The 72,089-nt window shown below is 34.1% G+C and overlaps 3 protein-coding genes and 1 long non-coding RNA gene across 4 annotated transcripts in view; 3 read left to right on the top strand and 1 right to left on the bottom strand.

Moving 5' to 3' along the window:
- LOC127874820 (uncharacterized) overlaps nucleotides 1–3,273 on the bottom strand; it is a 16,390-nt gene extending 13,117 nt beyond the window's left edge. Inside the window, exon 1 of the long non-coding RNA XR_008047118.1 lies at nucleotides 3,164–3,273. This is a non-coding gene — a long non-coding RNA (uncharacterized LOC127874820). The remainder of the gene's footprint in view (nucleotides 1–3,163) is intronic.
- An 11,824-nt stretch (nucleotides 3,274–15,097) lies between these two features.
- LOC127872346 (putative ATP-dependent DNA helicase Q1) lies at nucleotides 15,098–15,439 on the top strand. Its single transcript, XM_052415679.1, has one exon. The coding sequence runs from the start codon at nucleotides 15,098–15,100 to the stop codon at nucleotides 15,437–15,439; it is 342 nt and encodes a 113-aa protein (XP_052271639.1).
- A 32,426-nt stretch (nucleotides 15,440–47,865) lies between these two features.
- Nucleotides 47,866–49,479, top strand: LOC127872345 (trichohyalin-like). The gene has a single exon (XM_052415677.1). It carries the CDS (start codon nucleotides 47,866–47,868, stop codon nucleotides 49,477–49,479), a length of 1,614 nt encoding a protein of 537 aa, XP_052271637.1.
- Nucleotides 49,480–57,118: 7,639 nt separating this feature from the next.
- Nucleotides 57,119–58,732, top strand: LOC127872344 (trichohyalin-like). The gene has a single exon (XM_052415676.1). The coding sequence runs from the start codon at nucleotides 57,119–57,121 to the stop codon at nucleotides 58,730–58,732; it is 1,614 nt and encodes a 537-aa protein (XP_052271636.1).
- The last annotated feature ends 13,357 nt before the right edge of the window (nucleotides 58,733–72,089 follow it).

The following is a 72,089-nucleotide window of genomic DNA, read 5'->3' as shown; positions in this document are numbered from 1 at the left end:
GTTGAAACTCATACACTGCATCAATTCCACAAGACACCTTGGTAATAAGAAAACATTTAGAAAGATAAGGCAGCGATATTACTGGCCTAGAGTACGACATGATGTAAAGATCTATGTGAGTTTTGTGCTAAACGCAAGGGTCATGCTCGTTCAAAGAGTACCAACATGGCGACAACGAAGACAGCCCTCAGTAAGAGAACTTTATTTCCATTATGCAAAAAGGTCGTACCGGTTCATGTGAGATACTACAAAGAACATATAATGACGTGCGCTTTGAAGAAAATTACATGCACGGGTTGCGGAATGCCCTTCAAGAAGGTCGCATATTTGAAAAGACATCATGCTAGAACAGGACATGACAAAACCACTCAGGACAGTGACAAGGCATGTTGTGCGGAGACTGCCAGTGTTTGTGGGGGTGCAGTGGGTGGTAAGGAAGATGATGGGGATAGTGACTGGGATTCAGATCCCGAAGTCAGTGTAGAAGAGGAGGGCTCTTCTACAGACGACGCTTCAAGTGACCTCGTGTTAGGGCGAATAATACTGAAGATGACGGCTCCCAATCCTGTTAAGGCGCCAGTCAAACGGACAAAAGTGTTGGATCCGGAACGCCCTTGAACCAGTGGTCCAGACAAAGACATTGATGAACAGCATGGAGGCTTGAGGTTTATGTCTCTTTTTAGGAACATGCTTTTCTACACATTTCGCTAGTATCTCTTTCATTAAAGACCAATTTTCATTTATATTTTTGTCTCTGAATTCTTCTTCCCAATTTACACTTGACAATTCTTCATTTAATGCATCATAATTCCTTTCATCGTACAAAAATGTCTCTTTTTCATCATTATTTACCTAATTGCAACAGTCTATATTTATGAAACAACAACGTGGTCACTTTTACCAGTAGGGGAATAGTGTCTCAATTCATTTATTAAAAGTTCATCACTTGAAAATACAGGGTCCAATATACTGGGCTGTTGTGAATTTCAAAATCGTGTGTGAAAGCTAATATGTTGGAGTAAGAAGCTATCTCTCACTGATTCAATAAATTCATGGGCCTTGGCTTATATGAGTTTCAAGTGCAGACGATACCCAATGGTTCCAGTCTATGTCTTTATAATTAAAGTCACCCATTACCACTTTTTTAACATGGTTTTCATTTCCAATGGCTGCCATTTGCTCGTTCAACTTATTAGTATTTTCATCTCCGGAGTTTGGCGAACGATAAACTAAACAAACAAGAACAGTTTCATTTTTGGCTCACCTTTACTTGACACCAACATGCCTCTTGACTAGAAGTTCAGTTTTTCATAGCTTTCAGCTTCAATACCATTTCTTATGAATAAAAGTTTTCCTCTAAAATTGTTACCAATGAATCTTGGATTAACAAATTGCTGAATACCCTGTAGTACAAAATGTTCAATATTCAAAGTCAGTCACACATTTTAGGAAACGCCTCTACAATGTCAGGCTGGTGAATAAAAACAAGGTTTCCAATTGAGACCATTTATTTCTAATACTATCCGTATTTGCGTATAAGCACTTTAAACCTTCATGTTTTTTAAAACTAAAGTTTGTACTAGAGTTCGACACATTTTGAGAGGAATAATTCATATACATTTCAGTGCAATTTGAGTCATTATGGGAAGAATCCATGTACAATTCAGTATCACTAGACACAGAGTTTATACTTGAACCACTATGATCATTTGTACTTACAGTACTTTCGTTGGTGCCAATGCTACTTGCATCATAGTTCAAAACCAAATTAAGATAGGGGACAAAAATTCAACTCTTCCGCTCGTATTGACGAGTGAAATCTTGAAAGGACGAGTGATTTCCCTTAAGCTCTCGTCCCACAGGACGAGTGAAAAAAGCTGATGTTAAACACGAATGAATCGGAAATTGTAATTGTAAATTTCAGGTCATAATATACTAAATAGTTTCCCTATATAATTCAATGTAAAAAGCGACAACTTTAAGAGAAAATAAATGCAACATTTTGCACATAGAGACCCCAATAACCATACCTTTTCTTAAGGGACATTCTAAGCGGAACCGATTTATGCAATAACAAGAGATGTGTTTGTCAGAAACACAATGCCCCTATTGCGCCGCTTTGAAATAATATTTCAATATACCATTTTGCAGGTTTATAAATCATCTCCCTTTTAAAGCTTATTTCTTCCCCTGGATTGTATTTTTTTTAGACTTTTGACCTTAAAGAATGACCTTGACCTTTCACCACTCAAAATGTGCAGCTTAATGAGATACACGTGCATGCCGAATATCAAGTTGCTATCATCAATCTTGTAAAAGTTATCGTAAAACTTTAACCAAAGTTCAAGTTATGGGACAGAATGACAGACAGGCCAAAAACAATATGCCCCCGATCATTCGATCCGGGGGAATACAAAAGATATTTCATGTTCAAACCAATAAAGAATTTGACACGAATCAAAATCGACTGTTTTTGCACCTTTTTTCGGCCGTTTCTTAGTAGAATGTAACCCTTTTCAATGCTTTACTATAGTCTTCAAGTTTATCATATTTCAGGGATTCAGTAGTGAACAAATATGCATGCCCTACTATAATCTTCGAAAGATAAAACCCGAACACTAGTTTAAAGTGTAAAACATGCCTTCCTGTCACCTATGGTAGTTTTTAGAGAGTACAGCCTACATGAAACAATTATTTAGTATACTGTAACCTTCGTACAGCAGGTGCGCGTTGTTATGCGAGACTGTGTCCCGAGTAAATGTTGCCTTTTTTATGTAAACTTTGCGCGTCCATGTTGACAGGGAACCATCCGACTGCATTCACTGTTAGATTTTTAAAGAATTATTTAATCGCGAAGTACGGTTTTAACCAGTGAGGCAGTCTGAATTTTGTCTGAAAAATGTCTGGCATACGAGCGTTCTTTACAGGGGGCGGGGCGATGTTCAAACGTCCAAAACGGAAAGCATGCGAGCATTTGAAAAAAGGAAAACGCAGCAGTTGGTGTATGACAATTTTTTTTCAAGTACCTGTGTATTGATCGATGATTAATTTATAATATCAATACAATTTCCTTAACAACTCACTATTTTAATCGTTTTTACTTTTTATCAAACACATTGCTATAAATAATGTTTATTGAAAGAAATTAAAAATAAAAACTTACGAATGGAAGTGGTCTTCTTATTATCAAATACGGCATTTTAAAAAGTCATGTTTTCGATTACGATTAGAAGAATATAATGTAGGTCTCAAAGTCGGGTACGTCTCTTTTCCCAATCTCCTACGCAGTGATCTCCCTTATACTAGAAGAGACCTCTGCCTCCACAGGTTGTTCCAATCGTGATACATCGGCTATCTCGGATTCCTCCGTAAGATAGGCCTCGTGGCTAACGGTCGCCATATTGCCTTGTATTACTACTTTACTACCCAAAAGGTTGTCAGTCTATTGTTATGAGGCTGAATACGATGCGCGTTGAACTAGCGCCAAACTTTTTACCGAAACTTTGATATTAAGAGCACTATTAACGTTCATTTGTGTTGCATTTTGACCTATTATCCAAGTGATTTACTTTTCCATTATTATTTAATCACCCTATCATCCAATTTTTAAGATGAAATTACGGTGTTTACAAAACCAACCAAACCGAAAGTGAAACTAAATGCATTAAGTTTCGCGATGTAAACATTAAATATTTGTTCAGTTTGAGAAAGCGAATCGATAAAAGACGGTGGAATATGTATGCAATACAGACTATCATTGCCGATTGTAGTACTGGCTAAAAAATACCTTTTATGACAGGTCATGTATAGAACGTTAATCAAAATAGTGACCATAAATCACTACAAATGTCTGGGTTGATCATTAATATAAATAATGCACGTTTCTGATCTAATTGCCTGTATCTAGTTGTAATTACCATGATATTGATAAAATTAAAACGTTTTTTTTTCATAAATTAACATTACATGTTTTATTTTTATCATTTAGGTAATATATAATTGTATCATTATCATCATTAAATATTCTGAAAATAATCTAAATTATCATGATTACTTTAAAGTAGAATTTTTAAATTTTCCTCACTATTTTTAATGAATTTCCACATTTGCTTGATTCAAAATAAAATGTATTAATAAGGGTTTCAGTTTTTAATTTTTATCCAATTTTTAGTTCGATTAAATTTAAAGTACTAACTACATACATGTATGTGAAATGCTCTTGAGTTCGTTTTCTGGGCCTAGAACCAGTACTTGGGTGTCTCTTGGAGATTTCTTAAGAATGCTCCCACACTGGGGATCAAACCAGTGACCTCCAGATCATTAGGTGGACACCACATCCATTACACATCAGCGACCTTTAATTAGTAAATTACTTTAGTATTGCAGCATTATATAATATAATGTTGCTACATATTTTTGGAAAATGATTAATGTGCAGTACTAAATAAATCTAAATGCATACAATTTTAATTGTGTATATTGTGTGATTATTAGTTACAAATTCACTTTTTACAGGTATACTGGATTATGAAAGACTGATAAACATAAAATTGACAACTCATCTCCCCAACGATACTTTGTGTGGCCCATTCTCAGAACAAACCCATAGTCAGTGAGAAAACTACAGTGTAAAAAGACCACTTGATTGTGACAATTATGGCTGACCAAGCAAATGTTATCATTTAAAATAAAGACAACTTCCAGTTCAATATACATTTTATACCAATTATGACATTGACCAACACAGAAAATAATTATAAGGTTGATTTTCCCAAAATTGACTGTTACAATTGGATACTGTTTTAAGCTTCACTCTACTTTGTCTGAAAATAAAAGTCCTAAATGATGTAATAGAAACATACATATTTAATTTTTAGTTTTACAAGTATATATATATATATATATATATATATATATATATATATATATATATATATATATATATATATATATATATATATATATATATATATATATATATATACACACATATTATTATATCTTTTTATCGATGGCCAATCAATTTAAGTTTAACTAATATATATATATATATATATATATATATATATATATATATATATATATATATATATATATATATATACATACACATTATATACTACATGTGTATGCTTTGATTTTTTTCTATTGAAGCCAAATTAATATCCCATTAGATAGATAGATAATATCACAGTATTCCTTGTTTGTCTGCAAGTACTGCAGAAATCATGGATTATTATTTTACTGAGTCAGCCTTAATCTTTATATTATAATTGTTAAAACAGATTAAGATGTGCATAATACAATTGAGGACTCATCAAGATTAAAAAATAGTACATGTATAAATTAATAAACAATCAATAACAATCAGAAACTGTGCATTTTTCCAGTATTGTGTGAAAGGATTTGAAGTAATTATGTGTTTTTGAAATATGATTTATGTGAATTTGAATTAATATATAAAATTTAGTGATTTTCTCAGACAAAACTGTTAATTACATACCAAAGTATTCAGAATGTAATATTGTAATATTCATTCGAATTTTTTAGTACAAAAAGCACTTTTCCCTGGCATTTGTATTTATAGTAATTGCATATTTTATTATTCTGACAGCATTTATAAACTGTGTTCATGCAAGCATGAACACGGTTTCATTTGTTGAGTATTTAAACCCTGGCCCTGTATCGCTCCACTGCTGAAAAAAGGCTGAAACAAATTTCTCTGCATGTGCAAATACTTAAATATAGGCCCTATTTAAGCACATGTACACTTTTGTGACCTTCTGGGCTGGGACTACTATATCTCACTTCATACAAAATGTGGTAGCCCTAGGTCCTAGAGTTAAGGACAAGAATATTTTTAAAGTTTTCACAAAATAAGCAAGATATAAGCGTATAATTATAATGTTCAATTTTGTGACCCGCGGGTCAGGATCAAATTTGACCCAAAGAATTTGAACAAACTTGGTAGAGGACTATACGATGTTATTGCATACCAAATTTGGTAGCCATAGTCCGAATGGTTTTCGACAAGAAGATTTTTAAAGATTTCACAAAATAGGCGCTTTATAAGCGTTTATTCAGTTTTGTGACCTCCTGGGGCAGGGTCAAAGTTGACCCCAGAGGCATTATTTGAACAAATTTGGTAGAGGTTTATTAGATGTCACTACATACCAAATTTGGTAGCCCTAGGCCCAATGGTTATGGACAACAAGATTTTTAAAGTTTTCACAAAATAGGCCCCATATAAGCGTATGTTCAGTTTTGTGACCCCGGGCAGGGTCAAATTTGAACCAAGGGGCATAATTTGAACAAACTTGGTAGAGAACTATTACATGTCACTACATACCAAATTTAGTAGCCCTATGCCTTATGGTTAAGGACAAGAAGAGTTTTAAAATTTTCACAAAATAGGCACTATATAAGCATATAATTGATTTTGTGGCCCCAGGGACAGGGTCAAATTTAACCCCTGGGGCATAATTTGAACAAACTAAGTAGAGGACTATACAATGTCACTACAAACCAAATTGTGTATCCCTATGCCTAATGGTTATGGACAAGAATTTTTTTTAAGTTTTCACAAAATAGGCATTATATAAGCATATGTTCAATTTTGTGTCCCTCGGGGCAGGGTCAAACTTGATCCCAGGGGCATAATTTGAAAAAACTTGGTAGAGGACTATAAGATGCCACTACATACCAAATTTGGTAGCCCTAGGCCCAATGGTTATGGACGAGAAGATTTGTAAAGTTTTCACAAAATATACCCTATATAAGCATATGTTCAATTTTGTGACCCCCGGGACAGGGTCAAATTTGACCCCAGGGGGCATAATTTGAACAAATTTGGTAGAGGACTATTAGATGTCTCTACATACCAAATTTGATAGCCCTAGGCCCAATGGTTATGGACGGGAGATTTTGAAAGTTTTCACAAAAGAGGCCTTATATAAGCAAACTTTCAATTTTGTGACCCCCGGGGCAGAGTCAAATTTGACCCCAGGGGCATAATTTGAACAAATTTGAAAGAGGTTCACCCCAGGAACATTCCTAAGAAATTTCATCAGAATTGGACCAGTAGTTTAGGAGAAGATGTTTAAAGGAAAAGTTAATGCACGGACGCACGATGGACACAGGACCTTTGGCCAGTGGAGCTAAAAATCAAAGTAAACATTAAGTTTTGATGTAAAATCTGTTTTTATATGCAAGTGTCTATTTCACTTATAAATTAAAACAGCATATTATACATTATTGAAAAGATTATTCCAAGCTTGATGTCATATTTCAACTTTGCATAGTGTAGTTAATTGAACATTGTATTGAACTGTATGGGCAGCTATATTTTTTAATTTATGTATGTTGTATTATACAAAATGCATTATTTCTACCACAAGTAACCATATAAGGCCTTCTGCTACTAAATAGGCACTGGTATGAATTTGACACTGTTTTTGATGCTCATACAAAACTTTAATTATTACTTCACTTTAGTATATTAAATATTTTCAAGTTTTTGTTCAACATTTTTTGCAAAAGAGTGTCATAATGCATTTGAAAATATACTTAAAACAAACTAAAAATGCATTTTAACATACCTTTTTCCTGGTAAAGTGTATTTGGGATGATAAAAAATACACTTGAAGAGTATTAATGCTGGAAAAATGCAGAAAAAAATACATTTGTTCCTGTTAGAAGTGTGTCTGGTCTGCATTTTTAAGTGTATTAAATGCACATCAAATGCAGATAAATACAATGCCAATACTGTTACATGTATTGTAATGGACATAAAATGCACTTGTTCTTGTAATTAAATGCTTTAGTGAATTGGAATAACCTTTTATAACGTTTTAACAATTAATACCTTTTTATATAAATTTTCTTTGAAATGTGACACTTAATTGATTTTTGCACCACTAGTAAGAGATATAATTTGTGCTCATAATGCTTTATCATTACACTATATAATATCATTTGTTGTATGAAAATTACCCGTAAAATTCATGTGAAAGCTCAAGAGATCAAAAGCAGCGTGCTATACCCTGCTCCTTTTTACATGACTTGATGGTATTTAGTCCCCAATTCTACATGGCCAAGGGCAAATTAATGTGCAGATTTGACAAATACTAGTAAGTCATAACTGGGATCCAATAGGCAGACTTTCATATTACTTGTATTTAATTTAAATCATGATCTGAATTGCTCTTTGGCAAATCTTCGTTGGTCACAGTATTCAACTGAATTTTGTTCACGTTGTAGTGATATCAGACAACATCTTTCTTCAAAAGTTTAACATGATTGCTTGGTTAATTTAGAAACAAGATCAATGCATCATAACATAAAATGAAAAATTGTGTAATAGTAAGAATGGCAGCAAAAAAGCACTAGATTATCTGCCTTAAATCTGAGACGTTATGTTGATGTATTGGAATTTCTCATAAATAATGTGTTCCATAGTTGTAAAATTGTATAGTCGCATGCATGAGTGTTGTCAATGTCACAATATCAATTAAAGCCTTTAATTTACTAAAACAATTTGAAGTTTGATGTGTGATTTTTTCAAGATCTGTTATATATAATTATAATATATATATATATATATATTGTTGAAAAGTTAACATGCAATAAGTTTACTGTAATTAAGTGACAAATAGTTTTACTGATTTGGTTGGATGCATATATATGCAGATATATCATGGTTTGTGCAGAGGACAGTAGCAAAAACAAGAGCTGTCTCCGTTTTTTTTTAGGATGACATACGCCCCCGATAAACACTTTGATAGAAGTAATGAGCATTTTTCAAAACCTAAATGCCGACCCTAAGTTCAAGGTCAAAGGGGTCAAAATTTGTGTGTGTATGGGAAGGCCTTGTCCATATACACATGCATACCAAATATGAATGTTACATCTGAAGCGACATAGAAGTTATGAGCATTTTTTCGAAACCTAAATGCAAAGTGTGACGGATAGACAGACGGACAGTGCGATCACTATATGCCCTCCTTTGGGAGCATAAAAATGTGTTTCACATTGTTTTGGTAAATTAGTCATGTAGTTAAAAGAACAAAATCATCAATTATTAAGTTATTGATTATAAAGTGTTGCTGGCATATTTGATGCATTCATCTAGCTATAAGAAGGTCCCTGTTTTATCCCCACTGGCACTGAGCGAGGGTTCTCAAAATCTTTAAACAATATGAATAAGTACATATAGGGTCGAGAAAGCCTTGTTGATATGGGGCTAAACACCTGAAATCAAAGCGACCCAGGTTAAAGGCCGAGGCCAAATAAATAAACCAGAGGCCGCATGAGCCTGCTATACTCTGAACAAGTATTGTTTCTTCTCAGAAAACTGGCTTAAGTGTCTTACTAAGCTTTAGACTTCGAGTTTCAGTGCAATCTATCTAAAACAAATTGGTTAAATTAAATAATAATTTGTAAAAAATAAACATTCTGCACAAATTCAATTATTTACTTTACCTGTGTGTATGAATCATTTCAGTCTTGATGGTTAGTGAACTATGTCAAAAGCACCATAGCTATGAAACACTTGTATTTTGAATATAACAATGTTCCACAGAAATGATACTGATGATAATTCTACACGATCATGAATTACTAGATATATTTCTAAATTCCATTTCCACCAACAATTCGGTTATTCCACTAGGCATTACCAGTTCAAATGCTTCGTACACTGTTGAAAATAACACTATTTCACTAAACAACCGTGACACATGTACTCAATTTTTCAACTTTTCGCAATTAAAATTGTCTCCTACTGTTATTGTTGTTGTTGTACTTTTGAAAGTAGTTCGAAAGATGGCGACCATTAACCCAGAGATTGATTTATGAAATAAATCGTCTGCTGATCCAGAGTGAGGTTGTTCACGTTGGTCTATATTTGGACAAACGTGATTCCAAAATATTTTACTGGTTGAAAATATATTTTTAGATACGCTCTTTATAAAAAGTTTGTTTATAAAAAAATGAAGGTAAATATGTAAAACATAAAAAAGAAACAATATTGAAAAAATGAATTTCGTTTTCCCATGACGCGGAACGGTAATCAACATGGCGGACACATTGCAACGGGACTAATGGTCATAATACACCAAATAGTTTCCCTATATAATTCAATGTAAAAGCGACAACTTTGAGCGAAAATAAATGCAACATTTTGCACATAGAGACCCCCATAACCATACCTTTTCTTAAAGGCCATTCTAAGCGGAATCGATTAATGCAATAAAAAAGATATGTCATGTACAATGCAAGAAAGAACTTGACACAAATCAAAATCGACTGTTTTTGCAACTTTTTTTTTCGGCCGTTTCTTAGTGGAATGTAACCTTTTTTAGTGCAATGGTTTACTATAGTCTTCAAGTGTATCATATTTCACGGATTCAGTAGTGAACACCTATTCATGCCCTACCATTATCTCCGCAAGATAACACTTGAATAATGGTAAAAAGTGTAAAACATGCCTTCCTGTCAACTATGATATTTTTTTAGAGAGTACAGCCCTACATGAAGCTATCATTTAGTGTATTGTAACCTATAAGACAACGTTTACTGTTAACATCGCGAAAAATAAGCACTTCTCGATAATTATAAACCTATTTTCTATGTGCATGCCAATTTTCAGACCGATCTTTCACGTAGAAATGCTTGAAAATGCATTTTATTATAACGCCTGATAAGCCATGTGGCTTTTGCGTTCGGAGCTTTGATTTATAACGGGCGTTTAGGCGTAAAACGATTACCCTAAATAATTACAATCGGTCAAAATACTGGAATATTGTTACAAGCTATGTAGAAAAAGAAGTAAACAACTATTAAAACGTGTTCATGAGCTCTTTCAGCACAAATTGTTGCGATTTGAGATGCTCAAAACGAGTTTTTGTACATTTTTTTTCTTATTTTCCTCTGAAAACGTATTTTTTTTTCTTAAAAACTCACGATGCTCCTTTAATTCGTGAAACAAACGCATTTATTCCGTGAAATTTGCCAAAACGCATCATATCTCACTAAAAAAATGATGATTTTCTATAAATACAGCACCTTTGTGACTAGGCCTGGTTTTGCGTTTAGGTCATAATACACCAAATAGTTTCCCTATATAATTCAATGTAAAAGCGACAACTTTGAGCGAAAATAAATGCAACATTTTGCACATAGAGACCCCCATAACCATACCTTTTCTTAAAGGCCATTCTAAGCGGAATCGATTAATGCAATAAAAAAGATATGTCATGTACAATGCAAGAAAGAACTTGACACAAATCAAAATCGACTGTTTTTGCAACTTTTTTTTTCGGCCGTTTCTTAGTGGAATGTAACCTTTTTTAGTGCAATGGTTTACTATAGTCTTCAAGTGTTTCATATTTCACGGATTCAGTAGTGAACACCTATTCATGCCCTACCATTATCTCCGCAAGATAACACTTGAATAATGGTAAAAAGTGTAAAACATGCCTTCCTGTCAACTATGATATTTTTTTAGAGAGTACAGCCCTACATGAAGCTATCATTTAGTGTATTGTAACCTATAAGACAACGTTTACTGTTAACATCGCGAAAAATAAGCACTTCTCGATAATTATAAACCTATTTTCTATGTGCATGCCAATTTTCAGACCGATCTTTCACGTAGAAATGCTTGAAAATGCATTTTATTATAACGCCTGATAAGCCATGTGGCTTTCGCGTTCGGAGCTTTGATTTATAACGGGCGTTCAGGCGTAAAACGATTACCCTAAATAATTACAATCGGTCAAAATACTGGAATATTGTTACAAGCTATGTAGAAAAAGAAGTAAACAACTATTAAAACGTGTTCATGAGCTCTTTCAGCACAAATTGTTGCGATTTGAGATGCTCAAAACGAGTTTTTGTACATTTTTTTTCTTATTTTCCTCTGAAAACGTATTTTTTTTCTTAAAAACTCACGATGCTCCTTTAATTCGTGAAACAAACGCATTTATTCCGTGAAATTTGCCAAAACGCATCATATCTCACTAAAAAAATGATGATTTTCTATAAATACAGCACCTTTGTGACTAGGCCTGGTTTTGCGTTTAGGTCATAATACACCAAATAGTTTCCCTATATAATTCAATGTAAAAGCGACAACTTTGAGCGAAAATAAATGCAACATTTTGCACATAGAGACCCCCATAACCATACCTTTTCTTAAAGGCCATTCTAAGCGGAATCGATTAATGCAATAAAAAAGATATGTCATGTACAATGCAAGAAAGAACTTGACACAAATCAAAATCGACTGTTTTTGCAACTTTTTTTTTCGGCCGTTTCTTAGTGGAATGTAACCTTTTTTAGTGCAATGGTTTACTATAGTCTTCAAGTGTATCATATTTCACGGATTCAGTAGTGAACACCTATTCATGCCCTACCATTATCTCCGCAAGATAACACTTGAATAATGGTAAAAAGTGTAAAACATGCCTTCCTGTCAACTATGATATTTTTTTAAGAGTACAGCCCTACATGAAGCTATCATTTAGTGTATTGTAACCTAATGCGTTACCTATATCGGTAAGTTTTATTTGTAGGTTGTTTATGTATGTGATGCAAAATATCGTAAAAACATATGTCTAGCTAATGTTACATATTTTGCATTAAACCAACTTTAAATAAAATTTGTCTTGGGTTAATAATGATTTGTTTTTATTCAGTTGCTATGTGTCACGTTGAATCAATTTAACTGTCAATGCTGTGAATAGACTTAAGTAAGGTCAAAGCTCTCCCTGTAGTACAATGTAGTACACTATCCAGCGATGCACTGGTTAGAGATGCGAGTTCAAGTCTTGCCAGGGAATTGTCCTTCTTTAGTTACTTTTGATGCATTGAATAAGCAACGAAGAACATTAACTCATGTGTGATGATTATTTCCCTTAGTTTTCATTTTGACATTAAAATCAAAATGTCTTCTGCATTAACATTACAACATATTTTAGATGCTGTTCAAATTTTTGACCCAAATGTTACACCCAAGACAAAACAAATTGAATGTTTGCAGACAATATTGTGTCATAAAGATGTAATTGTCAATTAACCTGTTGGCTATGGTAAAAGCCTTATTTATCAATGTTTGCCAATGCTTTTATCATCTGTATCCAGTTCAACCAATGTAGTTGTTTTAGTTGTTTCTCCACTGACAATTATTCAACAAGATCAAATGCAGATTCTTGCTGAACATAACATTAAAGCTTTTTGTTTGCCTTTTGGTGATGAGTCTGTTGTCAGTAAAGATGATCAGCAAAAACTTTGTAAGGGAGAATATTCCATAGTCATGTGTCATCCTGAATCTTTACTTAATAATACCTGGGGAAAAGCTCTTCTGAGAAATGAAGACTTCACTAGCAAAGTTCATGCTGTCGTGATCGACGAGTGTCACATTGTAGAAGATTGGTATGTTGTTTTTTTCAATTTAAAGTTTGTATAATTATATTTGATCGAGATACATTGTGAACTGAAGTACCTCTGTTTGTTTTATGTATACAGAGTTCTGAGTTAAAACAAGGTGTTTAGTCACAATTCAATAATGCCTATGGTCTCGGTTTCTGCTGTGCAAGTTAATTAGCAAAGCAGTGTTTTTTCACCCATTTGAGAATAGGGCCGGGTACCGTTAAGTTGGGAAATATCGCGTTCTTTTGAGTAAATTTGGGAAATTAATGTTGTTGATTTTATGCTTACAAATACTATGCAATTTAAGTAATCATTTTAGTCTAGAATCATATTTATTTATTTACCACAAGATTATATCAGAACATACAAAAAAATCCTTCCTATCGACTCCTTTTTTTGAGAATGTAAACAGAAAAGGACAAGTTTTTTAAGCAGGCCTTTTCTGCTCCATTTTTGGAAAACGCCACACTGGAATTTTGCGTCGTACAAAACATTTTGGGATAAAAATACTTGCAAAACTGGCTAATCGCATGTAAATAGTGTTTCTTTTGTTTCTTAGAAGCCGTTTACTGGTAAATAACGACTATTTTGATAACATATTATAACAATTTTACAAAATATTATGAACATGTGTGATAAGTGCAGTTTTTTTATCTGTTTTTTGAGAAAGGGCCTGGCCTTTTTAAGGTGAAACCAATCTTGTGAAACGCCGGATTTTGAGGAAATAACATTAGTCTTAAATAATCAATTTAACATATTTTATTGTTTTTAAAACAAATTCAAGGCAACAGCTATTTTAATTATTCCATATTTTCTATTTTTTACACTGGATCAGGTTATCTTATATATTAAATGGTTTACCAAAAAAATACTTTTAGAATTGGGAATTTTTTTCTCAATTGGGAAAAAAACAACCAGATTTACATTGGGAATGGGGCCAAATTTTGGACCCGTTTCATAGCGCAAAAAAGGCCTGTTAGGCCTTAGCATCTCAAATGTTAGTGCTTTGCTATACAATGCTTTGCATACTAGAGTGGTCCTTTACAAGAAGTCACTAAGAGTTGCCAGCTGTTATGCATTTATTATCACAATATGTCAACAGCTACTTAGTACATGTATCATTTGTATAACAAATATTTGGTCCAAGTATATACATGCTTATTTGAAATTTTTCAGGGGAGAAGAATTCAGAACCTCATTTCAACATCTGAAGACCTTGCCATCATTTTTTTCTAATGCCTCTTTCATAGCTCTGAGTGGTTCCTTGACAAAACATCAAATAAAAAAACTTCCAAGTATTTTAGGTCTACATGAACCTGCAATCGTTGAAGAAAGCCCCGACAGATGTAACATCTTCTTAAGCAAAATTCTCAAATCAAACCAAACTGATGTTCATCAAATAAATGAAGAAATCTTTAGAAAGGAATGTTATGGTTTGAAAAAAGATCAATTAAATTATCCTGTTACATTAATGTTCATGCCACTGTATTACATTAGCCAAGCTTCTGCATATCTTAGATTTTTATTTGGTTCAAATGACATTACAAAATCATGTTATGCTGTGTTGTACTCCAATCAAGACAAATGTGTTTTAAATTACACGATTAATGCATTGAAAGCAGCAAGTCCAGTGATTAGATTGATCCTGACTTCTTCAGTGGCTGGCATGGGTTTTGATCCCCCATGTGTAACAAGAATCAATCATGCCAAGCCATCGGCCAGCATAGCTCAATACCTGCAGGAGATAGGCCGGGCTGGTAGAAGGGGTCAACAGAGCCATGCCATCCTCTATTACAATAAGAGAGATTTGGCTGCAAATACTCCTGGTATACAGCAAGACATAATTAAGTATTGTTCCGATGACACCAGGTGTCTTCGGGAAAAGCTCCTGGAACCTTTTGGCTTTCAGAAAAGTGACCAGATTGCCAATGACAAATGCTGCTCAATTTGCAAGTCAAACTCTGCAGCATCACACTTATTGTCTGCCATGGAAAATGTCGAGATATAATGTTTTGTTAGAAAAAACACAGGTGGAAGTAACGTTACTGGATAGTATATGGGCCAAGGAGCCCAAAATATTCAACTAAATATATAAATTCATGTTTCATGAGAGAAAAATTGACAAAGAGCCATGAAAAAACACATATGATTCCAATATCAGAGGGTGGGAATTATTTTCATGGCTCTTTGTTAAGTTTTCTCTCATTACACATTATTTTATATGTTAATTTGAATGTATAGGGCTCCAAGGCCCATATACTATCCAGGGAACGTTACTTCCACCTGTGGGAAAAAAGGTCAGACATTTCTAGCTCGACTATAATATATGAATTATATATAGTGGAGCTATCCTACTCACCCCGGCGTCGGCATTTGCGTTTGCGTGAGCGTGCAAATGTTTAAGTTTGCGTACTACCCCAAATATTTCAATGTCCCTTGACATATTGCTTTCATAATTTGCATACTTTTTTTACCAACATGACCCCAACCTATAAACAAGAGCAGAAAACTCTATCAAGCATTTTGTAATAATCATGGGCCCTTTTCCACTTAAAATATGCAGCAAATGTTAAAGTTTGCGTACACCCCAAATATTTACAATGTCCTTTGACATACCGCTTTCATATTTTCCATACTTGTTTACCAACATGACCCCAACCTATAAACAAGAGCAGAAAACTGTATCAAGCATTTTGACAGAATTATGGCCCCTTTTATACTTAGAATATGCATATTATTGATAAATCTATGTTAACGTTTGCATACTACCCAAAATATTTCCTATGTCCTTTGACATATTGCTTGTATATTTTGCAAACTTGTTTACCAACATGACCCCAACCTATCAACAAGAGCAGACAACTGTTATCAAGCATTTTGACATAATTATGGCACCTTTTATACTTAGATAAATGAACATTGTGCTTAAATTGCCATAACTTCTTTATTTATGATCAGATATTATTAATACTTTGACAAAACAACACTAACCTGAATACCACAATAGATTCCACCCAAACAATACCCCATGCCCAATAAAAAGCAAATAAAAGCACTGTTTTCCGTTTGACAATTTCTTTGCCTAAGAGGCACATTGACAACTAATGTGATATTAAATGAGATTTAAATGATATTAAATGAGATTTAAAATTATTATTACTTTTGTATTAAAATAATTATCTAAAATCTAGATTTTGTTTTGACATCTATATTCATACATAATATTAATATCTTAATTATAATGAAAGCATTCTTGAGGGTACATTTGTATGCACCATAAGGCTGGCGTATAGTTTTTGAACCGTCCGTCAGTCTGTCCGAAAACTATATCATTGGTCATGATTTTTGCAATATTAAAGATAGCAACTTGATATTTGGCATGCATTGTGTATCTCATGGAGCTGCACATTTTGAGTGGTGAAAGGACAAGGTCATCCTTCAAGGTCAAATATATCGCTGCAAAGCGGCGCACTACTAAGGGTGCATTGTGTTTCTGACAAACACATTTCTTGTTATGAAAGAAATGTAACTACAGCATGTACATGCCAATACCCCTATGCTCTCTCCCACTGTAGATACTGGACTGGCTGTACTTTATTGTATTGGTTTAACTCCAGAGTTATGTCTCTTTAATTGATTGAAATTTAGGAATTTGGTACTTCCAGAATTTTTCCCAGTTAATATTGTATTCAATGCCATGAAACAGTAAACCTAAATAAACGTGTATATTGTATTCAGCATGCGATGTCAATTCTTTGAATTTTTTTATTGACACTGAACTATGTTCGTTATAATGATCTCAAACACAGTTGCTTGCAAGGGGGTTCAAAGTATGTTCTGTGTTAAGGCAGTACTAGTATTACAACAAACTCATCGGCTGGTATTCGAAGGTTTTCCTAGAAAAATATGAAACTTAAATTTAAAAAGATTAGTTTTTATGTTCTATTTTTTCTGTGCCAAGCCAATAATTCATACTATTAAAATATTTTTTTTATCTTAAACGGCATAAAATATTATTTATAGTTACACATAATTAAGCCAAATATCTATACATAAAAAAGCATAAAAATAAATGTGAAGAATATTGAAACATCTTTATTTCTCTATTAGAAGCCTCTAGAATACCAGCTCTGTATTTCTATGTTATTGTTCTGTGTATAGGCAATTGAATATAATATGCAAGAAAAACACAAAAGTTAAATACATTTACATGTACATTTTATTACGCATAGTATTTTTGCATAGCATAACATTATTACTGTTGTTTTACTGGTAACTGAGTAGTATGATATGCAGTTTTATTACAAACTAATCAGTTTTTATTACAAACTAATCAGTTTTTATCCTACATGCCTTGGCTAATGTAATACAGTGGCATGTAACATAAATATAGAGAATCTGTGAATAACTATGTCATGCAATAAGTTTTCAACCTCAATATTGACAACATTTGAGACAATACCAACAACACTCAATAATGCACATATCATGCCCAGGAAAATAGTCCATGGGAAAGTGTTAAAAAACTTATAATACATATATTCAATGGTTACAAACTAGGATTATCCACAGAATATTGGTAACAAACTCACTCCTTTTAAAATGGACTTGTCAGATAGTAATATATGCACATTTTGCAAAATGTCAGAAGAATAAATTGCCCATTTATTCTGGGAATGTAACATAGTAAAAATGTTTATGAAAGATATATCTGGTAGCTTAAAAAATGCATTATTACAAATAGTAATACACTGCAAAATGTTCCTTCTTGGAGATATAAATGAAAATGACAACTGCTTTTTTCATTTCATGGAAGTTGAAAAGTACAGTTTTGAATGCAATAAGAAAGAAGTTATTCCACATTTTCAGAGATTTAAGGCTAGCCTAAGATTAGCTTTAAATATCTATGCAGCAAAACTATTGAATCGAGTAAAGGATTTTTTGGACAGTTATAGGATGAATATGTAATTCATAATTACATTATTAACAAAAGTAGCTGTTTTTAACTGTCGTTATATATGAAATGTGCAAAGTTTGTTTACTTGATAAAATCTTACTATGTTGTTTGCATATAGATCATAAATTTAAATTGATTGTATTTGTTAACTGCACTCTTATTGTAAATCCAAAATGTGTTATTTAACAATACTAAAAAATAATACATATTTGGGTGTTGTCTCTAAGTCTTATTACATAATTGATGAAATGACTTATATGCAAAGTTTATTTACTTGATCAAATCTTACTATGCTGTGTGCATATTGATCATAAATTTAAATTGATAATATAAAAACTGCACTCTGATTGTAAATGCAAACTTTGTTATTTAACAACACTAGCAAATGATAAATAATTGGGTTTTGTCTTTAAGTCTCTTTACATAATTATGAAATATGCAGTTTGTTTACTTGATCAAATCTTACTATGTTGTGTGCATATTGATCATACATTTAAAAGGATTGATTTGTAAAATGATACATAATTGTTTTTGTATCTTGTTTAAACTTGTAACCATAATTAAATTGATGTGGTTTAAATCAAGACCTTTCTTCATTCAAGACACACTTATTATTGCGTTGTACATAAAGATTATTTAAGTCAAGTCGAAGAAGTAAAAAAAGGTTGAAGGTTGTATGAAATTAATTCAAATTGATAGAAGTCAAAAATGAAATTGCTTTCTGAAGCGACAAAGAAGTTATGAGCATTTTTCGAAACCTAATCGCAAAGTGTGACGGACAGACGGCTGGACTGTATGATCACCATATGCCCTCCTTCAGGGGCATAAAAAAAAAATGCCTTCCTTCAGGTGCATAAAAAACATTAATTTGTGATCTCATGACAAATTGCTTAGCCAAAAATACAGGTTTTTTCAGTTATAAGAGCTATGTACTATCATTTTAAACATATTTGATAAGTATTCTGGAATCTTCTAAAAGAAATCCTAATATAATTTTGTCCGTGCTCCAAAAATGGAAAATGAAATTAATTGCTTAGAATATTATTTACATCTGCATAGAAGTATACCAAAAACCCAAATAATTACAAGACAATTGCCAAGCAATATATGTCCACTACCGACTCTACCATTGTCAGTTAAAAAAAAATAATTTTTTGCCATAGCAATCAGAATTTTTGACGTATGAACAAAATGAAATGACGTGCATAATGCCCACATTGCCATATATCCATTTGACTAAAAAGATAGTGGACAGATTACCAAGTATTACACAGTAGCTGTTCACAAGCGTACTCCTGTAATTGCCACTCAGCAGAAACATTTCTGCCTTCAGATCTGAAAGTGGTGTTCGTGTGGGCACCAAACTGTATTTATCTGGACTGGCAATCTGTAAGAGATGCATTTTGTAAGTTCGTGGCTAACAATCATGTATGATCAACAGTGATTTCCTTCAATACTTTGGGAATGGGTATCAGTACAAGTCAAAATTGGGATAACAATTCGTTGAATTGATATCTCCTGCCAAATGCAGGTAATGTTCATGGCATTAAGTCACATAATACATTTATAATACAACTCTTTTGATGCATTTTTTTTAAATTATGAGGGTTACATAACATAAAATTCAGTCCAAACTTGCTGGATTTTTATCTGAATGAACAGGATATATACACAATGTAATTATGGTACAAAGTTATCCGGCTACTGTACCCTGTTGAACAGTACATTAGAGGCAAACAGATGAAGGTCTCTATTTGACTTCTCTAGAGATTTCTGGCCTGTTTTAATGTACCTATCCAAGTTGTCACCTGTTATCTTGACTAATGGGGACTTCTGCAATCGGCTTACAATGCCCTTGTTCATGATACTGCTGGCTTCATCCAACAACCGCAGCTTAGTTGTCGTGGACATGGCAACACCAAGGCGGTTGAATCTTGTTAACGCCTGTACATTCAATGCAATATAATAAAATGCAATATCCAATTCCTATCAACAAAACAGAGATATCAAGTGCTCTATTATTGCGCAGAGCTACACATGTCATTTAAATGATTAGGTCAGTAGCATATTGAACACCAAAAAACTTTGCAGACCCCAGCTGAATAAATTGAACACACTTGTTAAAGGTACACTACACAAGTGTTCATGCCAAATATCAATGCTCTAATAAGTGTGGTTTCAGAGAAGATTTTTTCTTTTAATAGTCAATATAAACATGTATGGAAAACACATTGGTCCCAATGGCAGGGCTATATGTAACCCTAAGGGAATCAATAAAACAATATTAGTAGAGGTTTATAAGAGAATTGTGCATGCCAAATACAGATTTTTGAGGTTATTTAAAGGGATCTTTTCACGCTTTGGTAAATTGACAAAATTGAAAAAAGTTGTTTCAGATTCGTAAGTTTTCGTTTTAGTTATGATATTTGTGAGGAAACAGTAATACTAAACATTAACCATGCTCTAATATAGCCATTATATGCATCTTTTGACGATTTTAAAACCTAAAAATTATAAAGCGTTGCAACGCGAAACGATTGAATAATTTGGAGAGTTCTGTTTTTGTCGTTAAATTTTGTGAAACTACGAAGATTGCTTATATATGGTATAAAATACGTCAATAATGTGTACTCGGCGGAATAGCTCAGTAGACTAAAGCGTTTTTACTTCAGGAATCTGGCAGGACTCCAGGGGTCACTGGTTCGAAACCTGCCCGGGCAATGTTCTTTTCCTTTTTTTAATTTTTTCTTGATTTTTTACTGCAGCTTTTACGATCCAATGTTTACATTTATCAATATAAAGCATTTAATGAATAAGTTTAAAAAATGCCAAAATCTGTGAAAAGGCCCCTTTAAGAAATAATATTTTTCTATCATGGTTTGTTGTTAAATAACCCACAGTAAGGAGTATAGATGCGTAGGGATTAAATAACCAGTACGAAGCACGAGTGATTTGATAACACGCATCTATACTCCTAACTGTGGGTTATTCGACAACAAACCATCATAGAAAAATATTTTTTCGATTCTAACACGATTCTACTTGATTTGGTTCAAGCATTTGGACGTGAACAATATTTTGCAATACTTTGCCCTTCTTAGTACAATTTAGTGACGACATTGAATTGTACCAACATAAGACGTTGTTTTCATTCATAAATATTTTGCAAATGACGTCACTTTCATTGAAAACAACAATCGTAGAAAATATATGACCTCACGTTTATTGATGCTACTGAAAAATCTGACATACTATACATGTTTTCTTAATTACGTTTCTTAACAAAAAACATTCTTTGCAGGCGCGGTTATGTCACTTATCACGAAATTAAGAATTTGTTGATTCATTACATTTATAAACATGCTACATTTATTACATTTCTTTTAGAGCAGGGTTTTGCACGTGCATTTTACTGCAATTATTCCTTTTTTTTATTCGGAACTATTTTCGAAACATTAAGCTCCGCCCATAGTTTATTGCAGAATAACCCACACTTGATTTATTTCTTTGTCTATAGAAATAAGTCGCGTGCCGTGTTAGAATACTATATAAATACAAGGAAAACATGTTGGCTCCACAGCCAGGCTACTTTTTACTCTAGTGAAATTATGGAAAAATCTTAGTAAAGATTCACCAGATGGCGTTCAATGCCATATTTTTAAGCTCTAGGCCTTTCTGAGATTTTAAAAGATTTCACTATGAACATATAAGGAAAACACATTTGCCCCTGAGGTTTACATGTAGTAGGATTTATCGTGTTGAGGCATGCACAACACGTCCATTGGCAAAGGCCGGTAACAATAGCTCACTCTTAGCACTTTGTGCGCAGGTGAATAACAAATAATGCATTTATAAATTCTTATCAAAACACTTACTTAATCTTCCAGATGACCTTTTATGGCCACAATGGTGGTCATCCTATGCCATGCTGACAACTTGTCAGATTGTGCGTTCATTAGCACTGCATATGCTGTAACTACAGGGGCCATTTTTGTCCCTTGCAGCTCCTTGCCCCCAGTAGCAATGGTTGCCATGATACGAAACAAAAATGGAAGTCTGTAACATAAAAGCTATAAGACGTGAAAAAGATTGGCAGTTACACCCACTGCTGCTATCCTTATTGTTCTTCTGCTTCCACTAATAATTTTATAGCAACAGAAGATTTGGTAACATTTCTTTTAATTCAATATTGCAATTGTTCTGAAAAATTAGCACACAGGACGATGTTCATGCTAAATGTCTTATTTCAAAGTCTTGTGGTTTCAGAGAAGATTTTTTAAGTATTTACTAAGTCAGCATTATGTAAAATAGTGAAACCAAGGGCAATTATATAAATATATATAAATTAATCGTTAAATAAATAAATTAATTAATTAAAAATAAATAAATGGGGCTAATTTTGACCCCAGGTCAATTATTTGATCAATCTTTGTAGAGGCGAAATAAACAATGTTTAAAGGATATGTATAAAGTCTTTATACTATATAGGTGTATCTTTTTTTTTATTTAGCCATTAGATTAGCTATATTGATAGAATTTCAAACTCCTGCGTAATGACAGACAACTCAAGACATGATTAATTCTAAAATCCACTCATTATATGAATACCATTATTCTGTACATGTTAAAACTCTTACCCAATTAATTTCTTTATCATCAATTTATTGTTATTAGGAAAAAAAACAACAAAATATTGCATGCATCATCTTAAGCCCCTACTGGGATTTGAACCCAGATCTCTTTCCATTTCGATGGAAAGTATTCACTCTTGAAACACAAGGGAAAATGAAATGAAGAATTCAGCAATTTTTGGCTGTCATATATTACACTTTTAAAATATTTACGAGCAAAATAGACTTATTGTATAAAATATGTAAATACAATCATAATCTTTCAAAGTTTGGAACTTTTTAGGTAAATAATTTGTATACTTATACCGGGTTTAGTTCATATTAAACTCATTAAGGAGGATAAAATATTTTTTTTAGTTTTGACAAGATTCTTGTCAATGAGCCCATTTCAGAGGTGTTTGGTGAAGAAGGAACGAGAACTCTGCTTGTTGGCATTGTTTTCTGGAACTGTCTGAAAACAATGAACAAACCATGGACAATAACAGATGAATACTCATGCATAATAATACTAAACAGTAAACATACAAAAGAATCATGCATTTCAACATAAATTTTAGATGCAATAATTTAAACTTATAATGCAACCAATTGTTTTAGTTATACTGGTAGTTTCTGATACCCTTTCTTATGTGTTATTATCACTGTAATATGGTTGATTTAATATACATAATACAGTCATAATAATAACAATTCTTATCATACTGGCACTAGTGTGATCGAAAATGTCTGGTGTTTCATATTCATATTGAATTATTTCCATAGCATAAGAACATTGATAAGGGTAAGTAAGGCCTATTATGAGTTGCGTTATCGGGTCTTTTTTATAACACCATTAGGACGCTTACAGAATTTGACTGAATAGCAGCAACCACGGTCTAATCTTCTGCTGGGTGACAATATTGAAATATTTCAGATGGTTTATTTAAACGAACAATCAAGGGTCTTGAATAATGATGATCGTCATTATTTTTTTTCTTCATCATCAAGTACAGTTTCTGATTCAGACTCACTTTCAGGTCCCAAATTTGTTTTCGGAGCCTTTACAGTTTTTTGTAACTGGGGAGTAATTGGACTGCTAGCCCCACGCTTTTCTGCGTTTTGAACGCCTTCATTAATGCTAAGTTTTTCTTTTATTAATTGTACAAATTCAAAAGAAGAGTTTACTTTCAGATGGCAAGACTTGCAGATACCAGACCTTTTATCAATATTACGTTGAAAATCGACTTGTATCAAACATGTAATTTTACTAATTAATGAAGATGAATGAATTCATCTATATAAATTAAAATGCTGGGTTTTGCTAAACAATAAACACGGATTTTTAAGGTTTAAGTTAATGTATAAAATAGTGCATTTCGTGACTGATCGAAAAAGGTGGTTATTGAAAAACGGTAGTGGGCAATTCATGTATCTTATATATTATTTATGTCCATCAGTCACTGAGTATGGTCAATGAAAGTGAAAATTCACATAAAAATGCTCTATAACTTCAGTCTCTAAATACAGATAAAAAGTCACCAGAATGCAGGATTTTACGTTTCATTTTCAATATTTTCTAGGGAAAATTCGCACCCCCATTTTCAAAACCCTGCCTATGGGCCTGCGGACAGGTACGGTTTCCTCCGGATACTCCCGTTTCCCACCAGACCACAAGACCATGCTTAATAATTTGAACATATTTACGCAAAAAACAACAACTTCAAATTGCAAATATAATTCAAGAATTCGTCACAACTTTCGTCAAGTCGGATACTTTTTTAGAAGTGCGTGGACACACTGTGTGTTTTTTGTGTTTGCAAGAGGTCATATTTCAAATTACTGTTAATAACAATAGTACACAAGTTAATATTATTGTTATATTATTGTGAAGTTATAAAGTTACGAAACTTGGTAATTACACTGGGCAATATATTTCCTGTTTGCCTGCTTTTAAATACCCCAGTTGGTCGGTCCGTCCCCAAACTAAAATAACGCCAACTGTACTTCAGATGTAATAGCAAAACTTGGTATACATATAGTATATGCCGTGGCCTAGTGGATAAGGCGTCCGCCTCGGGATCGGGAGGTCGAAGGTTCGAGCCCCATGGGGAGCGTTTGTCGAAGGATGGATGTTTGTCATGGGACTTGTTCCGAAATGGCCGGTTCGTGAGCCGCGAGCTAGTTAAAATTCAGAATGGTTACCGACTGGCATAGTGATAGGAGTTGGGAGGTACGTGGTATACACGCAAAGGTGTCTCATAAGCCAAATTGGCTGGCCTTTTCAATAGGGGTGACACTATAATAAAAAGACCTTTACCTTTACTTTTTATAGTAAAACTTCTTTAAATAGAGCTTCGATTACTTGAATATACATGTATACTGTGACATGAGCAAATCGCATAGTAACCCTCTATAACTCGAAAGGGTTATTTGCACTGCTGACTGATAGAAGCAAATTTTCCACATCTTATCACAGCTACGAGCGGATTATGGGGATGTGTTCTCATCACATATCAATTAGATGGCTTTAATTGAAGTAAATAGCAATAGACATCATTGGAATTTTAATGTAATTGATTATCAGAATTTTTTATGTTCACATTACAAAACTAAATGTAATGAATATTTCTTGTTTGTACCATGTATTAAATATCGTATCGTTTGACATGTATTTATATTCATGGCTTTAAATTTCTTGTAACGTTATTTAAGGTAGCGCACCTCTAATGATTTCCCGCGATTTCTTCGAAGGTTGAAGAGCCTACTAATAGGTGCCGTAGCCTAGTGGTTTAGGCGATAGACTAGAAATCTTTTGGGATATTCCCGCGCAGGTTCGAATCCTGCCGACGACGTATACTTTTTTGCGACGCGTTTTATTCATTTTCTAACGTAATTTGATTTAATATGGCATATAAGCTATATTTATTGTTAAATATGTTGCAATTTTTATGCACATTCTTCAATTATTAAAATTAAAACAACGTTATGGCAAAATTGGGTGATTTACTGTTTAAAATACGAACCATGCATGTTGCATTTTTATTTTTATTTCAAAAAGTAAACGTTAAATCTGTCTATTTCTTGGTATTTTTGCTGTATATAGTGTTTCTATAAAAACTAAGTTTAAAATATGACTTAAATGATACCTTTTGAATTTTATGACACTTTGTTTTTAACCGACCCAATTTTTACTTGGCTGAAATCACTTACATTTCATGGCGCTCTTCCATAGATAAAAATTTGTAAAAAATAAATGTCTGTAAAAGAATACTTATTTCATCTTGTTTAAACTTTAAACACCTTTACAGCATCTGTACACACCAACTGCATGCCCATATTTGGAAATTTGAATGAATTATGGAACTTTTATATACCCCAGGGGTAAAAATAAACTGGACAAAAGCCGAGCGTGGGGGTGGTTTTGAAAAAATCGGTATATTTTTTTTTAAGCATGGAAAGCCTACCTATAAATTTGCATGTAGTTCCGTGAAATGATGCTGATTAAGAAAATAATTACTTAGATTATATTTGGATATGTGCCCATTAGAGGTGCGCTACCTTAATTCAAACTCTCCAACTAAGGGGGAGGAAATATTGAACTTCAATGACTAGAGCGTTTCAGCCAACTAATGGCAATCTCGAGTTAAAGAGGTTTTACTATATTAATGATGACAGGATTGTACACAACCTTTTCTCCAGGTTCAAATGCCATGTGTAGGTCAACACCAATTCTGTCTGTGTGTGGTTAATTTTCTAGACATCACATACCAATCACATTTAGAGAGCTGGTAATTTGTATTGCCAGAACGTTAGAAAGCGTTATGAGTTATAAATAATATTATTGAGCCACTGGTCGTAAAAAATAACAATTGTATTATGTGTTATATTACAATCGTACACATTTCAGAGAAAGTGGAGACAAAATGAGAAGAATACAAGAAAATAAATAATCCACGACAAGAAGATTTCAATGTATTTAAAACAACCTGTCTGAAGATGAGTAAAATTCCTTAATTAAACGATAAGTATCGGTAATACTACTACTACTACTAATAATAATTAAAACAATAATGCAAATAAAAATAATAATAATTAAAATGATGATGATGATGATGATGTTGATAATGATGATGATGATGATGATGGTGATAATACCGATGATACTTATAGCAATTACTTGTAATTATCATTTCAGTCTTCCAGACAACATACATGATGATAATTGAAGGCTTAAGTCTTCGTAATTGCATAAAAATATAAGCTCATTAAGTAAGTCTAAACCTATTTATTTAAACACGATAACATTGAAAGCCTGAGGCTCACTGTGACTATCTCTTGTCCGTTTCCCGCTTACTGGCTTTCGGGAAGATCGAAAGAACCCAAAACAGTGACCATAAAACCGGTGACCTCCCGATTTCCGGAGGACCTCAAATCCACCATATTACGTACGTCGACATTAATTGTGAAAAGTTTTAGAAAATTGCACCAAATGAATCATGATAAGCTGGTATGCATTAACAAAAATTGAAAAAAGTCTTCACAATTGTTGAAAACGAATAACTAATGTTTGCAGTTTTGAACAAATACGAGCACAATCTACTGTTCGGTGGTTACAACAATATCCCTGATGCAAGCAACTATTTTACGGATTATACTACCTAAATGTATTGATACAAGATGCAGTTCCAGCATCAAGTAGTGTATAGAATTTTTTTTACCATCGGCACATTCAAGCGTACAAATTTACAATGATTAATTTGTATGATAATTCACATTCCAGAAACCATCTGGTGTCCTTGGTCTTTAAAACATCAATTGAATAGTTGCCTCTCTGAAATTGCGAGGATTTAATCAAAATTTATAGTATAAGATATTGTCCTTAATCAAATTCATGTAATGAGTTATGCAAAATACATTACGTGTACTTTTTACCTTACTGTGATGATCATTACATTTGTAGGTTAGTGTAAATTTGCTGCAAAGCAATTAAACCTTTATTTCAGATTTTGCGATTTTTAAGGAAAAAGCAATGTTGTCTATTTGCCAATATATGAACAGGTCGGAATTTGAGAATAATACGCCTTTGTAAGCTTGTGTCCATTCGCAGACATGCTGACAATCCGATTCCAGGACGATGTAAAAATAAACTGCACTTTATAAATATTGAAGACTTCGGTTTGCAATTTTCTATTTAAGATTATTTTAATAAAATTATTGGTAAACAATGAAGGACATTAACATAGAAGTTCAAGAAGTCATGGAACAACGTTCCAACGACGGCGAGAGGAGACAGAGGTCAATATCATGGCAAACTGGGATCATAATCCCAGACTGGAACGTAATTGGCTTAAGGATGTTCGATCATTTCGATCAGACATTTCTTTCAAAATATCCAGATTTTGTTCTTTATATTCACGTCTATGTCTGTCACAAGTATGAAATAAAAAATGGGAGTTACTTGCGATAATCAAGTAATTTGTAAAACTCTACATTTTTTACGTATCACTATTCTTACAATTCATGAAACATGGGAGGTGTTTAAATGTGTACATAAAACATAAATATTGAACAATGCACTTGATATATTCGACAGAACTAGAAAGCATCTTTCGACATGGTATTGTCATGTGCAATTTTCAGTCAAGGATATACATGTATAAACATATGCTTATGCGCTATTACTACAATAAAGGAAACTTTGTCAGCATACAAAAAACATTTAGTCCAGTAGGAACGGAGTTCCACCATGCATGATTGGAAGTGTTTTTTTTTAATATGCTGATGATAATCTACATTGCCTAGGGTGAAAGAAAATTTTTGTTCCCAAGAAAAAAAGTGTTCCCATTGGGTCTAAATCCAAGATGGCCGCCAAGATGCCGACCAAAAACCTTGAAAATACCGCTTTTTTGCTAATGACACTAACAACATTTATTTTCCTAGATTTTGGTAGGCATTTTAATTTAAGCAATTAATAACATATTATGCTTATTAAACAAATACATTTTTTGGTGAAATATATACATTTTATGAAAATAATGACTACATATATGAAAAAAGGTGCCAAAAATCATGTTTTTGGCTTATGACATGTTTCAATTTGTACCTGAAAAGCAGTTTAAGTACAATTATCATCCTAACTAAATTTATGTACACCTATGGGACTAAGGAATATAATAATATAACATTTCATGTGAATATTACCAGTAATTATGATATATAAGACAATAAAAGTGGGTGGGGTAAATTACAAATTTGAAGAAAAATGCATGTTGATATATTTATTGATATACTAGCCCTTTTTAACTTGTTATGTTTATGTATGAAGATTGTTTTTTATACTTACACGTAGATTCTAGTTGTTTTTAGATATAAAATACATTTCATTTACTGATAGTTGTGTATTTACCGTAAATATATGAAAAATATAATTTATAAACAAACGGCATTCAAATGTCTCACATTGAGCAAATATCACATTTGTTGCAAATTAACACTTAAATTGTCCAATAAAAATCATATTTGTTCCAAAACAAACAGTGTCATGTTTTAAACAATACTGCTGAGAATGTGATGATTTTGTGAATTTTCTTTTAATGGATGTAGTTGAGTGGGTGAAGGTGATATTATAAATATTTAAAGGATATATCTTCATCCTAGAAGTTGTTTTATAGAACTTTCATCTGGTGAATAAAATATGATACAGCGTGATTTTTAAATCCTAAATTTGATTTTTAACCTAATTTGTTTCAGTATATAGTTATTAAACTGTTAAGGTGATTAGGTACATCGTTTGAATATGTATAGGTTTAGCTTCGCACAAGGGAGATAATTACGTACATATTTTGACTGATTTCCAAATAACATTTATTTTATAGTTACTCCCCTTATTAATAATTTAGCCACTAAAAAAGTTCGTCTGCAATCAAATGTCCAGCAAAAGATCCATTTTAATATAATAATATGAATGAAACCAAACAGCACGGTAAAATTATTTACCCCATCTTTATTGACTAATGTAGTTTTAATAGAAATTGATGTTCTTTTTGCTCAACAAAGTGCAATAATATTTAATGTACATGGAAACAAATTGTGTTTGTTTTGTTTACAACTACAAGACGTTCCTAGCGAAATATACGATATGGTCATTGAAGAGTCCAGGTTTGTATTTTAATCAGAGAATAAAATATGAAGTAATTGTTTCTTAATCTTGACACAATTGAAATTATTCTAAACACTGAACAAACAAAAACTTGAATTCAAAATTAACTTTTTTACTTTAAATTAATGTTATAATTAATCAATATTAAATACAATGTGCATTTTGGGTAGATGATTGAACTCCAGTCACGCATCGATATTCTCTACGCAGAAAATATACAATAAAAATGACATAAAATCATGTCGAATTCCAAAATACGGAAGTCCTAAGAGTCGAATGCAATACCTTCCCATTTTCAGTGCATTTTACATGCAAATGGGCTAAATGATTATGGAGACTTTGTGACCCTTAATTCATTAAAACTCTCTGCTGAAGAAAAGCTAGCTCAACTGCACTCAATTCGCAACAAGCGATTACAGGAATCATGCGACTCACCATATCGTATGCATGACGTTTGTTTCAATATCCCTAAAACAATAAGTGAAATCGACTTGGGTACAACTGGTTACCATCGTGGATGCTACCAAGCTTTTACCAAAAATCAGGATCGCTTAAGTCAATGGAAAGCTAGTGAAACCCCTAATCAAAAACATCACTCTCCGATAATTGTTCCCAATGCACAAAATACATTTCCACCAGAATGCATTTATTGCAACAAATTAGAGCGTAGGGCTTCTCATGATACCGGTACTGAGAGATGTGTCCCATTTTCGATGAAAGTGTTACACTGGAAGCAAATAGAACCACATGAATTACAAATGGAACAGTTCTCATTGTATCGAAAGGTGCAAGGGGAAGATCTGGTTGCAAAATCAGCCATGTACCACGATACATGCCAGAAAAAAATTGAATTAAAATACTTTAACTTTTTGAAACGAAAACAGCCGAAGTCTGTCTCAGGTGACAGCCTCCAGAATCGCCGAATTTCAGCAGAAGCTCATGCATATGCTTGTTTACGTGTGATCATTTTAGAAAAAGTATTATAAAAAAAAAGAGCTTTTTCCCCTAAAATCGATGACAGATGTTTACAAAACTGAAATGAGCAAACGCGGCTTTTCAATGTTGAATTTTAATAACAGAACTCTAAAGTTTTGGTTGCAAACGGAAGATATTTGTCAAAATATTAAATTCACAAACGTAAATGGCGTGGGATTCATAAAGAATAGCGTTATGTTTAACGCAAGCATGACAGTGGCGGAAGCAATTGGTAGTGCATTTGATTTTTAATTAATTTCAAACCAGGGAGATTTCGCATTGGACATTCGCAAAAGTCTAAAACAGACTTTTGTTGATGCTAAACCACTACCATGGCCCCCGACAGCAGACGATCTTGATGCTTAGGCACCTGAAGATATCATTCCTAAGGAACTGTTGTCATTCCTTACAAAGCTAATATGTGGAGAATCGGACGTTGCAAACAGTGAAAAGTATCGCATCATACTTTCAATTGCCTAGGTATGTGTCTTTAACCAAATCATTTATATATACCACTTCAAAAAAGTTATCAATTAATACAAATACATTGTAAAAACAACAAAAAATGTGAAATTGAAATTGTATATCTTTCATTTTCTAGGATATTTGCAGTGCTGTAACAAATGGCGAGTGGAAGTTTTCCAAGCACATTTTGTTATGTACAACGGTTCGGCATCTCTATCGCAGCAAGATACTCACTAAAATGTTGAGCCGCCTGGGCCACTGTGAGTCATACGATTTTAGTTTATAACTTGAGACATAATAAGCAAGAGCAATCAACGACTCGACGACGACTCTTACTCCACTCATTGTAACTGGTGAGGGCAATCAGGTTTTTCACGTGGAGTGGGATAACCTTAACAAAATAACCACTAATGTACACGGCCCAAATGTAGTGAATCGAACAGCGGGTATTATGGTTCAAGAAGTTAAACCTGGTTTTGTTGCTACACATTCTGATCGCACATTAAATGTATACGAGCGATCAAAGGCTCGTTCCCTGAAAACTGATGGAAATCAAAGCTTGCCAACATTAACCATACCACAACGTTGCGGTCCAAGATTTCCAAAAGGAGCCGTGTTCACTCCACGTTCTGAAAACTATGAGTCGTATTTAAAGGCCTTGCTTGAGTATCGTCTCTGATCGGTAGCTCGGATAGTTGGCAGTAGTGGAGGTGGACAGATCTATCCAGGATTCGGGGGTTTCATTTCGATGACCGGTAACTGTCCTGATCGAAAATCCACAATCGACTACTTTACTCCGATAGATCAGCCTTTTACGGACTATGCAACGGTTGCAGAACTTCTGGAACAGTCTGAACTGGCTACTTAGGAGGTTGGACAACAGTACGTTCTGTCTACATTCGATCTGGGCGGATGTATGAAGGCGCTCCCATTGATTTGGAAGTTTCCTGATAAATACAAATACCACGTTGTCACGCCGGGTGCATTCCATACGGCTATGAATAAGAATTACATTGGAATGTTAACAAAAAACAAATGTCCAGGGTCAGGATATGCAGAGATCCTCATAGAAGCCGGTATGGTAACGACCGGATGCCTGCAAAGTGTACTAAGCGGTAAGGCTTATGCGAAGGCGTTGTTCTGCTTAAAGTCCGTTACTGAAACATTGGAGCGCTTGCTTTTTGAAAGCTTTATGGATATGCAACAGAATACAAGCGAATTTAATTCGACGACGCTGATGACGCTGGTCTCAATTGCTAGCCGCAAAACATTAGAAGATGCATTAAATGACCAGTCTTTGATGGATTGTATTGACCAATACATACGTTTTGAAGAGTCTGTACGAACCGGCGTATTGGGAAAAACAGCAACGTTTTGGTTGAGTGTTGTTGACCATTTACGTTTGGTCATGATGTTGCTGTATTCTGTAAAGACTAACAACCTGATGTTATTCCACGAATGTTGTGGCCAGATGGCAGAACTGTTCTTTGCATTTGATGGTCCTAATTACTCTAGGTAGTACTTAACATTCTTATACATAGTAGGTTTGGGTATACATGTGTTCACGAGTTTGTAAAATGTAATTAAATATTAACCAATTAGTTATATAAGGTTAAAAAACGTGTAAGAGATTATTTTTTAATTACATTTCAACAATGTGCGCTATTTAAATTTAATTTTGATAAATAACAAAATATAATGATATTGTAAATTTGCAGTGACTAAATAAAATAATTATAAAAATATTATAAATTTCTATTTTCATGCAGGTACCTGACATGGTTGGATGTATTCCTTACCAACATTGACCTTACACATCCTGGAGCCAAAGAACTGTTACAAAAGGGTGGGATTTCAGTAACACGGTCCCTTTTCCCAGGTGCTTGTAGCGCGGTAGACAAGACAATGGAGGAAACTTTCATGAGATTTGCCAAATCTGCTGGAATGCATGCTGTTAATTGTATTTTTTAACAGTAATATTCTTCACTTTACAGGGTCAGTAAATTATTATTGCACACGAGAATGAATTTAAACAATAACTGATAAGTGTACTAATCAGTAAATGAAAAGGCGGCATATACAATGTAAAATAAGTTATATATTAACACCTTTGATGATGAGGAATATCAAACTCATATACGTTATACACTGTGCTTGTTTAATTTTAGGATGGTTTACAGGTCTTTTCTCTATGTTTGGGGCATATCAGCGTTGGTGTAGAACTACATCAACGCGAGTCCGCTTCTATGAAAAGATGTTGGACATGTGCGGATTAATAGAAGATCCTGATTCAACGAAGGCTGGGCGACATCGTGAATTGGAACGCGCCGAAATCCGAAAGTCGCAAGAGGCAGTTGTCAACACAATGGCAGCAATACGCAGTTTTTCTAATCCGTTTATATCTACAGACAAGGAGCATTTATACAGGTACATATACTTTAATTGTTAATGATAATAAGGCATATATATATATATATATATATATATATATATATATGATATAAATCTAAACACATTTAAAACTAACTTGGTTCCGTTATGTTGTTGTATTTCAATAATCATAAAGTAGTCTAACCAGTCTTAACAAAACTTAAGTAAAGTATCTTATGTGCAGTCTCGCATCTGGTGCTCCAATTCCTCTTGATGCTGAGCATGATGTTCTTCGAGCAGAGTTAGTAGGGAAAGAAGCCAAGGCAAAATTTATATCTGAACGACTGACTAGTGGAGCAGCGCCATCCAGATTTTTCGACCCTGTACCAAGGAATAGATTGAAAACAATGGAGGCTGCCAACAAAACAGTAAAGCTAACTGCACCGCAAGGAAAAGTAATACATCTTTATAATATATCACCTTGTGCAAAAACTTAGAGCCACGTGATATTTCAATTGTTAAAACAGCCCAGGTTTGTGGCTAAGATGCTTCTATTATTTTCAGAAAGTAACTCTTTTTATTACATTTTCATTACTCTTAATTATAACAGTTCCGTGTTTGATTTGGTTTCGTTTTAGGTTGTCCAGTATCAGCAGCAAAGTAATCTAGCCTTTATGCTCCTAGTCAAGGCTCAGTCTTCAAACCATGCCTTAGATCTGGATGAACTTATGCGGTATCCGCTCATGCCAGTGCCACGTAGCCTTGGTACCCCTGATGGTTTTTTGTGCAAGACCAATAAAGCTACCCTTATGAATGCAATTTTACAGGATGTGGCACCTTCATCATCCCCAAATAATGCCACATTATTTATACAAGATGGTAATGCATTATTCCATGAGTTAACAAACCGTGCTCCAACATTTGGTGGTATATGTCTACAGTTATTAGGCATAATGGTTTCAAAAAAGGATTTTGTTTTTTCCACCGATAGTTACTTTCCAAACTCATTAAAGGACAAGAGAGAATGTGAAGGGGCTGCTGTCGGAAGTTTAACATTGATGGACCGGCAACTCGTCGTCCAGTCGATTTTAAAGAATTCTTATCAAATGATGAAACAAGGTGCAGCTTTGGAACCTGTTACTGCGCGTATGGGGTAGTCAAACGGCAGCATCCAGACTTGAGAGGTGTTAAATAGCAATAGTGGTCGTTAGTGGCAGGGCATACACATTGCAAACAACTAACAATGAGGTATACACTATCACGTTTTAAATGCAATTATACATTTAATGCATATGTTTTATATGAAAATTATGTTTGTTTCACGCTTATAAAGTTTTAGCCTATTTGCCTTTAAACAATGTCACGCTATTTGAGGTTTTATTATATTCCAGGTGAAGACAGAGGAAATACACAGCTTGGCGTCAAATCAAGAGGAAACAGATACCAGAGTGGTCCTGTATATGCACTATGGTGCAAAGCTCGGATACAAGTCTGCCATAGTGCGAACTCCTGATTCTGACATATTTTTTATAAGTCTCTACCATGCAACATCTGTGCCGCTGACAATCTTTACTAGATGTTGGTACAGGGAAACAGAGAGAGGTTTGAACAATTCAAAACATGAGAGAGAGAGAGAGAGAGAGAGAGAGAGAGAGAGAGAGAGAGAGAGAGAGAGAGTGAGAGAAAGAGAGAGAGAGAGAGAGAGAGAGAGAGAGAGAGAGAGAGAGAGAGAGAGAGGGAGAGAGAGAGAGAGAGAGAGAGAGAGAGAGAGAGATGCTGAACATCAGTGAACTATCAGAAGCTCTAGGTGTCAACTATTGCGCAGCCCTCTTAAGTCTTCACGTTTTCACTGGAGAAGATGTGACAAGTGCATTCAAGGGCAAGGGAAAGATAGTATCAGAAAGTTACAAAGTTATCCTAAATATCTAGACACATTCAGGTATGTGCATGAAAACACAATTCATGAGATTTTCTCCCACACAAGTTTAATATATTAAATATCGAATAAATTAAAAAATAAAAAACTTCCTCGAACTGGTAATTACACTGTCAGATGAGGATTAATCCGTATCTGACATTGTCGTTTCCAGTTCGAGAAAATCAATATCTCCCTCATCTACCCCCCCCCCCCCCAAAAAAAAAAACACAACACATTCACGCTCTAAAGTATGTTTTTAATGGCACTGTTTGTGTTAAAACAAGTATTTGTAATTTGTATTTGTTGGCTTCTTACCATTGAAGTGAAATATTACCACATTATCTGTTATTTGCTTACTGTGAGATATTATAATGCGTTACTTTTGTATATAAATGATATGTTTTCGTGTGTTTTTTAACGGTAAAAATACTATTGTGAATGCATTTGTAAGTGTCAGAAACATACTTAAACATAATAAGTTAAAAAAAGCTAGTACGTCTCAAAATATATTTACATGCACATTAGGAATTTTTTATTCAAATTTGTTATTTACCCCACCCACTTTTATTGTCTTATATATCATAATTATTGATAATATTAACATGAAATGTTATATTATTATATTCCTTAGTCCCATACGTGTACATAACTGTAGTTAGGATGATAATTGTATTTAAACTGCTTTTCAGGTACAAATTGAAACATGTCATAAGCCAAAAAAACATGATTTTTGGTAGCTGTTTTCATAAATATAGTCATAATTTTCATAAAATGTATAATATTTCACCAAAAAATGTATTTGTTCAATAAGAATAATATGTTATTAATTGCTTAAATTAAAAAGCTTACCAAAATCTAGGAAAATAAATGTTGTTAGTGTCATTTGCGAAATAACGGTATTTTCAAGGTTTTTGGTCGGCCATCTTGGATTTAGGCCCGATGGGAACACTTTTTTTCTTGGGAACAAAAATTTTCTTTTACCCAAGGCAATGTAGAACATCATCAGCATATTTAAAAAAAAAACTTCCAATTATGCATGGTGGACCTCCGTTCCTACTAGACTAATTGAAAGGTCACCGCGAATTATTTTTTCCTACAGCCATTTAAAATGTAATGATTATGTGAACATATTTAATACATATAAACTTGTGCAACCTTTGCAGCAAATATTGATAAAACTCTAAATAAATAAATGAATATATTATCTACAAGTGAGAGATAATGAATGGCACGAGTATAACAGTTTAATTATATTAAATGTATTTTATTTTTCAGTTATAATAATTAATAACCCCACCAACCACCTCACCATTGCCTATTGGCTAAATTGGCTAATTCATTTCTCATTTTCAAATGATATTTTGTACACATTTGAAGCAATGCAATAATCATATATGGAATCAACATAAATTGAGTTGAAATTTTACGCCACAAGTAATATTGAGTGTGCTAGTTTATACACCAAAATTAAAAAGCATCGTTAAGTGTAAACGCTCGTACATCTTAACATATTGCTGTCAAACAAAGGTTTAAATCCTTTCATGTGATATTTCAATGATATGTCGGTTGTTAGAATAGAATGTTTCATGACAGACTTATGGGACACATCAGAAGTTTTATTGTATTAAAAGTGATGAAAGGAATATGCACAGAAATGAAATTCTCCAGGGATTTGGCATGTTAAGGTCAGCGCCAGTGATATGTCTCTTTGTAATTTATTTTGTAGACATCACACACACTTATAAAATTCAGAGATCTGGTAATTTGTGTTGCCAGTACGCGGAACAATGTGATATGAAGTCCATATGGGATCCGAATGCATTCTGAGTGGGTCCAAAGAGTTCCTATTTTTAAACCCCATATCAGTTTTCCCTAAGGCCCCATCTATTTTGCTTTCTGTTTATCAAGGTATTGTAAACGAATTATTATCAGCTGTATCATATGGCAAAACAACATGGTTATAACCCGAATTTCACTTATTTCCGATAAATAGTGTCTTCTATGTGCCCATATACCGCTGTGGAAAATGTGGATGGTTGTATCTTTTACGCACTATTGCTTAATCAATTTGGTGTCAATATACACAGAGTGTCTTGAATAGGACAATTATGGTGTTGCGGGATAGATGTACTGAATTTTTAAAATTGTGAAATGCTATTGTAAATCGCATCCCTGTCGTTGTGCTAAATGACCATAATTTAGAACACACAACGTTTCTGTATCAATAGAATGCCAGACAAGACAATAGCAAAGGAAATTACTTTCCTGAATGTGTGTGGTCTCAAAAAAGGCAATTTGCTTTATTAGTTTTAGTAAATCTTCCCACGAAACATTGTCTGTTATAACGCTATGACAAAATAATAGCCCGTGTCTCATAAACAAATACGCGTGGTTTAACCAATTTACCAGAAGACCTTTATAATACAAACGTTAAAATGGTTTGTTCCATTGTAGTTTTACTCGTAAACAGTAACTATTGCGATGGATCTAAATTGTTCTGAGTCACCTTACGTTTACAACTAGGCATTACATAGTTAGATTGAAAGCAAGGAGATAACATACCTTCAACTAGGTTGACGCAGTTAACGCGCACGGTCTAATGAATAACCGGAATTAAAAACATACCATTTCCCAAATAAGCTAGAACCATGAGAGGTACAAGAAACACACCGTATCCACCATGAGAGGTACACGAAACACACCGTATCCACCATGAGAAGTACAAGAAACAAACCGTTTTCACCATGGGAGTTACAAGAAACACACCGTATCTACCATTGGAGATACAAGAAACACACCGTATCCACCATTGGAGAGTTAGAGTCATTCCTGGGATCAGATTGAATCATTTCATGGGTAATGGTATCAATAGGTATTGCGTCCAAAAAATGTCAGGTTATTTATTCTTAAGGGTTAGGCATTTTTGTATTTATTAATGATAAATATTATTTTAACTTAATATTAATATGCATTAAGTTCAAAGATTCTTAAGATTAACTCTCACTTTTTGAATATGGAAGTGAATTGTTTGTGTCAGAAAAAAACATAACATACTTTCTGTGGAAGGATTAGAAAATTAACATTAACTCAAATTGAAAACCATTCAAATAAAACATTAAGATTTATGTACACATGTATTTATAATAATAATACACTTTTTTATTTTAGCTAGATTTCATCCAAAGCCTTAGGCTTATTGAGATACCCTCAAGTCTGCTTTCTGGGAAGAACCAGTACATGGTGTATTTGAAAGATCATGAGAACGCTCCCCAAGTAGGGATCAAACCTGCGGCCTCCCAATCGCTAGGCAGTAACCATATACTATGCCACATCGAGATTAGTAAAGGATACAATATATATAAAATATACATACAATTTATGTATTTCAGCAATGCCAAGTCAAATGCTGATGACACCAGTGTCGATGACGGCAGCTCTGGAAGTGTCGGTGTACAGGCATCTCCTGACAAGCATGAAATCTGAACAAATACCAAAATACCAGAAATAACCATCGAAGACATTAATGCCTCAGATGATAAAATCATGTTTACACTGGCTTTCCAACTTGCGTTATTTTAAGCTCGGCTGTTTTCGGAAGGCCATCTTCCTTTGTCCAATTGATTAAACTAAAAAAAATAGCATTGTGTATAAATTATGAATAGCATTGTGTATAAATTATGAACGAAAAAAGACTTGTAGAATAATATGAATATATGTTAAATTGTTATTGTGCCTAGGTGAATTTATAAGTGTCTTTCTTTGATGTCAAAATGAAACAATTTTCAGGTACATGTGACTGTATAAAACTGACAGACACTTTTTTGGTTCATTATATATGTACATATGTCCATATACATAATTTTGCAGACAATTCTACAAATTATGGGATAAAGAGATATTGCTCATTTTGAGAATGTCACCCTTTTACTACAATTATTCATACCATATGTAAGCTATTTCTTCTTTATATTTTAAGTAAATAGTTTAAGAACATTTTCTAGACACCTGTTAACTATGTTGTGCAGACATGATTTGAACCATATTGCTGAATGAAAAATTAAATCATAAAAAGCAATTACTTCTTTTGTTACAATGTTTACAATACTAACAAAAGCTCAGATAGAATTGAAATAAATTAAACTTCCCCAAGATTTACACTATAAATGTAAAATGTAACAAATTCTTTGACGAAAAGGACAATACAATATAGTTTCTGTATTTAAGGTTACACTGTATATACGAAGAACAAAAATTAAAGAGACATCCATTGTTAATATTCATAAAACAATAATGCATGCAATTTAACTTTACGTGATTAAATAATTAACAGTAAAATGCCTTAAATGGACGGTCAACCACGAATGACGAAACAAGAAAAAATCTAAAATGCCGCATTTTTTTTTAACAATTATTAGTTTATGTTGATTAAAATATCACGACAGGTATATTACATTATTTGAAAAAAATAATATTTTCAGTATATTCGGTAATAAAATTTCGCGATGTGAAATCGAAAGTACATCGCGAAAATAGGTGACATAACGATATACACACTATAAATAACGCAAGTAGATTGATCATTTTCTATATAAAATATATACAATTCACTACGCATGCATAATTTGAATTCCTGGGTTTACCACGTGACGATGATGATCAATCTACTGGCGTTATTTATAGTTAACTGGTAGTTACCTGGTAGACATACCCAGTAAAATTCATTACCGAATATACTGAAAATATGAAGACTTAATAACATTTTTCAAGTAATGTAATATACCAGTCGTGATATTTTAATCAATATAAACTAATACTTGTAAAAAATACGGTATTTTACAACTTTTATTTTCTTTGTCGTCGTGGTTTACGGTACCTTTAATATTTACCGACTCGAAATGAAATCAGAATCTTAAAGCAAGAGGAAGGCACTTGCTCAATAAATCAACTCTATTTTTTTGGCGGCACAACATTCTTTGATCTAGGAGTGCTGTATCCGAAATAGAACCCGGTCAATTAAAACAGTCCAAAAACATCCTAATCTATTAATCGTAAAATCAAGAATTGTACTCTAAACTGGTTTGAAATTGTTGTTGAAACAAATGTTTCCAGAAACTGATAGTCAAGTGTGACAGTGACAGAAGAATATCAATCAATATTTAAAATAATCCCAACATTAATGAGGTGTATGAATCAAATAAATACCTTACAGAAACGTAATAAATGTTGGGTATCAATTGCATAATGCTACAGGCACAGTTTTAAAAGCAGAAATCTAATATCAGTGTTTCTTAACTTTTACTGATGAAAAGTTCTGCGTCGCGAAATTATATGGCAACTAGAAATGGCGCGGCAGAGGCCGAGGCGTATCCCCACGCCCCGTGTTTGACCCAGCGGCGCCCAGGGTTGGTCATGGGGCCATGCATAGGTGAGATTGACCGTATTGTCATAAGAAAAGTTCAATATCAATAAGAAGTGAATCGGTGTAGAAATGAAGAAGTTATTGTAAAAGGCAATTTTGGGTGGGTGTGGCCTATGTGGGCGGGGCGCCCAAGGGTTGGTAATGGGGCCATGCATAGTTGAGATTGACCGTATTGTCATAAGAGAAGTTAAGTATCAATTAGAAGTGAATCGGTGTAGAAATGAAGAAGTTATAGTAAAAGGCAATTTTGGGTGGGTGTGGCCTATGTGGGCGGGGTGCCCCAGGGTTGGTAATGGGGCCATGCACAGTTGAGATTGACCGTATTGTAATAAGAGGAGTTCAGTATCAATTAGAAGTGAATCGGTGTAGAAATGAAGAAATTACAGTAAAAGGCAACTTTTGGTGGGTGTGGCCTATGTGAGCGGGGCGCCCCAGGGTTGGTAATGGGGCCATGCATAGTTGAGATTGACCGTATTGTCATAAGAAAGGTCCAGTATCAATTGGAAGTGAATCGGTGTAGAAATGAAGAAATTATAGTAAAATGCAATTTTGGGTGGGTGTGGTCTATGTGGGCGGGGCGCCCCAGGGTTGGTAATAGGGCCATGTATAGTTGAGATCGACCGTATTGTCATAAGAGAGGTTCAGTATCAATTTGAAGTAAATTGGTGTAGAAATGAAGAAGTTTATGTAAAATAAGTTTAAATAACCTAAAAAATGAGTGAAAATCTCTGACCCGGCCCCACCCCAACCCCATAACTATTGACCCAGGGGTCAGATGAAAATTCCAAATAGTGCAGGTTCGCACATATGCTCAGAGCTACCATGTGTGTAAGATTCAAGGTTCTAGTGCTTATAGTGTAGGAGGAGATAGTGGCCAGGACGGACGGACAGACGGACAGACGGCGGAGATAAACACAATATCCCAACGCTTTTCAAAAAGCGTGGGGATAATAAGCATTTAATACTAATGTACAAAAACTAGAATTATAAGTATATCAATCAATGAAGAAATAACTGTATTCCTAAATTTTAATTGAAATGAACAGAAAATATTGCGATTTCAGAGATCTGAGATGCAGATCATGTTTTCGTTTGGTTTGTTTACTTTTTACCCGATACCTACCCGAATGGGAGACAACTCTCGTTCGCCCTTAGTTTCGAAAAGACCGAATTGTGCCCTAATCTGACATCTACGTGTAAACATGACTGAATATTTACGGGCATGGTTCGCAGACGCAACATGTGGTTTCTACATAGCGAACATTTTCGATCACACATAAACAGAACCGTGTTGTGAATAGTGTATCGAGCTAACAGCTCGCGGCCTCTACACAAACGAATAGCACAATATGAGTGTAAATTATAAATGTTATTATTCCTCTCGAGTCGTGGGTAATTTTCATAAAGGTGTTACATCACAAATATTTTATAAATACATGGCTATGAATCATTATAAACCTAATTATTAACCTTTGGTCACTATACTTTGTGCATTGTTTTTTAAATGTTTATCTTCTGTAAACATACAAATAATCGATTGTGTTGATAGTGTAAAACCGCCATATTGAAAATTAGGTTCTTCTTGAGTCGTGGATTCTGATTGGCTGTTTTAATATTTGCATGATAACAATTGCCTTAAATCTGACATTGCAGGAGAGATTTATTTCTTGTGTAAAAATGTCAACAGACGATGTAGCATGGAAAATACCCATAAATAAACGATTAAGTGTTATCCCTCATTCTTATAGTATCGTGACTTCAACGAAAAACCTCAAGAAGTGCTGGAAAGTTAATGTTTTTCAATTTTTATTATTTTTATCCATTTTATTTTCTATTATTTGTTATCCATTTAGCTTTTTTTATTAAATGTTTTATATGGCTCTTATTTTTTAATAAAATGTAAAGGTATTTGAAGAACAATATGAGCAAGAGTTACGAGTTTCCATTAAGATACTATTTCTAGAACAAGCACATGCGCATAGTAACATATCTAAGCGACCAATCAGAAGGGCCGATATTATGAGAACCATTGTACATGATACAGATTACTACAGGGAGCTAAGTCTGGCCAGTACTTTGTCAAAATAGTGCCGATTTAAATGCTGTTTTCGTTGTTATGTCCAAGAATACAAATTTAACTATAAATTGACATATAAAACATGCGTGTTTTTGTATGAGTTCACTTCCAAAATTCGAATGTTTTCATTTAGAGGGTCGATACTACGAATAGACATGCTACTTAGAAACACTATATGAACAATACATAAAGGAGAAAATATTGTATGTATATGATAAGAACGTATCGAGTTATGATGAATTACATTATTTACCTGTTTTGTCGCATTTTTGAAAAGAAAAACGATGGTGACTGTGTCAATTTTATTTTTCTTAACGTACTGCATCATGTGCAAACGTTCTATCAAAGAATTTCACGCGATCTCTATAACCACGACGCAATAAAAACCCACGACTTGACAAGAGCATACCATACTTTGCATCATACTTATATTTCATACTTGCCGGCAAGATGCTGACCGAGGAATCTCGAAGCATCAAGGGGATCGAGTTTCTTCGTATTCAAAGGGAAGCAATATGTCAAAAACTTCAAATAGTGTTTTCAACAAATGTAAACAGCTCTTGAAACGAAACAAAATCGATTAGCGAGACACACTTTTAACATCAGTTTCAGATTCAGTTTTTTAGCAATCGGCAAAATATTTTCATTTGGCCATTTACAAATACAAAACAAACTTATGGCAAAGACAATGAAATACATATAATCAATACAATTTCTATTGAACTAACTTCATAGATATATAACAAAGAGAATAACAGAATATTACATTACGATCAGAGAACAGTTAGATTCCAAGAGCATTTTGTCTTAAACAGAAAGATTCTTTAATATATTTGTCAAGATTATAATTATATGCATTTACTTTTTGTTGACATTAATAAAATGAATTTTTTAACAGTAGGCCATGAACAATTTCCAATATATTTTGATCTTATACATCTATACTTTGGGCAACATAAAATGAAATGTTATTCTGATTCTACAGCATTTTGATTACATAATTTGCACAATCTATTATTTCTTTCTATGTTATAATTTCTTCCTAAATATATCTCTAAACTATGGGAACATGATCGTATACTTGTCAATAATTTTCGTAACTTGTCATTCGTTATAACATCTAAATATTTTTCAAAACAAAATTCGGTTTTATATTTGCAATAACTATCAAGTTTTGGCATTGCATTAATACTATTATGCCATTCTTGTACAAATTGATCTCTTATTCTTGATTTCAACAAACTATAATAGTAAACGTTATGATCGAAAAACAATCTGATATGTGCATAACCTAGATGATTAACAATGGAATTTATTCTACTTGCCCGACAAGGCATATTGACATTATATCATAGATCATTATACATGTGATATATAGGTAATTCGTTATTTTTCATCATTTTCAACCAAAATGTAATTGCTCTTTCTTACAAATAACCGATAGAGGCACTCAACCAAGTTCCCCATAAACAGCATATATAGGAGTTTGCTTCTTAACACCAGGTAAATACTTACAAAATCGTATATGTAATTTGCCTACCTCTTTATAATTATAAACACCCCGTACTTCACAACCATATGTTAATATAGGCACAATCATAGAGTCAAACACAGATAACTTAGTACTAATATCAAGACTAACCTTATCAAAAACATTCAAAAGGTTATTATAAGCTCTAAGGGCTTGTTTATTTAGTGCTCTAACTGCATTTAGCATATTACCAGTGTATGTAAATGTAAATCCATGATATACAAAATTATCAACAATTTCGATTTTTCATTATCTCTATAAAAGTCAGGATATACATTTTGCTTTTTTTTTCAAAAACACATATTTTGGTTTTACTAAAATTAATTGTTAAACCCCATTTAACAGAACAATTATGTACAACATCTATTTGTGACTGTAGACTATTTGGATCTGTGGTAAACCATACAATATCGTCAGCAAACAGTATCATATACGTAGACAAAAGTTAAAAATCCTTTTCAGTTAATGCATCAAAGTTCAAATTTTCAACAATATCATTCACGAAGAGAATAAAAAGTAAAGGGGAAAACGGCTTTCCTTGTTTCAAGCGTATTGTTACATTGAAAAAATCAGACATTTTCATAGTACTTGACATTTTTTACACATGCTTGGACGTCAAAATATATATGTCATAGGGTGATAATTTAATAATCTGTTATCGTCAAGATACCACATATATGTAGTTTATATAGTCTATCTTCATAGTGAGTATATAGTAATTAATGGTTATGTGTAGCCTTACTAACAAATACTACTAACACCGGTTTATGCACGAGATATCTAATCCTTACCGCCACTTTCACTAGACCAGATTTACACTGACGATCAGACGCCTTTATTCGTGCTGACGTTGAATGCAGACATACATATGTATATCTGCAGGTAAACTTTATTAATATAGTTAAATATTCCTTATTATTCTTCTTCTTATTATTATAAGTATTAGTATTATTAGTATGATTAGTATTATTAGTATTATTAGTATTGAAATGATACAATTAATGAATATCACATCGTTTGCATTGTTTGTATTGTTTAACGGCTGATCTTTTATTACCGTTTTATATTATTATGTTTATCATGTTATATTAAGATTTGTGCATTGTTGCAGAGCATAACATTATCATCAAAGTCTGCAAACAATATAGACTCTAGTCAACGAAACCACCAAGTTTGTTGCTTGTCAATAAACCCACGAAGGGCTGACTAGGCCGGCGACAATGGCGCCCAACGTGTTTTAACTTCCCAGACGTCGATGATTTCTACGCACGGAGAAAGAATACAGTCTCCTATGGAAAGGTATTCTACATGGCCATTATAAAAGAACTGTCCATGGACACACATAATATACCCGGGTGTGTGTTTCATTACTGTGAAAACATAGCATGCTTTAAATGAAATGAGCTCAATACACATTTACTTGATTACCACGCTATAGTGCTCTTGTCCCGAGGATCACGTAATTTCGCCGTTGGATAGAAGATCGGACATTGATAATTGTTGCAAATTGAGTGATTAAGACACTTGTATGTGCTTCATACTTTATTGCTTCATTTTTAATATAAAATTGTGCATGTTTAGTACATAATAAGGTATTTATCTAAAATTTATATAAGTATCATTGTGTATATACAAGTATGTTGTAATATATATTTTTGTACATATTTTTTTAATTGAACAAAGCAAAGCCTTCAAGGTCACTGCACTAATATTAAGGTATTAAGTGCCCCTGCATGAAAACTAACTACTCATCCCACAATCAACTTGTGTTCACTAATCCGTATATACAGTAGTTCAGGTTTGGTAGCTGTACAAAAGTTGTTGAATAGTCAAAAGAAGCGTGGTATTTTGAAGATAAATATATTTCGATGATATATTTATTTTGGGAAATTTTCATTCATTTCAAAATGATTGAAATTTGAATAAATTGTTCGTTGACAAGAACAATTTACTTGTGAAAACATATTTAACACATGCAATCATTGATTTCGGTAGTAAATACCGTTTCAATGATTATTAAACATATTTCACGTTGCAATTATCGGGAAACATTGTGACAGATCGCGGATTTTCGTTTAACCGTTATAGTATACTGTGTATACTATACAAGTGTTAACAGTGTGCGATGTGCGTAAAGAATTGTAAAATTTGCAAATAAATTTTACAATAAAGTGTTTGCGCACTGCTGATTATTATGCGCGAAGGTTGTTAATCGGACGCTGTGTATCGCATACAAAAATTAGCGATTAGAAAAACATTGACAAGTTGTAGTGCAGATATTGCGGGTTAAAACGGAATTTCACTGCATGTGGGAAAATAAATACTTTTAACTCCTTTAAAGCGGACAGTAATAGAGCTCAATAAGAAGATTAAAGTAGGTTTAAATAAATTAACTTAACACAGGAGAAAGTTAATACAATATTTTGCATATAAAAATATAAAATAAAATAAATAATATAGATTCATAACCATATAGAAAAAAAAAGTTAATTCAATCAAAGTTGCAAAGAAAATAACTTAAAAGAAAATTAATAAATAATGATAATTGCAATGAAATAACATAATTGGATTATTAAACTTTAATTAAATTTAATTGCATTGAATTAATTACATGAGTTAATTAAATTAAACTAAATTAAATTGATTTAAGTTAAATTAAATTAGATAAGAATAAATTAAATTAAAATAAATTAAATTGAATTAAATTGAATAAAATAAAATAAAATAAATGAAGTTGAAGTGAAGTTGAAGTGAAGTTGAAGTGAAGTTGAAGTGAAGTGAAGTGGAATCGAAGTTAAAGTGAAGTTAAAGTGAAGTTAAAGTGAAGTTAAAGTGAAGTTAAAGTGAACCTGAAGTGAAGTTGAAGTGAAGTTGAAGTGAATTGAATTAGATTGGATTGGGTTAGATTCAATTAAATTTTATTGACTTAATTTAATTAAATTAAATTACAAAGATGGATGATGTACACTTGACTGAAAGAGAACAAAGGCTGCTACGGAGAGAACAGCTTAAGGCAGATATTGCCCAGAAAGAAAGAGAGATACAAGAGAGAACAAATGAGAACAGATTGAAAAAAATAAAACAAAGGGACAGAAACATAGAAATGTTGCAATTACAAGAATTACAACGGCAAAGAAATAAGCTGATAGAGAAAAGGAGACACGCAATACAAGAAAGGGATGAGCAACATAGAGTTGTTGAAGAACAGAGAATAGAATTAAGAGATAAGCCTTTGAGGACCCAAAGTAGGACTTCAGACATTGAAAGTCAAAGACTAAAGGAGACCGTGATTGATATAGAATATGAGGACGATGAATTGAAAGGAGCATGTGGGCATACTAACATCGATTCGGATATCAAGAGACTGGAATTCGGAGAAAACAGCAGATATACCGAAAGGACATATACAGATCAGTCACTTATTACAATCAATGAATACGGATATGTCGACCGTGAAAGGACAATGCCTAAGGACCAGAATCATTGTAAATATTTTGACCAGTTCTCAACCGTAAGCAATGACACTGTAGACAAAGGAATACAGTGGTTGCGAAGAAAGGAAATTCAACTTGAAGAAGAACATCATGCGAATTCTGAGGACAGAATTAAAATTGAGGGAGAGATAGATAGAACACAATGTTACCAGTTGATACACAAATGCAACAAGAGGGAAATAGACTTTGAAATGGAAATGGAAACTTTGCAGAAGCAAATTGAGTTAATGAAACTCGAGGAGAGGGAAGCAGTCAGAAAGATACAGATAAAGGAAGAGTTGAGAGAAACAAAACGAAAAGAAAAGCTACAAGCAGAACAAAGGAAGCAAAATGAAGACAGATTGAGGACACTCAAACAAGAGAAATATGAATTAGAACAGAGTTTACTGGAAATGCAGAGGGTTCTGAGCTCACTGGCTGAAGAATTACTTGATTATGGTGAAGAGCGAAATAAACCACAGGTCAGAAAGATCAGTGAAAGCAAACAGGCTTTCATAATTAAACCAAATATACCGACATTTACAGAACCAAGCAATTTTCCAGAATGGAAGATAGAAATTCAAAGTATGCTTAGCTCCAACATATACCATAGAGAAATACTGAGGCAAGCTATAAGAAATGCAATCGGTGGAAAACCCCGGAAGATATTGGCAACATTGAAACCTACAGCCACATCAGAAGAAATATTAGAGGCATTAGAAAGTAATTATGGTGATATCAAAAGCGGAGAATGTATAATGGAAGAATATTACAAAGCTAAACAAGAGAAAGAGGAAGACATTTCTGCACGTGGAATACGCCTTGAAGAGTTGGTACAGAAGGCTATAGATAGAGGTGAAATACAAACGCACAGAAGGGAGCAAATGCTACGAACACGGTTCTGGAAATACCTAAGGAACAAAGAACTCAAGAATGCAACGAGAATATTTTATGAATCGAACATACCATTTGAAGAATTGAGAAAGAAGATGAGACGAGAGGAACAGGACATAAGTGTTTCTAAGGAAACATCCCAACAAATAAATGTTCATCAGATTGAAGACCACACGAAAATGACCTTAAAGAGCAGATAAAGATGATGGAGGCGAAATTGAATTCGTTGACAGAAGAACAACACAGACCTATAGACACAGAGAGAAGAGATACGTTTAGATATGACAATAGAGGTCGGTCCTACAGGGGATACCGAAACAACTCAACGTTTAGAGGTCGAGGTGGATACCACCAGCGCAATGATAGATTTAACCGCGGAAATCGTTCATATGAACCGAGGAGAGATACTCAGACATATACACAACAGAAAGGTACATTTGAGACTCCTTTAAACTAGATAATGCTCTGATCGAGGGGTTAGATAAGAGCAGAAGAAGCAGCACTAAGCCCGACCCCAAACCATACAAAATAGAAGATGTTTTACAGAAAATGATAGGAGATGCTTACTTAGATGAAATTAGAATAAATGGACAAGAAACTACAGCGTTAATTGATAGTGGATCACAGGTCAGTACCATAACTAAGTGTTTTACAATAAAATGTCTCCAAAACCAGATATCCATTCTATGGAAGATTTCAACATTTCGTTGAAAAGTGCAAACGGCAGCGAAATTCCATATATGGGCTACATATTTGCTAATATAGAAACAGCGTTTACCAAAGAAGCTATGTCTACCATATTGCTTGTCGTACCGGTGGAGGAATACCACGGTACAGCTCATGTGTTATTGGGACAGAACATTCTGCGAGAATTAAAACCAGTTGCTGAGAACACTGCATTGAATAATGCTTGGCAAGCAGGGTTCATGTCTATCGACACAGAAGTTGGACTAATGACAGCTACCAGACCAATTACCCTCCATCCCGGAGAGAGTAGAACAGTAACAGGGTTCTTTAGAAAACCAAGAAATGTGAAGGCAGCGGTAACAGAACCAGTAGATGATATACATAGCCACAGTGCTATCATTTGTCCAAGGGTTGTACAAATTGAAAATCCAGGTAGAACAGCCAGAATACCAGTTCGGATTTGTAACCTAACTGCTAAACCAATCAAAATAAGAGCAAAGCAGACTTTATGTAAACTCGAAGAAGTTACAGTGCTGAGAGAGGCTCCCATTTTCGAACCTGTCACAAACGCATCAGCTTCTGTGGAGACAACGTCACGTGAAAGCGAAAACAAGTTCAATAGAACCAGTATAAAAGACACATATGGAATAGATTTAGAAGATACGGATTTGTCCGAAGAACAGAAAAACAGTGTATACCAATTGTTTGAAAAACATAACGCAATATTCCCGAAGTCTCCACTTGATATTGGCCATACGTCTGAAATTAAACATACAATCAAACTTACAAATAATGAACCATTTAAAGAACCATATAGGAGAATACCACCAGCCGTTTATAACGAGATCAGAGAAAATCTGAAAGAAATGCTTGATCTGGGTGCGATACGAGAATCAAATAGCCCATGGTCCTCCAACTGTGTCATAGTTCGAAAGAAGGATGGTTCAATCAGATTTTGTATTGATTTTCGAAAGCTTAATGAGAGAACCAAGAAGGATAGCTATGCCATACCCAGGATTGAAGATACATTACACTTACTTTCTGGATCAAAATATTTCTCCAAACTGGATCTAAAAGCTGGCTATTGGCAAGTTGAACTAGAGGAAGAGGACAAAGAAAAGACGGCTTCCCAGGTCGGTGGTCTCGGTTTTTATGAATGCAACCGCCTTCCGTTTGGACTGTGCAATGCCCCTGCCACTTTTCAACGTCTAATGGAACGATGCATGGGGGATTTGAATCTAAGAAACTGTTTGATATACTTAGATGACATCATTATCTTCTCCAATGATATAAATTCTCATATTTCACGACTGGACCAAGTGTTTACGAAGTTAGCATCGTTTAATTTGAAAATAAAGCCATCAAAATGTGAATTCTTTAAGACCAAAACCACTTACCTCGGTCATGTTGTTTCTGCAGATGGTATTAGTGCAGACCCGGAAAAGACAGAAGCCGTCCGAAATTGGCCCACACCTACTAACGTGAAAGAGGTTAGGAAGTTTCTCGGATTTGTAGGCTATTATAGGCGATTTATAAAGGGGTTTTCGAACATCGCTAGACCTTTGAATGATCTGCTGATTGGCCATTCCAATAGCAAAACCGGCAAACAAGTTTCATCAGCTAAAAAGGCGAAATTCGTGTGGGGAGAGGAGCAGCAGAAAGCTTTTGCCAACTTAAAACAACAGCTAGTGAATCCGCCTGTACTCGCCTATGCAAATTATGAACTTCCTTTTATTCTTCACACGGACGCTTCTTCACAGGGCTTAGGCGCCGTACTGTACCAACATCAAGATGGAAAAGACAGGGTTGTCGCATATGCTAGTCGTTCCCTTAAACCGGCCGAAAAGAATTATCCAGCACATAAACTGGAATTTCTCGCATTGAAATGGTCGGTTACGGAGAAATTTCACGACTATTTATATGGCGCTACATTTGAGGTTGTGACTGATAACAATCCACTAACTTATGTAACGACGACAGCGAAATTGGACGCCACTGGACAGAGGTGGATGGCAGCCTTGGCAAACTACAATTTCACTCCACGCTACCGAGCGGGACGTCAAAATGCCGATGCCGACGGATTAAGTCGTCTTACAGTTGACCATGAAACCATCACTGCCTTATCTTCTGGTGTGACTGCAAGCGTAGAAGATACTCCGCTTTGTTTCAGTACCGTCAACCCTGAAACTTTGTCAGAGGTGGACTGTCCCACCACAATACCAGATGACGTCATGCAATCATATGCATTGAGTTCCAAGGATTGGCATCAAGCTCAACGTACTGATCCAGTCATCTCTGAGCTTATAAAATGCATTCAGCAAGGCACCAGGCCGACAGTTTCGCGGGCCTCGGGCACTAGTTCAGCTGTTGCTAGGTATAACAGAGAGTGGACCAAACTGGAACTGCATCAAGGGGTATTGTATCGAGAAGCCATGGTCGGAAATCAGTCGTACAAGCAGCTCATACTACCAGAAGCGCTAAGGGATGAAGTGTTTCGCGCACTTCATGACGATCTAGGTCATCAGGGTAGAGACCGAACAACATCCCTGTTTAAACAAAGGTTTTATTTGCCTGGAATGGAATCCTTTATCCGTGACAAGGTTGCAGCTTGTGATAGATGTATCAGGCGTAAAGCAATTCCTCAATCAGCATCCCTAGTAAATATAACAACTTCTGCTCCGATGGAAATGATCTGTTTAGACTACCTCAGTCTAGAACGCTCAAAGGGTGGATTTGAACACATTCTTGTGATAACGGATCATTTCACGAGATATGCCCAAGCATATCCTACTACCAATCAAACAGCCAAGACAACAGCACGTGTGTTGTTTGATAAATTCATAGTGCATTATGGATTTCCGGAACGCATCCACAGCGATAGGGGAGCTAACTTCATGTCAAATTTAATATCAGAACTGTGTCATTTAGGAGGAATAAACCAGTCACGCACCACACCATATCATGCTATGGGAAACGGTATGGTTGAAAGGTTTAACCAAATACTCTTGAAGATGTTAGGTACATTAGAAGAAGACAAAAAGAGTCATTGGAAAGATTTTGTGGGACCAATGGTACATGCGTACAACGCCACTGTACATGACAGTACAGGCTATTCGCCGTATTTCCTTATGTTTGGTCGTCATCCAAGACTCGCCATTGACGCTCTTTTGGGTCTCCATTTTGAAGATGTTAATGCCAGATATGCAAATGAATATACGCGTAAGCTACATAAACGTCTCACAACTTCATATCAGAAGGCCAAAGAAATGGCGTCAAAAACAGCCGAAATGAACAAGCAGAAGTATGATTTCAAGGTACGCGCAGCAAAACTAATCCCAGGCGACTTAGTTTTAGTACGAAATGTCACGTTGCGTGGGAAACAGAAGATTGCCGATCGATGGGAAAATGAACCTTATATTGTGGTTAGTCAGCCCAATGTTGACATCCCAGTCTATGACGTCAAGAGAAATAACCCACGAGCGCGACGAATCCGTCGATTACATCGAAACCTCATACTCCCTCTCGGTGTTCAGAACGAAAATCTGCCGGAAAAAGATTCTAGAACAACCGGAACTACTCCGAAATACGTTATCCCACAGAGGAGACGGAACGTTTCCCTGGCCGACGACGACGGAGGATCCGAAACAACACCAGCATTGCGCAGATCAACGATTACATAATTTGCACAATCTATTATTTCTTTCTATGTTATAATTTCTTCCTAATTATATCTCTAAACTATGGGAACATGATCGTATACTTGTCAATAATTTTCGTAACTTGTCATTCGTTATAACATCTAAATATTTTTCAAAACAAAATTCGGTTTTATATTTGCAATAACTATTAAGTTTTGGCATTGCATTAATACTATTATGCCATTCTTGTACAAATTGATCTCTTATTCTTGATTTCAACAAACTATAATAGTAAACGTTATGATCGAAAAACAATCTGATATGTGCATAACCTAGATGATTAACAATGGAATTTATTCTACTTGCCCGACAAGGCATATTGACATTATATCATAGATCATTATACATGTGATATATAGGTAATTCGTTATTTTTCATCATTTTCAACCAAAATGTAATTGCTCTTTCTTACAAATAACCGATAGAGGCACTCAACCAAGTTCCCCATAAACAGCATATATAGGAGTTTGCTTCTTAACACCAGGTAAATACTTACAAAATCGTATATGTAATTTGCCTACCTCTTTATAATTATAAACACCCCGTACTTCACAACCATATGTTAATATAGGCACAATAATAGAGTCAAACACAGATAACTTAGTACTAATATCAAGACTAACCTTATCAAAAACATTCAAAAGGTTATTATAAGCTCTAAGGGCTTGTTTATTTAGTGCTCTAACTGCATTTAGCATATTACCAGTGTATGTAAATGTAAATCCATGATATACAAAATTATCAACAATTTCGATTTTTCATTATCTCTATAAAAGTCAGGATATACATTTTGCTTTTTTTTTCAAAAACACATATTTTGGTTTTACTAAAATTAATTGTTAAACCCCATTTAACAGAACAATTATGTACAACATCTATTTGTGACTGTAGACTATTTGGATCTGTGGTAAACCATACAATATCGTCAGCAAACAGTATCATATACGTAGACAAAAGTTAAAAATCCTTTTCAGTTAATGCATCAAAGTTCAAATTTTCAACAATATCATTCACGAAGAGAATAAAAAGTAAAGGGGAAAACGGCTTTCCTTGTTTCAAGCGTATTGTTACATTGAAAAAATCAGACATTTTCATAGTACTTGACATTTTTTACACATGCTTGGACGTCAAAATATATATGTCATAGGGTGATAATTTAATAATCTGTTATCGTCAAGATACCACATATATGTAGTTTATATAGTCTATCTTCATAGTGAGTATATAGTCATTAATGGTTATGTGTAGCCTTACTAACAAATACTACTAACACCGGTTTATGCACGAGATATCTAATCCTTACCGCCACTTTCACTAGACCAGATTTACACTGACGATCAGACGCCTTTATTCGTGCTGACGTTAAATGCAGACATACATATGTATATCTGCAGGTAAACTTTATTAATATAGTTAAATATTCCTTATTATTCTTCTTCTTATTATTATAAGTATTAGTATTATTAGTATGATTAGTATTATTAGTATTATTAGTATTGAAATGATACAATTAATGAATATCACATCGTTTGCATTGTTTGTATTGTTTAACGGCTGATCTTTTATTACCGTTTTATATTATTATGTTTATCATGTTATATTAAGATTTGTGCATTGTTGCAGAGCATAACATTATCATCAAAGTCTGCAAACAATATAGACTCTAGTCAACGAAACCACCAAGTTTGTTGCTTGTCAATAAACCCACGAAGGGCTGACTAGGCCGGCGACAATGGCGCCCAACGTGTTTTAACTTCCCAGACGTCGATGATTTCTACGCACGGAGAAAGAATACAGTCTCCTATGGAAAGGTATTCTACATGGCCATTATAAAAGAACTGTCCATTGACACACATAATATACCCGGGTGTGTGTTTCATTACTGTGAAAACATAGCATGCTTTAAATGAAATGAGCTCAATACACATTTACTTGATTACCACGCTATAGTGCTCTTGTCCCGAGGATCCCGTAATTTCGCCGTTGGATAGAAGATCGGACATTGATAATTGTTGCAAATTGAGTGATTAAGACACTTGTATGTGCTTCATACTTTATTGCTTCATTTTTAATATAAAATTGTGCATGTTTAGTACATAATAAGGTATTTATCTAAAATTTATATAAGTATCATTGTGTATATACAAGTATGTTGTAATATATATTTTTGTACATATTTTTTTAATTGAACAAAGCAAAGCCTTCAAGGTCACTGCACTAATATTAAGGTATTAAGTGCCCCTGCATGAAAACTAACTACTCATCCCACAATCAACTTGTGTTCACTAATCCGTATATACAGTAGTTCAGGTTTGGTAGCTGTACAAAAGTTGTTGAATAGTCAAAAGAAGCGTGGTATTTTGAAGATAAATATATTTCGATGATATATTTATTTTGGGAAATTTTCATTCATTTCAAAATGATTGAAATTTGAATAAATTGTTCGTTGACAAGAACAATTTACTTGTGAAAACATATTTAACACATGCAATCATTGATTTCGGTAGTAAATACCGTTTCAATGATTATTAAACATATTTCACGTTGCAATTATCGGGAAACATTGTGACAGATCGCGGATTTTCGTTTAACCGTTATAGTATACTGTGTATACTATACAAGTGTTAACAGTGTGCGATGTGCGTAAAGAATTGTAAAATTTGCAAATAAATTTTACAATAAAGTGTTTGCGCACTGCTGATTATTATGCGCGAAGGTTGTTAATCGGACGCTGTGTATCGCATACAAAAATTAGCGATTAGAAAAACATTGACAAGTTGTAGTGCAGATATTGCGGGTTAAAACGGAATTTCACTGCATGTGGGAAAATAAATACTTTTAACTCCTTTAAAGCGGACAGTAATAGAGCTCAATAAGAAGATTAAAGTAGGTTTAAATAAATTAACTTAACACAGGAGAAAGTTAATACAATATTTTGCATATAAAAATATAAAATAAAATAAATAATATAGATTCATAACCATATAGAAAAAAAAAGTTAATTCAATCAAAGTTGCAAAGAAAATAACTTAAAAGAAAATTAATAAATAATGATAATTGCAATGAAATAACATAATTGGATTATTAAACTTTAATTAAATTTAATTGCATTGAATTAATTACATGAGTTAATTAAATTAAACTAAATTAAATTGATTTAAGTTAAATTAAATTAGATAAGAATAAATTAAATTAAAATAAATTAAATTGAATTAAATTGAATAAAATAAAATAAAATAATTGAAGTTGAAGTGAAGTTGAAGTGAAGTTGAAGTGAAGTTGAAGTGAAGTGAAGTTGAATCGAAGTTAAAGTGAAGTTAAAGTGAAGTTAAAGTGAAGTTAAAGTGAACCTGAAGTGAAGTTGAAGTGAAGTTGAAGTGAATTGAATTAGATTGGATTGGGTTAGATTCAATAAAATTTTATTGACTTAATTGAATTAAATTAAATTACAAAGATGGATGATGTACACTTGACTGAAAGAGAACAAAGGCTGCTACGGAGAGAACAGCTTAAGGCAGATATTGCCCAGAAAGAAAGAGAGATACAAGAGAGAACAAATGAGAACAGATTGAAAAAAATAAAACAAAGGGACAGAAACATAGAAATGTTGCAATTACAAGAATTACAACGGCAAAGAAATAAGCTGATAGAGAAAAGGAGACACGCAATACAAGAAAGGGATGAGCAACATAGAGTTGTTGAAGAACAGAGAATAGAATTAAGAGATAAGCCTTTGAGGACCCAAAGTAGGACTTCAGACATTGAAAGTCAAAGACTAAAGGAGACCGTGATTGATATAGAATATGAGGACGATGAATTGAAAGGAGCATGTGGGCATACTAACATCGATTCGGATATCAAGAGACTGGAATTCGGAGAAAACAGCAGATATACCGAAAGGACATATACAGATCAGTCACTTATTACAATCAATGAATACGGATATGTCGACCGTGAAAGGACAATGCCTAAGGACCAGAATCATTGTAAATATTTTGACCAGTTCTCAACCGTAAGCAATGACACTGTAGACAAAGGAATACAGTGGTTGCGAAGAAAGGAAATTCAACTTGAAGAAGAACATCATGCGAATTCTGAGGACAGAATTAAAATTGAGGGAGAGATAGATAGAACACAATGTTACCAGTTGATACACAAATGCAACAAGAGGGAAATAGACTTTGAAATGGAAATGGAAACTTTGCAGAAGCAAATTGAGTTAATGAAACTCGAGGAGAGGGAAGCAGTCAGAAAGATACAGATAAAGGAAGAGTTGAGAGAAACAAAACGAAAAGAAAAGCTACAAGCAGAACAAAGGAAGCAAAATGAAGACAGATTGAGGACACTCAAACAAGAGAAATATGAATTAGAACAGAGTTTACTGGAAATGCAGAGGGTTCTGAGCTCACTGGCTGAAGAATTACTTGATTATGGTGAAGAGCGAAATAAACCACAGGTCAGAAAGATCAGTGAAAGCAAACAGGCTTTCATAATTAAACCAAATATACCGACATTTACAGAACCAAGCAATTTTCCAGAATGGAAGATAGAAATTCAAAGTATGCTTAGCTCCAACATATACCATAGAGAAATACTGAGGCAAGCTATAAGAAATGCAATCGGTGGAAAACCCCGGAAGATATTGGCAACATTGAAACCTACAGCCACATCAGAAGAAATATTAGAGGCATTAGAAAGTAATTATGGTGATATCAAAAGCGGAGAATGTATAATGGAAGAATATTACAAAGCTAAACAAGAGAAAGAGGAAGACATTTCTGCACGTGGAATACGCCTTGAAGAGTTGGTACAGAAGGCTATAGATAGAGGTGAAATACAAACGCACAGAAGGGAGCAAATGCTACGAACACGGTTCTGGAAATACCTAAGGAACAAAGAACTCAAGAATGCAACGAGAATATTTTATGAATCGAACATACCATTTGAAGAATTGAGAAAGAAGATGAGACGAGAGGAACAGGACATAAGTGTTTCTAAGGAAACATCCCAACAAATAAATGTTCATCAGATTGAAGACCACACGAAAATGACCTTAAAGAGCAGATAAAGATGATGGAGGCGAAATTGAATTCGTTGACAGAAGAACAACACAGACCTATAGACACAGAGAGAAGAGATACGTTTAGATATGACAATAGAGGTCGGTCCTACAGGGGATACCGAAACAACTCAACGTTTAGAGGTCGAGGTGGATACCACCAGCGCAATGATAGATTTAACCGCGGAAATCGTTCATATGAACCGAGGAGAGATACTCAGACATATACACAACAGAAAGGTACATTTGAGACTCCTTTAAACTAGATAATGCTCTGATCGAGGGGTTAGATAAGAGCAGAAGAAGCAGCACTAAGCCCGACCCCAAACCATACAAAATAGAAGATGTTTTACAGAAAATGATAGGAGATGCTTACTTAGATGAAATTAGAATAAATGGACAAGAAACTACAGCGTTAATTGATAGTGGATCACAGGTCAGTACCATAACTAAGTGTTTTACAATAAAATGTCTCCAAAACCAGATATCCATTCTATGGAAGAATTCAACATTTCGTTGAAAAGTGCAAACGGCAGCGAAATTCCATATATGGGCTACATATTTGCTAATATAGAAACAGCGTTTACCAAAGAAGCTATGTCTACCATATTGCTTGTCGTACCGGTGGAGGAATACCACGGTACAGCTCATGTGTTATTGGGACAGAACATTCTGCGAGAATTAAAACCAGTTGCTGAGAACACTGCATTGAATAATGCTTGGCAAGCAGGGTTCATGTCTATCGACACAGAAGTTGGACTAATGACAGCTACCAGACCAATTACCCTCCATCCCGGAGAGAGTAGAACAGTAACAGGGTTCTTTAGAAAACCAAGAAATGTGAAGGCAGCGGTAACAGAACCAGTAGATGATATACATAGCCACAGTGCTATCATTTGTCCAAGGGTTGTACAAATTGAAAATCCAGGTAGAACAGCCAGAATACCAGTTCGGATTTGTAACGTAACTGCTAAACCAATCAAAATAAGAGCAAAGCAGACTTTATGTAAACTCGAAGAAGTTACAGTGCTGAGAGAGGCTCCCATTTTCGAACCTGTCACAAACGCATCAGCTTCTGTGGAGACAACGTCACGTGAAAGCGAAAACAAGTTCAATAGAACCAGTATAAAAGACACATATGGAATAGATTTAGAAGATACGGATTTGTCCGAAGAACAGAAAAACAGTGTATACCAATTGTTTGAAAAACATAACGCAATATTCCCGAAGTCTCCACTTGATATTGGCCATACGTCTGAAATTAAACATACAATCAAACTTACAAATAATGAACCATTTAAAGAACCATATAGGAGAATACCACCAGCCGTTTATAACGAGATCAGAGAAAATCTGAAAGAAATGCTTGATCTGGGTGCGATACGAGAATCAAATAGCCCATGGTCCTCCAACTGTGTCATAGTTCGAAAGAAGGATGGTTCAATCAGATTTTGTATTGATTTTCGAAAGCTTAATGAGAGAACCAAGAAGGATAGCTATGCCATACCCAGGATTGAAGATACATTACACTTACTTTCTGGATCAAAATATTTCTCCAAACTGGATCTAAAAGCTGGCTATTGGCAAGTTGAACTAGAGGAAGAGGACAAAGAAAAGACGGCTTCCCAGGTCGGTGGTCTCGGTTTTTATGAATGCAACCGCCTTCCGTTTGGACTGTGCAATGCCCCTGCCACTTTTCAACGTCTAATGGAACGATGCATGGGGGATTTGAATCTAAGAAACTGTTTGATATACTTAGATGACATCATTATCTTCTCCAATGATATAAATTCTCATATTTCACGACTGGACCAAGTGTTTACGAAGTTAGCATCGTTTAATTTGAAAATAAAGCCATCAAAATGTGAATTCTTTAAGACCAAAACCACTTACCTCGGTCATGTTGTTTCTGCAGATGGTATTAGTGCAGACCCGGAAAAGACAGAAGCCGTCCGAAATTGGCCCACACCTACTAACGTGAAAGAGGTTAGGAAGTTTCTCGGATTTGTAGGCTATTATAGGCGATTTATAAAGGGGTTTTCGAACATCGCTAGACCTTTGAATGATCTGCTGATTGGCCATTCCAATAGCAAAACCGGCAAACAAGTTTCATCAGCTAAAAAGGCGAAATTCGTGTGGGGAGAGGAGCAGCAGAAAGCTTTTGCCAACTTAAAACAACAGCTAGTGAATCCGCCTGTACTCGCCTATGCAAATTATGAACTTCCTTTTATTCTTCACACGGACGCTTCTTCACAGGGCTTAGGCGCCGTACTGTACCAACATCAAGATGGAAAAGACAGGGTTGTCGCATATGCTAGTCGTTCCCTTAAACCGGCCGAAAAGAATTATCCAGCACATAAACTGGAATTTCTCGCATTGAAATGGTCGGTTACGGAGAAATTTCACGACTATTTATATGGCGCTACATTTGAGGTTGTGACTGATAACAATCCACTAACTTATGTAACGACGACAGCGAAATTGGACGCCACTGGACAGAGGTGGATGGCAGCCTTGGCAAACTACAATTTCACTCCACGCTACCGAGCGGGACGTCAAAATGCCGATGCCGACGGATTAAGTCGTCTTACAGTTGACCATGAAACCATCACTGCCTTATCTTCTGGTGTGACTGCAAGCGTAGAAGATACTCCGCTTTGTTTCAGTACCGTCAACCCTGAAACTTTGTCAGAGGTGGACTGTCCCACCACAATACCAGATGACGTCATGCAATCATATGCATTGAGTTCCAAGGATTGGCATCAAGCTCAACGTACTGATCCAGTCATCTCTGAGCTTATAAAATGCATTCAGCAAGGCACCAGGCCGACAGTTTCGCGGGCCTCGGGCACTAGTTCAGCTGTTGCTAGGTATAACAGAGAGTGGACCAAACTGGAACTGCATCAAGGGGTATTGTATCGAGAAGCCATGGTCGGAAATCAGTCGTACAAGCAGCTCATACTACCAGAAGCGCTAAGGGATGAAGTGTTTCGCGCACTTCATGACGATCTAGGTCATCAGGGTAGAGACCGAACAACATCCCTGTTTAAACAAAGGTTTTATTTGCCTGGAATGGAATCCTTTATCCGTGACAAGGTTGCAGCTTGTGATAGATGTATCAGGCGTAAAGCAATTCCTCAATCAGCATCCCTAGTAAATATAACAACTTCTGCTCCGATGGAAATGATCTGTTTAGACTACCTCAGTCTAGAACGCTCAAAGGGTGGATTTGAACACATTCTTGTGATAACGGATCATTTCACGAGATATGCCCAAGCATATCCTACTACCAATCAAACAGCCAAGACAACAGCACGTGTGTTGTTTGATAAATTCATAGTGCATTATGGATTTCCGGAACGCATCCACAGCGATAGGGGAGCTAACTTCATGTCAAATTTAATATCAGAACTGTGTCATTTAGGAGGAATAAACCAGTCACGCACCACACCATATCATGCTATGGGAAACGGTATGGTTGAAAGGTTTAACCAAATACTCTTGAAGATGTTAGGTACATTAGAAGAAGACAAAAAGAGTCATTGGAAAGATTTTGTGGGACCAATGGTACATGCGTACAACGCCACTGTACATGACAGTACAGGCTATTCGCCGTATTTCCTTATGTTTGGTCGTCATCCAAGACTCGCCATTGACGCTCTTTTGGGTCTCCATTTTGAAGATGTTAATGCCAGATATGCAAATGAATATACGCGTAAGCTACATAAACGTCTCACAACTTCATATCAGAAGGCCAAAGAAATGGCGTCAAAAACAGCCGAAATGAACAAGCAGAAGTATGATTTCAAGGTACGCGCAGCAAAACTATTTCCAGGCGACTTAGTTTTAGTACGAAATGTCACGTTGCGTGGGAAACAGAAGATTGCCGATCGATGGGAAAATGAACCTTATATTGTGGTTAGTCAGCCCAATGTTGACATCCCAGTCTATGACGTCAAGAGAAATAACCCACGAGCGCGACGAATCCGTCGATTACATCGAAACCTCATACTCCCTCTCGGTGTTCAGAACGAAAATCTGCCGGAAAAAGATTCTAGAACAACCGGAACTACTCCGAAATACGTTATCCCACAGAGGAGACGGAACGTTTCCCTGGCCGACGACGACGGAGGATCCGAAACAACACCAGCATTGCGCAGATCAACGCGAATCCGTCGCCCACCAAAACAGTTCTTTAGTTCATGAAATGAACTGGTTGAGTGAGGGCCCGGAAGTGACTGATTTTAGTGTTATTTTAATGTGCAAAGACAGTGATCGATGTGTTCCACATATATAACATTTGATTCATAAATCAACTTGCATGTGTGAATGATCAGATTTGTTTTAAGTCATATGTGTTACACGATCGATGTACAGAGAGGTAACACATGGTGTTGATTCATTATGCTTAAATATATGTTTTATATATTACTACATTGTAAATAAAATAATGAAATTGGCATACCTAACGTGTATGTGTTGTCATTGTTGTTTATCTTTACAAGTCCAACAATGTTAAATCCCTAAAAAGATTTATTTAAACTCCTTTAAATGTCGAGACGACATTTTACAAATAGGGGGGATTATGTCATAGGGTGATAATTTAATAATCTGTTATCGTCAAGATACCACATATATGTAGTTTATATAGTCTATCTTCATAGTGAGTATATAGTCATTAATGGTTATGTGTAGCCTTACTAACAAATAGTTCTAACACCGGTTTATGCACGAGATATCTAATCCTTGCCGCCACTTTCACTAGACCAGATTTACACTGACGATTAGACGCCTTTATTCGTGCTGACGTTGAATGCAGACATACATATGTTTATCTGCAGGTAAACTTTATTAATATAGTTAAATATTCCTTATTATTCTTCTTCTTATTATTATAAGTATTAGTATTATTAGTATGATTAGTATTATTAGTATTATTAGTATTGAAATGATACAATTAATGAATATCACATCGTTTGCATTGTTTGTATTGTTTAACGGCTGATCTTTTATTACCGTTTTATATTATTATGTTTATCATGTTATATTAAGATTTGTGCATTGTTGCAGAGCATAACATTATCATCAAAGTCTGCAAACAATATAGACTCTAGTCAACGAAACCACCAAGTTTGTTGCTTGTCAATAAACCCACAAAGGGCTGACTAGGCCGGCGACATATACATTTTATTATATTTGTCATTCGACAGCTTATTCCAGATTGAAGCAATTTAGTCCATAATGCATCTCTATTTACAGACTCGAAGGCCCTCTGGTAGTCAATAAAAATACACCATAATTTTGACTTTTTAGCTAAAACTTTCTGTATGATCGAGTGCAATAAGAAAATGACATCAGATGTAAAGCCTTTATCTCTAAAACCATATTGACTGTTAAAAACATTTTTTGTTCACATCAGCTATTAATGCGATTTCTCACTATTGAATTTGTTAAGGTTCATGTAGAGGCTTCATTTTGAAAAATGTGGGACCCCTAGCATTGAACTCAAATTTGACTAAAGGAAGAGTGCCACATTGAAAATGTATACATATTTGCTTGAAAGGATGTTTTTCCTTTAAACTGCTACCAATTCTGTACATCAACGTATCATAACATCCACAAAATCAATCAAAATACAAAGCGATTTTAACACTTAAATAAACATTATTTTCAAAAATCTGAATCATGTTTATTCTACGTATTTCGGCGGAAAATTATATAACTAGTGAATAATATCGACATTGACGAGGGCAAGTTACGCTTAAATAGTAAAAAAAGTTTACATATCTTGAAATATCAAAACTCGAACACATGTCATTTCATCACCATGGGGCAGCCATTTTTAAATTAATAAAATAGAAAGAAACATGCTAAAAACTCACTCATCGCCTAATTGACATTCCAAATGGTTGACGATGACAAATGCATTGGATTGTAATCTTTCCTTTGATGTTTGCAAACTGCACGATCAGACCTCATAAACACTCAAAAGAATAACTTTGTAAGAAGCATTTCACCAATGTTTACAATCGTTGTCGAATCACTGTACTTATATTATTGCGCATAAAATAGTACGCTTACAGACTGACAGAAAGATCGATACGTAACTCCGTTCAATTCATCACGGTATACTATTCTGTCGATAATATATAATAATACATCGCTTTAACAATCTAAAAGTAGAAATAATTCTTTTAAACGGAGTTTTTAATAACGAAAGTGAAAACAACGGAAGTTGGATGGATATTCTGTGAGATGAACTTCGGCTCCAGAAAAACAAAACAAATAAACTAAAAAAGACGTGTGGGGGACAATTTTCAGCTGGAAATATTTGAAATAGGGTAAGTGATGATATCTCTACGTGGTCATTTCTGTTATTTAGTGCGATCTCTTGCTGATTAATGGTAATAGTTGTTTTACTAGTTGCCACCCAACTGTCAAAATAAGTACATGTGTTTTCTCAGGTATGTGTATACACATACCCGGTTTTCTCACCACTGCACGTGGTTTCAACCGATTTGTTTTGCACGTTTTTCTACGGATCACAGCGATGGCTACGCTTTCAAAATGGGTAGAAGGAATAGAAATATAAAATCAATAGTTTTGCCAATTTCTTTATTCCTTTACAATTTTATATTTCGTCTGCAATCTATTTCAATTTGAGATGGTTTAAAATTTGCAATTTGGTTGAGAGGTAAATAACAAAATTGTTAAGCCTTTGAAATAGATTGTGACTCTTATTATCCACCATACCTGGATTTTTAAAAAGTAGTTACGGTTTAGTTATTTTTAGAACTTTGTTTATGATATTTATCCAAAAAAGGCAGTTGAATAAAAACTCATTTGTTGTTTTATGACAATTATTTTCTGTGAAATTTTGCTAACTTGACCTTGTATATGTATATAGCTTTGTATTTATTCAACTTAAGGTAGTGCATATCCTTCCTAACTTTAGATTGAGATTTTGTAAATTAGTGTAAAAATGTATTGGTTTTAAACCAAAATATGAATAAAGCACACAAATATTGAATGTCACAAATGTGTTTATGTTATTCTATCCGTCTTTAGCTTTAAAATGATATATAGTGTGACCATATTGTACCACATTCAATGAAGAAAAACCAAAGCGAAGTTTTAATGAAATTTATCCCCCCCCCCCCCATGAACCTTAAAGAAGAAACCTACATTTTATTTACCGATACGACTTTTTGTAGATTGAAAATAGCTGTATCATGTACGAACAATTCTAGTAATTGGTAAAACGTTGAAAACCTCACAACATATCTTCGAATAGTTTGCATATTGATATAGATCTACATATGTGTCATGAATTGATATTTTCATCCAGTGTACCAGCAAAGCAGATACTTAACTATGTAGAAATGTCTTATTGTTGTGCTTCACTTCAACATAACAACTAATCAATTAATTATGGACTTAATTAATCGGGCGTTACATCATTAAGTACGATCATGTGTAGATCACTTCTGTATTTATTACTCCCCGGAAACAAATGAATAACTAAACCATTCTCATCCATACCACAAACACTTCAGTGTGCAGCTAAATGGGATACAATCTCGAAAATCAATGGTAATTAAATACCTGTGCAGGATGTGTATTTCATGGCTGAAATCAGGCCGCTGACAAAGAGATATCGAGATATTGGAGATGCCGTTGAAGAGACGTTTATTGCGAAGAAAATGTAGTTCAATCAATTTCATGTAGGAGTGATATCATTTTGTTATAAAATTTTAAATGACTATACACTATTATGAAAGTCAACTGACTGGTTAGTCGGTAAGTCTAATCGAAATGGAACTTTAAGCTTCGTTCTTGTTTGCTATTAAAATCAAGCATTTGACCTTTATATATTCACGGTGTAGATGCATATCGGTGCCTTTCTGTCAAAATGCTGCCTCTCTGTTCATTCTTTCTGCCTCTCTGTCATAAACAAGAAAAATGGATGATCGTAATTCACAAAACAGGTAAGAAAATATAAAATTAAAACCCGTAAACACATTTGCGCATTAAAAGAGGTGGTCCATGAGTTGAAGCATATATCCAGCTACAGGTTCACAGTATTCCGCAGGTCCAAACACTTATTACTAACTCTATTGAAGATGGAATGATGACGAGGGTGGTGGACACCGTGATATTGTATTGCATGTGTTATTGCCGGAAATATTAAGATATTGTCATTATTTAGATGTCCCTTTATTGCCATATCCCTGTTCTGTTTAGTTATAAAGAAATCGTTTTCAAATGCGGTAAAAGGGAAATAACAATGCCGATAATGAAATGCCAGTTACTCTCTAAAAGAACCAGATTATATTTATTCGTTTAATTTATATATTAAAAACACATAATATATGTTTACTTATGATAAATAATAATTATAGATAGATAGATTTATTCGGCATATACATGTCAAATAATAACATAAACAATTTATCACATTTTGCATAAGAACAAGATAAATTTAAAACAGACACATATACTGAACACTAAAAAATATCACAGATAGAATTGAAATCATGAGGTATACATGTGTGTTACATTTACAATACCTTAATACAATTTCTCAGATGCTTAAAACAAAATTAGACTAGAACAAACACATATATTTAGCATCACAGAATTAAAATTGACTCAATGAGGTAAAAATTTGAGATACATTTACATACCTTAATAAAATTTACAATTTCACAAAGAAGTTTAAATTAAATTCAGCTTAAGACAATCACATACATTGAACACAAAAATATCACAGATTAAATTGACTTCATGTGGTATACAATTATAGGTACATTAACATTAAACTGTTTACTTATAGTTTATTTTAGTCTGATATAAGGTAGTGTACTGCCAGGAAAGCCCTTGAAAGTCTTGCGAATTATTTCCAAAGGGGTCCTTTACATTACTGCTTCAAACAGCACATAAACTAGATAGCAGCTAGCTATAGTCATATTATGTTAAATGGTTATTGAATTATTTTATACTTAGTTAGCATATCTAAAATTTACAAAATGTATATATGCGTTCAACAATTTTAGCGAGCACATGATTATATAAACTCGTTACTTAACAAAGACATCGGATATCTAAATACTTAAAAGAAACAACACCGTCTGCCATGCTCAAACCCTAAAGGTACTTGTTAAGAATTTTTGTTTTGACTTCTTTTTTGAATATGAATTGACTATTTATACATTGAATAGATTCTGGATGAGCATTCCAGGTTAAAACCCTATTATAATAAAAAGTTGAAGCTGTCGCTGATTTTATGACAGGAACATAGAAATTACATTTGCTCTTCCGTGTGCAGTAGCTATGAACATCAGATTTCTTAATAAAGTTTTCTTTCATATACACTGGACATTTGTCATATTTTTTTATGTACATGATTTAGACTCAGTTGTTTAACTCTATCCTTAAGTTTTAATATTCCTAGTTTGTGAAAATCTGAGCAGGTCAGTGTGGTTCTTGGTGGAACATTTAAAATGAATCGCACAACCTTGTTTTGTGTAATTTGTAATTTAGACTTAAGAGTTTTCCCCAAGTTATTATAACAGGCCGAACAAGCGTAGTCAAATAAGCATTGAATTAGTGAATTACAGAGGGATTTCCTAGTGTTAAAATCCAGTACACTGTTGTGTCTATACATGAACTTAAGTCTCGAGTTGACCTTATTATCTAGAACATGACCTAAATATTTCACCGATTTTTGAGACTTTATAGTTTGATTATTACATATGACTGAGAAATTTTCAATCTTTTTTAATTTTCCGCTTACTTCCAAAAAGTAAACATTCTGTTTTACCTATATGAAGAGACAACTTGTTGTCAACTAGCCAGTTATTGCAGTTTGCTAATTCACATCCTAATTTTTTACTTATGACATTTGGATCTTGATGTGAGAAAATTATGGCGCTATCATCAGTATATAACAGTAGTTTGCAATCTTTGCTTATACTTATTTCCATATCATTTACATAGCATAGAAAAAGAAGAGGTCCTTAATTACTACCCTGAGGGACACCACATGTTACTGTTTCCGAGTCTGAAAAAGTATCATTTACATGCATTGTTTGCTTTCTCCCAGTTAAGTATGAGTGAAACCATTCTACAGATTGAACCCCCATGGTCTTAAGTTTTTCACACAGTATAGTGTGATCTACTGTGTCGAATGCTTTTTGTAAATCGAGCATGATTATGCCTGTGTATAACCCTTTAGCAGTTTGTGATTTGACGAAATCTGTTAAATGTACCAAACATGATTCAGTTGAAAAATTTGTTCTAAAACCTGATTGAAACTGATAAATTATATTATTTTTCGCTAAAAAAGATTCAAGTTGGTTATATACACACCTTTCTAGTACCTTACTAACAATACATAAAATACTGACAGGTCTATAGTTACCTACATCAGTCTGGAAATTTTTCTTAAAAGAGGTTTTACTCTAGCAGCTTTTAGCTCTGTTGGAACTTCTTTATCAATTATTGATTTATTTATAATAAAGGAAATAGGTATTTTTAGAAAAATTGCCCCATTCTTAATAAACCGTGCTGGAATGTTGTCTAACCCAGTACTTTTCATAGGATTTAATGAACATAGTTCTTTATAAACATACTCTTCGCTGACTGTTTAAATATAGAATTTTTTCTCTGATGGAACCTTGTTACTATAGTAATCTTTAAAGATACTAGATGAGGTTTTAAATACATTTGGGAATGCCGGTAGTTTGCTAACAAGCATTGATGCTACATTGGAAAAGAAGTCATTAAAATAATTTGCAATATTTTTGTCATCAAAACAGATTTTATCATCTATGTTTAAAACAACTTTTGCAGAAGATTGAGATTTGGAGCTATAGCCTAGATCTTTTAAATGTTTCCAGAGCGGTTTTGAGCCGTTTTTATTCTCTTCAATTTGATTAGTGATATATTCAGATTTAGCTCGTTTTACCTCTTTTTGAACCAAGTTCCTATACTTACAATAAGACTTATAAAAATCTTTATTTTTTTCTTTTTTTAACATATATAGAAGGCGATCACGCTCTTTAATTAATGCAAGAATATTAGAAGTAAGCCATGGTTCTGTCCTTTGTTTGAGTCTAACACTTTTTATTGGAGCAACTGAGTCTAAAACTTTGTGGAAAATATTTCTAAAGTAATCCCAGGAGGACTCCACAGTACTGGCAGTAAAAATACTATCCCACGTGGTTTCCTGTAATAACTTCAAAACACTTTATTTACTGTAATTTTAAAGATACCTAATTGTGGTTCTTTTACTTACACTAAATTGACCTTTAACAGTCTTACGAGTAAAGAAAATTGGTAAATGATCACTAACCCCAAAGGGAAGTGTTCCAGACTGAAAAATCTTATTTTGATGATTACATAAAATCAGGTCAATAATAGAAGATGGCATGGGTGTTATTCTAGTGGTCTCTGTAATAATTTGTTGCAAGTCAAAAAGGCGTAAAATTTCCTCAAACTTATTAAATAAAAAAGATCTTTTCTGTTTGAAACAAATATTAAAGTCTCCAAGTAAATACCATTTTATGTCTGTCATGATTTTAGACAAAACCTCTTCAAGTAAATCCGAGAAATCATTTTGATTTGGAGGTCTGTAGCATGCTTCCACTAATATTGGTTTTGTTTTAGGAAAATATAGTTCTATCCAACAAACTTCAAGGCTATCATTTTGTAAATCAGTTCTTTCTGAGAAAGCCAAACAGTCTTAATATAAATACAAACCCCACCCCCATGTCTATCTCTTTCTCTGCGTATACTATTGAAACCATCCAAAGAAACCTCAGAGTTTGTTACTGAGCTGTCAAGCCATGTTTCTGATATGGCAAGAATAGAGATTTTTGTATTATTAACAAAAAAATTAATGTCGGAGAGTTTAGGCAATAATGAACGCACATTTAAATGTACAAAATGAATATCTCGCATTTTTAAACAATCATAATAAGTTAAGTTAAAGTCATGCAAATTGGAAATATCATTGACTTCACTGAAATCGGTCTTAAAATTCTCATTTTCTATATTGCATTATTTATCCAGAAATATGAGTAACAACTATGATCCAATAAAAAATTATGTAATTTCACTTCATAAAGGTTTCAACAAGATTCTTCCAACGAAAACCATTTCAATTGAACGTAAATGCTAATTGGTGACGTAACTACGAATTTGTTCTGTAAAATTAAGATTTTTATGACTTTGCTACTTGCGTTTATTTTGAAAAAACAAATATCGTAAAAACTAAAGAAAGACGGTCACATTTTAATTACCGATTGATTGATTTTCAGCTGGGTTTGTTTATCGACGAACGATAGTTTTCAAAGTCATGTCATCCATGATATGATTTACTCCGACAAGTAATGAATACTGATTGAAATAATTTGATAAAACTAAGGTGTAATGTACAGGTAATCGCACGCTATTTGCAAGAGCATTCCATTCAAAGCATATTGGATTTAAATCGCATTAAATATAAAACGTGTTTAGCCTGTTGTAAGTTGATAAACTCGTATTTGTTTATTGTACTTATGTGGATTATGTTCGATGGCTGGGATATTTTGATAGTTTTACTGTTGTAAAAATCGGCACTGAACGTTCGGTCAGACGAGAGCCGACCTAGCATTTCTGCGAGTTCGAGAAGTGTTTTATTGTAGTTTATGTTGGCAAGTAGCCGTTCGTGGTAATTTTTCGTCAAGAGGCAACATTTCCCAACAAAATGGTACATCGTTAACGAAAATTTACCGCAAATTAGGCACTTAATGGCTTAAAAATGTTAATATGGGTGATTTGCCTGTGTCAAGAGATACCTAACTTGTATATATATATATATATATATATATATATATATATATATTATCAGAAATTTATTTTTTGTCAAAATGATAGACAATGCTGTTTTATGACATATTGATAGTGTTAAAGTGACTTGGCCACGCGCCCAACACCTGTGGTTGCTTCACATATACACGGGGTTTGATAATTCACGTTTTCGTTATCAATACGATCAAAACACAATCCGTGTATTGACAATGTTTGAACATCGCAACAACAATAAACAACTTCATAAATAAAAGTCAATGTCGAGCAGAAGATTTAAGAGTAAAGCACATTTTTAACAGAATGTCGCAATGTTTACATAGCTACAAACTCTTTATGTAAATTAAATATCAATTTACATGTAAATAGCTTTGCATCTTCTGTTGTACTGTGCACACGACGGATGACAAGTAACATTAGGAAATTTATAATAAATTACCAGGATGTTTGTTTTTCCACATCGTTCGGTTATCTAGGCAGGATTGTTTTCACAGTTGCGTCACCAATGATTAGA

This window comes from Dreissena polymorpha, chromosome 3 (genome assembly GCF_020536995.1).
Source record: "Dreissena polymorpha isolate Duluth1 chromosome 3, UMN_Dpol_1.0, whole genome shotgun sequence".
NCBI classification, from domain to species: Eukaryota; Metazoa; Mollusca; class Bivalvia; order Myida; family Dreissenidae; genus Dreissena; species Dreissena polymorpha.
The sequence above is the reverse complement of the archived record's forward strand: the minus strand, read 5'-3'. Positions and strand labels throughout refer to the sequence as shown.

Excerpts from the sequence above, each read along its gene's own strand:
- LOC127872346 (XM_052415679.1), top strand. The coding sequence starts at position 15,098 with ATGGGTTTTGATCCCCCATGTGTAACAAGAATCAATCATGCCAAGCCA.
- LOC127872345 (XM_052415677.1), top strand. The coding sequence starts at position 47,866 with ATGGATGATGTACACTTGACTGAAAGAGAACAAAGGCTGCTACGGAGA.
- LOC127872344 (XM_052415676.1), top strand. The coding sequence starts at position 57,119 with ATGGATGATGTACACTTGACTGAAAGAGAACAAAGGCTGCTACGGAGA.